General features: G+C 43.2%; 3 protein-coding genes across 4 annotated transcripts; all 3 read right to left on the bottom strand.

Moving 5' to 3' along the window:
• Positions 1–27472: 27472 nt before the first annotated feature.
• On the bottom strand, positions 27473–38218 carry etnk1 (ethanolamine kinase 1). Its single transcript, XM_004082840.4, has 8 exons — positions 37938–38218; positions 35061–35320; positions 34722–34862; positions 33754–33896; positions 31210–31293; positions 30968–31128; positions 29332–29405; positions 27473–29199 (listed from the first exon to the last, which is right to left on the bottom strand). Exons 1-8 carry the CDS (start codon positions 38082–38084, stop codon positions 29127–29129), a joined length of 1083 nt encoding a protein of 360 aa, XP_004082888.3. The 5' UTR covers positions 38085–38218; the 3' UTR covers positions 27473–29126.
• Positions 38219–42216: 3998 nt separating this feature from the next.
• On the bottom strand, positions 42217–54831 carry pyroxd1 (pyridine nucleotide-disulphide oxidoreductase domain 1). 2 transcript variants are annotated; one of them, XM_004082839.4, is made up of 13 exons: positions 54576–54830; positions 54402–54482; positions 54191–54310; positions 53714–53842; positions 49532–49605; positions 49256–49446; positions 49091–49185; positions 48915–49017; positions 48732–48847; positions 47302–47424; positions 44956–45093; positions 44735–44824; positions 42217–42923 (listed from the first exon to the last, which is right to left on the bottom strand). In XM_004082839.4, exons 1-13 carry the CDS (start codon positions 54651–54653, stop codon positions 42765–42767), a joined length of 1497 nt encoding a protein of 498 aa, XP_004082887.1. In that variant the 5' UTR covers positions 54654–54830; the 3' UTR covers positions 42217–42764. The 2 variants fall into 2 exon arrangements, with proteins under 2 accessions (XP_004082887.1, XP_011489143.1); XM_011490841.3 differs by lacking the exons at positions 44735–44824; positions 44956–45093 and having other exon boundaries at positions 54576–54831.
• Positions 54832–66480: 11649 nt separating this feature from the next.
• Positions 66481–70136, bottom strand: iapp (islet amyloid polypeptide). The gene is made up of 4 exons (XM_004082859.4): positions 69755–70136; positions 68938–69037; positions 68574–68714; positions 66481–67558 (listed from the first exon to the last, which is right to left on the bottom strand). Exons 2-4 carry the CDS (start codon positions 69015–69017, stop codon positions 67387–67389), a joined length of 393 nt encoding a protein of 130 aa, XP_004082907.1. The 5' UTR covers positions 69018–69037; positions 69755–70136; the 3' UTR covers positions 66481–67386.
• Between the last annotated feature and the right edge of the window lie 1131 nt (positions 70137–71267).

Below are 71267 nucleotides of genomic sequence, written 5' to 3'. Positions count from 1 at the left end.
CGTTTGAACAGCAGCTGAGCTACCGACCGGACTAGTTCATCTGGGACATTTATGACGGCTGTATAACCAAGAAACCGCCAAAGATTAAGAGAATTAAAAAAAATAAAACAGGCCAACAGGTGGATCAGAAGAGAAGAAAGTTATGATGGGGGGGGTTGCTTTGGTGTGCGAGGGATCCTCATGGCTGCAGGAGTCCAAGGTGAGAGAAGCTGAAGGACTGCGTGAGGCCGGAGCACAGACTGAGGAGGATCATCACGTTGGGGTTTAACCTGACATCAGCAAGTCTCTCCTCCTGTGAGGAAACACAACAGATTCACAACGACAACAGGTCAGCGCCGCTGAAAGCAGGCTTGGAAGGGGGGGGCCACAGAACAGAGGCGAAGACGACCTGACGCTGACTGAAGAGCTGCAGCCCCTCATGAAGCCGGCTGGAGCCAACCAGCTGACTGCACTGCTGAGGTGGAGCGGTCCAGGATCTTTGTAAATATTCTCTTTAGAGCTAGTAGATTTGTAATCAGCAAAAAAAAAAAAAAAGGTAAAATCATTCTCATAAAAGTGGCCTGTCAACAACAAAGTAAACATCTGATATAAGGGTTTTATTTTGTTTTGTTTTTTTTACTTATATGTGATTAAAAAATAATTAGAAACAGCGGTTGGAGAGCTCTGTAGGTTAGGGTTGTCTGTCAGTACCTGCCACATGGCGTACATTAGCAAGGCATAGGGCAGGTTGTGGGGGTTTTATTGTGAGTCCAGAGATTTTCAGGATGTTAACCCTTGTGCTATCTTAGATGACCCCCCCCCCCTTCCATTGAGGTGTTCTCCCTACCATGACAAAGGTGGATAAAGGTGGAAAGATTTCATGGAATCCATGGACACCAGTGAAGATCACAAATCATTGAAGAAAAAAGGTTCAGAGCACTGTCTAGTGGGTCTAGATGACCCCTCTCCCAATGTTAAAGTGCCTAGGATAGCACAAGGGTTACAAAAAAAAGTGTGACCCAGAAATACACTATATTGCTTCAAACTAACTATTGGCTCACCAGTCCAAATGATCAGAATCAGGTGTCCTAATCACTCGGCCTGACGGTCGCCAACTTTCTGCACAGTCAATTTCTACGGAGCTCCAAACGTAACGACACAATACGCCGATTTACGTAGAGTGAGTAAACGCCTCACGACTGTAAAGTCTTGCATATCAAGGCTACTTTTCTCCACCTCAGACTTTGCTGGTTAAATGCGTTAACTGTTGTAGACTTACGAGGGTCAGAAGAATGTCACCTAAATCAGCTAAAATGTAAAAAGGTTAAAGCCGTGTCTGCAGTAACCCACGGGGTTTGGCCTTTGCTCAAACTCAAATTTGTTTCCAGATTCTGCCTTCTAAACCACAGGGAAATGGAATTGCTCCAGTTTACAAATGAGCGTTGAATGGTTGAATCCCCACACGGAGTCTGAGGGAGGTTGTGACTGCTGTTCATCCATTAGAAATGGGTTAGGAAGGGGTTGGATGTGGAGCAAAGTTAGTGCCACAACCTCTGTTTACACGTAAACATGTATATCAGTCAGGGTTTGCAGGAACAACAAATGCCAGAGTCAGAGTTGCACAGGCCTCATGGCGGTATGACAGTGATCATTGCCATCCAACCAGAGAAAAACTTTACCCAGAGTGCAATGTTTGGCAAAGGTGCCTGGAGAAAGACTCTTGAACACAAACTAGGGCATCTACAGAAACTAATGGCCCTTTCCACCAAAAGTGATTATTGCACAGCTGCGTTCTGAGGAACCTTTGACTTTAATAGCTGGTGTTGCTTGGTGGCTTTGTGATGCGCAGCAGATCTGGATGGACTCGGTTTGCCCATTTGATAGATGAAGGATCCAACAGCGAACAGCGTGCACGATTAAGAAAAAAGTCTGTTGGTATGTGGGGATTTTCCTAAACGGCAAAACCCAATTTGGTGATGAACCTCAGAGTTAAAGGACGTTTGTGCATTTAAAACATGTTTAATCTCTTCTGTTTGCTCCTTAGTATCTGCTTTTTAAAAAAACCTTTCCTGAATTTAGGTTCTGTGACCTGGCAGTCATTAGAGGATTTCCTAGAGCTTTCAATCAAATCAAACAGTATCTCAATTTTTACAGCTTGAGAAATATTTATTATTCAGGGATGGAGAATTACAATTTTTAGGCTTGTAAGACTGGAGCGTCTCTACAGCCTCTTTAGGGTGCTGGAGGGTTCGCTCATCCAGTCCAGATGTGTTTTGTGGATTTGGAGAAGGTATTCGACCGTGCCCCCTGTGGTGTCTTGTGGGGGGGGCTCTGGGAGTATGGGGTCCAGGTAGGCCTGTTTGGTCTCTGTATGATCAGAGCAAGAGCTCGGTTTGCATAGCCCGCAGTAAGTCGGACCTGTTCCCGGTGCGTGTTGGACTCCAGCAGGGCTGCCCTGGTTCTGGTCATAACATCTGATCTTTGTCAGAACCTCTAGGGGCAGGAGGGCTTCTGGTTTCAGCTCTTTGTAGATGATGTTGTCCTGTTGGTTTCATCGAGCCGGGACCTCCAACACACATTGGGGCAGTTTGCAGCCGACTGTGAAGCGGCTGGGATGAGGGTCAGCACAGCTGAGTCTGAGACCATGTTTCTTGACCAGAGAGAAATCCTCTGGAATCCTCCTATCCCAGGTGGAGGAGTTTAGGTATCCTGTGGTCTTGTTCATGAATAAGCGATGATCTGAGTGTGACATTGACAGGCGGATTGGTGCGGTCTCTGTACTGGTTCATTGAGGTGAAGAGAGACCTGAGCCAGAAAACCAAGGCGGGCGATCTTTGTTCCAAGGTCTGGGTCAGGACAAGGTCCCGAATACAAGCGGGAGAAAGGAGCTTTTCTGTAGGGTGGCTGGACGCTCCTTTAGGGCCACGGCGAGAACCTGGACCACCCAGAGAAAGCCGCTGCTCCCTCACATCGAGAGGAGCCAGTTGAGGTGGCTCAGGTCCATCTGGTCCAGATGCTCAATGATGCACCTTAAGATAAGGTACATAACGACACAAAACAGTCAACAAATGTCATTGACTACACTACCCAAAATCCCTAGAGGGGCCAAGAAGCTGGCGATTGGTCAGATGGGAAGTTTTTCTAGTGAACTGTGCTGTTCTTTCTCTTTTCTCTGCAATAATCAGGCTTTACAGAGAAAAAGACAGTAATAAATACTCTCAACGTTGTTCAGTCATTACACACAACATAGAAAACAAAACCTTTCCCTCAACAATGTTTGAGCACAGTTTCCCTCTCCCAGGCTCCAGACTACAGTACCCATAATGCTCCAACAATCCATCAAGCGGCGTAGGTTTGTTGTTTACCGCAGTCGTTCTGAAACATTTGGACAGTTCCTGTGATGCATAGAAATTTGGTTCCAGTTCAGGAGGAACCTCTAGAATTCGTATATTAGGAGAACTGTTGATTTTTGAGAAATTGAAAAGGATGATGGTTTGAAAATGTCAGTAAGTTTCGTTGTTGATGTAGAAGCAGTTTTTACTCAGAGCAGAGGAAATTTTAAAAAAAACCCGGAACCCGGAGGATACGGGGAAATGTTCCCAGCAACAACAAAACTGTGTCACGTTTTGTTTCAGTCACGCTGCATCAGATTTAGAAAGGATCAACTTTTCAGATCTGCTAAACATGCAAGTTAATTCCCTCATTTCCAACACACAAGAGAAATGTTGCCAAGAAGAAGAAAAAGTACGCCTGTCCCTTTACTTCAAACGAAGTTTAAACAAAGTTTCCCCGTCTCCTGACACCCGCCGACTTGTTTCGCGCTGAGGAGCCCGTCACAAAGAGTCAGCTAATCTGGGAGATGGCAAAGAGGGGACACGGGTTTGACAGGGGCTCGCTTACTCCATAAGCCTGCTATTAACACTAATCCTTCTGGGTGACGGGCAGAGTGGGGGCGGCGGCGAGCGGGGAGGGACACGGCGGCCTGTAAATATCAATAACAAATAGGAAATGCAGTGGCAGGAGCCCCCACCGCCAAGGCATCTGCATGCCAGCCCAGTTTGGCCCCCACGTCTTTATCCTTTATCTTGCAGGGATTGAATTGAAGTTAATCTTGCCAGCCGCTGTGACAGTCAATTAGCAGAGAAGAATGTGGCTGGACTGGAGAAAGTGACTGTATGGGGGGTGGGTGAGGTGCGTTGGTGTGTGTGTGTGTGTGTGTGTGTGTGCTCGGGGGTGTGTGAGTCTGTGGAGAGATGTTCCACAATGACAACTATCTCAGTGTCCGCCCCCCTGGAGAGCAGATGGGACATGAGCCTGCCAATGAGAAAAGAAGAAAAAAGTGGTGTGTGTGTGTGTGTGTGTGTGTGTGCGTCTGGGAGTGTGTGTCAATCATGCATATGCACGCACACATGCATCATAGCACTTGTGTGTTTTGGCTGCTTTTTGGGGGACTTCAGTGCACAGAAAAACAGTAGTTGCACAGTTTTTACAGCCACAGTCTGGTGAGTCAATCAGGGCACGTTTCCTGAAAGTGCCGCTTTGTTTGGTACAGTCTGGACCCAAACAGCACAAAAAAAGAAGAAGAAAAAGAAAAAACGTTCCACAAATCAAAAGTTAAAAGACACAAACAAGTCATTAAAAAGTTTCTAAAGGTTGGCAAAGGGAGTGTCCACTTCAAAGACACTGTTTGAAACTAATTCCTCTAATGCTGCTTACAGAACGGCGTACGTACGGAATGTAGGATGAGCTGAATGTTCGTAAAGCCGCTTTTACCAAAAGGCGTTCACACTGGACTCATGCTGCCTGATGTTAGTGCATGAGTTGACAGTTGGAAACTCTATTCCAATGTGTGAAAGACTCGGTGCCGTATAATTCCAGCTACTTTACACCACCCAGAGGTCACGAGCAAATCCGAGTCCCAGATTGGTCAAAGTTCAACTGGTTAAACTTTCAGCGTGTTGACCACAGAGCCTGAAAAAAGACTTAACAAGCTGCGTAGCGACCAGTGAACACAAGAGTTTTGAACATGGAAGACTGAAACCCACACGTGACCGTTTACATGGGCTTTCATTGGAAATGGTTGCTTGAAGTCATCACGCCATACCTAGACCGTAGACTTTCTCGTTTACCTAGTCTTCTTAATCATTTCAGAATGAAATGAGCGACACATTAGGGAGCAAATGAAGTGTTTACCAGTACAGAATACCATCGTTATGTCGCGGTTCACCTTTTGTGTTCTTGCTGTTGGGTTGATTTTTTACTGCAATAATGTAGGGGGGTATTTTGTTGTGTCTTTTTTACTGTGCATTGTGTTTTTCATTGTGTAGACTACTGTCAATCAATCCCCTCTGCCCGTATCTCCTAAAATTACAGAATATGTTCAGACATCAACGACCAGAACAGGAAGTGCCCTCACATCGCTCAGACAAAACCTCTATTTTAACTGGAGACACGAAGTTTCGCTTTTTATGCTTTAATAGAAGTTTTTTTTCTAATTCTAAATCCTTTTGTGTTCGGTTTAGGGTTACGGTTAGTTAAACACTTGATTGAAGCTTTTTGATGGTGACAAACAGAAAGTTTGACATCAGAATGCTGGATTATGGGGCGTCACATAATGTTATGGACTTTATGACTGTTTCATGGATGTTTATGCTGTCTTTTTCTTAATCTGCTCATTTGAAAGTCTTCTGTTTAATTCTCTTTTTAAAGTAAAACATGTTGGCATCCTGATGCTGTTTTAAAGTGCTATATAATTATATATCTGTTTTATTAATTCATTTATACCTTATGCTAGTGCAGAAAACAGTATGATTAAGAGATACATTACAAATGATAAATTACCCATGAGCAATTGGGCTTTTCTCAAGGGTTTAGGTCAGTTTGAGTTAAACATCAGAAACATTCCAACACATCCCACGAAACAAGACATTTGGAAACATTTTGGATTCTTTTTTACAATTTTTTTTGCTAAAGTTGCTGACATTTCCACCACAGATACAAAAGTATCGACACTAAAGCTGGAAAGAAATTGAATCCAAATTTTAAAAAGCAAATCACGTCAAAGGATTCGTTGTGATCCAGCTTCTTCCAACACTAAAAACTGAACGTATAAAATCTCCATATTCATCTAGACAAAACTTTTTAAATCTTTGTCATTCATTCTCAAAAATGTCCTAAATGTGCCAAAATCTTTAGTGGTTGCAGGTTTCAAACCAACTTCTGACATCCGTCAAACTGAGTCATCTTTGAAGAATTCCCAGAAGAAAAAGATTCTTTCTAAACTCGTTTATCTTTGGTTAAAAAAAAAACAGTAGACTCAACTAGAAGGGCAAGTTTTGGGCACCCACCCAGATGCCCCAAACCAGAATTAGCTGCTACAAGGGGCTGCAGGGCCGTCTCTGGTGCCTTTAATTCCTGTCTCAGGGCAGCGAGGCTCTGCAGGCGAGCCCGGCGTTGTCCAAAAAACTGAGCCGGCATCAGCCCCGGGGACAGGAACACATGCCAAGAATGTGTTCATGTGCTAATGCAATTATCTTCAAACCTATCAAGAGCAGATTTAAAGCTTGTTCGCTTATTTATGCTTTTTTTTCCTGAGTTATGCAGGCAAAAAACTTTGTGCTTAACTGCACACAGGAGCAACAGCTGCAGAAGTGTTTGACCGAACGCACATCTGTTAGAGCGGCTTCATACGGCGAAACGGCCTGCTGACAGCCAATGAAGTGACTGGAGCGCTCCCCGTGAGTTATCATGTACGGAAGGCTGGCGTGCGGCGAAGAGGACACGTTTATTTATGCCGTGCCTTTCAACTGCTGCCCATTTAAAGTACGCCGGCCTGCAAGCTAAAGCCATTATAGCTCTCTAAAATGCTCGTAGCCATTTCAAATAAATGCTTTTCTTTAACCTGTAGTTTCCTCAAGGGGGGAGGGGGCGGGCTCGGGCCACATGACCCTGACATTGTGTTCCCAGGCGCCCAATCGCTTCGTGCAGCCTCTCCTCTTTTGAATATCCGAGCAGCAGGGTTTTTTTGTACCGAAGACTGATGTGATTGAAAGCCTGATTCAGAGGTCTGTGCTCTTTCCTGTGAGTCACCGCGTTTGTGTGTAGGCAGCAAACACAAAATAGACACTATCATTTGGAGGAAAATAAGTACTGCATTATCAGAGGTTTGACTGCTGAGCTTGCTGTGTTGTGTGTGTCTGATGAAGTGTAGGTGCTTCTCAACAGGTAAGTGTGGGCATTTGATGCTTTAAAAGTCACCTATTGGCGCCGGGCTGGGGGCACTGAGGGACCGACAGCCCGTCTTCAGTGTGAGGCTGACTGCGTTCAGGCAAACTCCTCCAGCAGCCAAGTCCAAGCCAGACCTGAGCCAAGACTCTGTTTAGAGCAAGAAAAACACTTTGTTTACGCTCCAGGGCCCTTCACTGCTCAAACAGTGAAAGAGGGAAATCAACTTGTCCCTGGTTCCCCAGCCGCCAATGCAACGTCAACAGATGATGTCAGCATCTCGCACCCAACAGATGGGGTGAGCAGAACAGAGGCTGACTTTACCAAATGGACATCTGTGTTTTTCTGCTGTCCATTCCACCAATCAAAGCTCGCTGTCTGGGAAACAACCCCCCAGTTACCGGTGGAAGGTGAAGGAGTCGGTGCTTGAGGGAAACACACAGTCCAGATCAGATGCGTGTATGAATGGACGCCTGTGGTCATGTGATCCAATGGTTTCTACGGAGCTCCAATGAAATCAACTTTTTCCTGTTTTTTAACATGTTCTTGTAAGAAAATTAAGGTTAAATTTGTATTTCTGAGTATTATTTATTCAAATTGTTGTGAATCAGGAGCAGATAAAAAAATGCTGTCTGGGAAAGCTTGTAAAGCAGAAGCTACAAAGATGCTTCCTGTTCTGCTCCATTCGGAAGCAGCCACTTGTAGACGACTAGATCCAATTTTTTATTTTAACGTGATACACTATGTCACCAAAGGTTTTGTTCTCCTGCCGTGACTTACACATGAACTGAAGTCCCGCCCCTAACCCATAGAGTTCATGTGATGTTGTCCACCTTTAGCAGCTTCAACTCTTCTAGAAAGGCTGTCCACAAGGTTCAGGAGTGTTTCTAGGAGTTTCTGACCCAAAGCCCTCACTCAAAGTCAAAGTCAACTTTATTGTCGATTCTTCACATGTGCATCACACACAATGAATCAAAATTCCGTTTCTTACTCTCTCATGCCTCTCCAGGAGAAAAAATAAACGGAAAGAAAAGAAAGACAATTTACAACATTAGCCAATAACGGATGAATGTTTGTAGGGTAAGGGGGACGGGGGGGCTGCGCCAGATGACCCAGCCTCCACAGTCACCTGAACCCAATCCAGATGGTTTGGGGTGAGCTGGACCGCAGAGTGAAGGCAGAAGGGCCAACAAGTGCTAAGCATTCTGGGAACTCCTTCAAGACTGTTGGAAGACCATTTCAGGTGACTAAGCTCATCCACAGAATCCAAGAGAGTACAAAGCAGTAACCAAAGCAAAAGGTGGCTATGAAGAACCTACAATGTGACATAGCTACAAATTTCCGTACACATCTCGCCAAAATCACGCGCAATTGCATAAGAGTTATGTAGTAATTGTGTATAAACTATGTAAAATACTCAAACTGTGTAAAGCTCAACAGCAATTTGAACAGCTCAAAACCAAATTCACATAAAGACCCATTGGCTGAAACCGTCGACGGACATCCGTGAAAACTGTCGAATGAGGAACAGAAGAAAGACTTTTGATTTTCGTATATCACGCATGAATCACAAAAGAACGAAATTTCATCCATGGAAAATGCCCAAAATGTACTTAGTGGCTGTGTGACACGGTCTTTAGGTTTGGGTTATGATGGGCTGTAAGCTAGCAGGAGACAGGACAGTACCCATAACCCAGGACAGGTTTCCATTCTGTTGCCAATTTGGAACAGCATTGCCTAAAAATCTGCACAGAACAGAATAGGGGAAAAAAGAGACCAAGAAGCAAATTCCACACTTTTGTGGAAACAAATCAAACGTTGGGTAAGAGAGGTTTTTTTGGAACAGACAGTAAAAGAAATCCTTCAGAACTGGCTGCAAGTCTAAAGTCTTTCACTATTTCTTCCACTGACATGACGGATCCACGTGTGGAAGAGACACGCAGTGAATAAATCCCACTCAGGTGGAAGAACTGGACCAAAAATTTGCCCTGCAGTGTTTCACGCTGAGATGTTTACTATCAGATGCTTCCTCTTTTAAAAATGTTTTCACCCTGGCAGACATCCGGGAATCGAGGCGATAAGGACACGCCCACCTGAAATGCCCTCAATCAGATGAACAAATAACTGGCTCCAGAGGCAAAGCTCACACAGAATCTATTTATTTATTTATTTTTTATCATTTCTCCTTCAAGTCGTCTGTTATTTTTTTCATGTCCATATAATTCCTTTATTCTTCACACCCAAATCAAGTGCCTCTGTGCGCGGCAGATAAATAGGAATTCCAAACTCCAATGCTTCATTTGTCATGGTGTGAATTCCAAGAGTGGAATCTAGAAATAGCTGGAGTCTTCAAGCACGGTTGTTGCCTGGGGCTTGGTGGCATGTAGGAGGCTTTGGTGACATTTGCTTTTTGCTGCTTTTTTTTCTTCTAGGGGGCTTTTTTGGAAGAGACATATGGACTTTTCTCATTGCAAACACTGAAAAAGAGAAAAAAAAATTTAAATATGATTTTTTGTGTGTGCCTGTGTGTACTGAGCTGCACGTTGTAGGAGGCTATGCCCATTATTTTGGTATGACATTACAGTTTTAATTAAAATGAATACGATTTATTCTTAAGAAAACTTTTAATTAAGTGCCATATGGACAGATTGTGGAGTAGTGGCCTCCATGATATTCCCTTGGGGACATTTGCTGCATAATTAAGAAAATGAACTGTAATGACATGGTGAGATTTAATGGAAACTTACAGGCTAAAGAGGCGATGTTAGAAAGCCATTATTATCCAGCCAGAAAAGGCTTCGCAGGGTTCTCAAGGGACAGTGGGCTCGCAGAGTGGAACCTTGGGAATAGAAACCATAGAGAACGTGAAGGAAAAGGGAAACGAAAGCACACAGTGGTAAAAAGAAAAAAAGTGCAGTATTCCCTTTATGGTAGCCTTTTTATTACATTTCTTTGTATTTTGGATACTTTTTTGACAACAGTTCGTGGAAGCCTGATTAGTGTCAAAGCTTTTTTTGTTGCTGTTGAATGCTTATTTATTTTGTGTTGTTCATCAGCGGCCCAACTAAGCATCTACCATCCATACCCAGATTTGGTGCAAACCAGTAAGTGCCCCAGGGCAGCTGTGGGACGTCAGTAGTTACCATCACCACGTTTGAATGGATAATGGACACACTGTAAGAACTTTGAGCAGATAAATCTAATCGATTATCATTATTTGGATTTGTCTGGAATGCTTAATCCCTTTCAGGAACCAGGGTTGCTGGAGCCTATCCCAGCCACTGCTGGGCAAAGGCGGGGAACACTTTAAACAGGTTTCCAGTCCTTTGCAGGACTGTATTGTTTTTCCATGATTTCAGATCCAGTTCTGAAGAATTTCAACAGATAGGCAATACTTTTCAAGACACATATAGAATTGAAAGTCTTCTGCATAATAGTACTTTCTGATATTATTGGTCTCCCAATGCTATTGTAGCTAACTGCTTCAGCTAAAGTCTCCGGCTCCGCAACGCTGAAGAGGACTAATATTTACATCATGATGCTTTATCGATAAGTACTTGGTGTTTCACACAGAATATGTAAAGTTTTTAAAGTACAGCGGTTCAAGCGACATTTAGACAACATTAAAAACATAGTTTTCCGTATTTAAATTACAAACAGCCACTTCTAACTTATGTTATTTCTGTTTTTTCTGTGGTACTAACATGTAATATCAAAATATAGTGTCTTATGGAGCTTTTATTTACACATTTTATTAAACAATACATCATAACAGTGATGTAATAGATAAACTTGTAAAATTGTTTCCCCTCACGTTGAATAAAACTGTTGACGTATGATCATATATACTGTTAATACAAAGTACGGAGTTTTTCTTTTTTCCCTTTCATCGGCCGTGACTTTTTACTTCATATACATATATACTTCTTTCACATACATTTATTCATTTTTGTATGTATATCTCTTGTGCTATCCTAGGCACTTTAACGTTGGGAGTGGGGTCATCCAGACCCACTAGACAGTGCTCTGAACCTTTTTTCTTCAATGATTTGTGATCTTCACTGGTGTCCATGGATTACATGAAATCTTTCCACCTTTATCCACCTTTGTCATGGTAGGGAGAACACCTCAATGGAAGGGGGGGGTCATGATAGCACAATGATTACATAAGTTATGAGTGTCAGAATATGTTAATATAAGCGTACGTACGTGAGTGGTTAAGAATGAAATTCGTCTTGTACGGCCCCCTCATATACATGAACATTTTCCCTCCTCACGTCTACGATCCTGTTTCCTGTTGGCCACCTGCAAGTCAGTTTTTCACCAACAGACCCCCCCCATGAGGTTTTCTGACTCCCTTCTTCCGGCCAGATCAGCCTCTGTCTCTGCCCTTCCCATGCTGCCAACTGGATGTCTTGATTTGGACTTGTCTTTAACCACCGATAATTGTATTTTTAGTTCCCCTTCCAGTTGCTTCAGAGGAAGACAGTTGAGCTTCAACACCACGTAAATTTATCAGAAGCTGTTTTGAACAGAACAGAAACATTTTGAGATTTTATAAATGGCACGGTGAATTAACAAAAACAACGTTTTTGTCCTTCTTTGAATTCTTTTAATTCTGATCTCTAACATTTGAACTTACGGTAAATGCCTGAAAACATTTGAGAGGGAAAACAAAAGGTTGTAGGTGTGAGTCAGATAATACGCTGACTTTATCAAATAAAACCTTTTCAATTCAAAAGAAAATAGCTCCTTCTTATCCGGCATTTTCATTGTGCCGATGGCCGTGCATCCGCCTCAATTCTGTCTTTCTTTTAGGAACAGAAGGTGAAAGGTCACCCATTGGTTTGGATCACATGTGCATAGCTCTGAGGAAAGAGAACTAGTTTGAAAAAAATCTGTTGTTCGGTCTGTAAAGATTGGACAATAAGGAACAAGAAGGTCGTCTACGACTTCAGAGCTTTGCCTCTGTTTGCATCAGAGAAGAAAACACAGATTCCAGTTTCTTTACAGTATTGTTGTGAGAATCGCTGATTTTTGGTTCTGTCTTCATACACAACTACACAAATGAAGCCGTCTGAATAAATAAAAGGACAATCGGTGATGTGGTTTCAATAATGACTCTGGAATCTATTCACCGAGTGTGAGAAAGCAGAGCTCTGTTTGGTCTGAATATATGAAATGCTTTGGGATGCTTTGGTTTATATTTGTACCTAAAACAAATCTAGCAAAACTACAACACAAAAAAATCATTAATGGCATCTTTTGTCTAATAAAAAAGGCACATTTTGTCAGGAGCTGGGGGTGGAGAACCCAAAATGCAGGAGACCAGGCTCGGTGACGAAACATGAAACATTTTATAAACAAACTGAAACATGACAAAACCATGAGGAGAAAGAAAACGGTGACAAAGTGGAAAAGAGCAGATGAGCTGAAAACCAGACACTGAAACAGGCTGAGGGCAATGAACTGAGCTGAAGACAGCGGTGGGTCACGAAGCTGAAACTGGTGTGACTGACAGAAAGGAAACCAAAACATGACCAAGAACCACCAAACCAAGCCAGACCACAGAATCCCCACACGTTTTCTCCCAACACCTCAATAAACCGTAATATCTCTTCCAGACGTCCCCCTCTTGTACTGATGCCCCTGCGAGGACCTGCGAGGACCTCCATGTCTCGCTCAGCCGCCACCTTGTAGCTTTCAAAGGAGTGACAGACGTTCTGATGTAATACAGCACAGGGCAGATCTTTGAAGCTTTTCAGACTGTTTACGGACTCTACGTACAAAACCCAAGTTGAAAGTTAAACCAGCTGAACTTTGACCTATCAGACAACCGTCTGAAAACTGATCGTAGAGGAGAAATTAACAATTGCAAAAGAGATTTCATGTAATCCATGGACACCAGTGAAGATCACAAATCATTGAAGAAAAAAGGTTCAGAGCACTGACTAGTGGGTCTAGATGACCCACCTCCCAATGTTAAAGTGCCAAGGATAGCACAAGGGTTACGGTAAACTATGTAGGAAGCAGTGAAGGAATTTGGACACAACCAAAATCTTAGTCTAGTGGGTCTAGATGACCTTTATCCACCTTTGTCATGGTAGGGAGAACACGTCAATGTAAGGGTGGGGTCATCACACAAGGGTTAAAAAAAAAGTACCCCCTCCCCCCCCCCAGAAACCTGCACAATGCACCAGGAGTCCCACTGTGTGGTTCCAGTGATACGTGAGCGCTGCAGCCTGACGGTTCTAAAATCCAGTTAGTGTGGATGTTCTGACCTGCAGCATTCAGGTGCCGTCAGTTAGAGGGCGGTGCATGGGCACACAGAATCACCTGGACTTCATGTAACTTATAGGATCCTTATAGATGACAATGGTACATTCCTGTGACGACGGCATGAGCCTCGTTAAAAACCATCAGAGCAGCAAGCTGGCATTTTTTCAGTTGAGGGACGAGAAAACATTCAAAGCAGAGGGCGAGGGAGACGTTTTCATCCTGCATGGTGTTATAAATGTAGAAAAAAACGGTATTGACAGCCGACAGATGAATCCATCATGTCAAACAGCAGAGTTCCCACACTAAGCACCTAAAGACCCGCTCAGATGAAAACAGCGTCATCGGTGTTTTTAGCGCGATTTTTCACCCGATTGGTGAATTTCTAATGAACTGCTGCTGCTCTGCAGAAACTATGTCCTAGAAAACCTCACTGTTGTTTTGGTTTTGGCATCATCATAATTAAGCTTTTTTAAAACGATTGGAGTGAGACTGAATATTCAGCCCAATGGAATCGTTTTGGTGGACTGACCTGTTTGAGAACAGAAAAACAACACAAAGATGGGTCAGTGCAATGTGAGGAGTTGTTGTGAAGCAACACAACAAAGGAGCCCATGAGGAGAACGGGCTCTTTCTATCCCTCATGGATCTACACGCCACGGTGGGAGAAGGTAAAAGGGTTAGCTAAGGTCACAAAGTCCCTCCCCTGTATGACATATTTCCTCTCGATCTCTTCTGTGTGGAGAACAATCAAAGATGTTTCCGGCTGTATTTTGCACGAGTCATCCGTTGTTCCGGCATCTAAACGCCGCGGTGAGGAAGCTGAAGTCAAGGTAAACTATTCGCAGTGAACAACAAACAGAGAATTCCTGCGTCGTTAGCGCTTACCGAGCCGACACAACAAAGACAAAGACCAAGGCGGAAAGTTCTGGCAAGCCTGCTTCATGGAAGAACGAGAAACTTTGAGAAAGGGGAGGCAGAAAAGACAGATTTAGAGAAATAAAACAGAGGGGGTGAGAAGGCCAAGGAGAGGGTAACTGTGGAGGCTGGATAACAAGAAAACAAAAGCAAAGAGAAGAAAAAACGTCGTGTTTGTGGGAGAAAACAATGCGCAGGGAGAAATGAAAGGAAGAAAAGGCCCAGTTAGTGGGCCGGCGAACAGAACAAACTCATTTACAGAGCCGTGCCAGACTTGAAAACAATTATCTGCCATCTCTGTTGCCTCTGTAGACGAGCGGCCTGTTTTGTAGGGCTCTTTGTTTTTCTCAAGGACATATTCATTATTTCAGATGAGACCCATTTGAGTCTAAATAAAGACATTCTCTCCATCCGCTTGTGCTGTGATGCTGCATCTAAAGGCCGTTGGAAGAAAAGTCGGATGAAAGCACTTTTATGCCAGTAAAGCCTGTTCATTAGTCTTAAATTCTCCTTTCTCTCCTCGTTCTCCTCACATTTAAGTCCAGGTGCTAATATTTGTGTTTGCACGCCCCATGGCAAGACTTCTGCTGACATAACGGAGCGGCTGGCAGCGTCTCCACTGTTGCCTTGTCCTTCGCCCTCTGAAAGCGGGCCGAGGAAGGCGGGACAACGTGGATGAGGCTTGAAATCAACTTTCTGTTGTGTTTGGGGTTTCAGCCACGCCTCCTTGGGGTCGCGGTACCAGACGCAGACAAGTGGACGGCGAGGTCGGCGTGGAAAAGCGGCCGCGTCTCTTCTCACCTGTGTGGAAGGCGGACGCCTCTTTGCTGAGCGTCTGTGTGGAAATGAAAGGCACATGTGTGTGCGCAGCCAAACACAACACACTTCAAATGGCCTTCAAGAGCCTGCATTCCACGCCTAATTGGAAGCTAAAACAGACAAAAGCCCCCTCCAAAGTGAAGTTCTCAAAGACGTAAGTCAGTCAATCGCACGCGGAGAAGGAGTCCAAACCTCAACACGGTTGGTTTCCTGTCGCAGCTGCAGCAGGAAGTCCGAGTCCGAATGAGAACGTTGGGGCGGCCCACCCCGCCCCGCTTGGAGATCTACCACCTCCAGGTTCCCCCCCGCTTAGTTAAACTGGACTGAAACCAGATCTGATATGCAGAGCCATAAAGAACACCATGTGGTATCTCCTCAGACCCAGAGGGGGCATCTCTGCATTACCGTGATGCCATGACGGCAAAAGACGGCGCCGTCACTTCATACTCGCCGTTTACCAGGTAGACGGCGGGAAAAACCCTTCAGCCTGACAAATCAGATGATAGAAAGAAAAGTCGTCTAAATCAAAGTCTGGATCACAATCTGATCTGCTTAATTACAGAACTTTAAAGAAAACAGAATCTTGAATAAAATATATATACATATTTTTTCAAATGTCTTTTTTTGTCTTACAAGAAAAATAATCTCAGGAAGTTTTTCAATATTAAAACAATCTTTGAGAAATGATGTTTCAGTGACTAAAATGGTTTTATTCAAATAAGAATTCTTGGTTTTTCTAACCCCCTTGACAATTTAGTTTTTGCTTATTTAAAGATTTTTAAAGACTTGTTTGTAATTGTATTTATTTAATAAAGGGACATAAACCCGTGTGAAATGCTCTAAAATAGGGCAACACTGTAAGTACGCAGGATTGTGGCCTTAATGATTTCCTCCTCTGCCGACCGTGGCCAGAAACCAAAAGACTGAAGATGAAGCAACAGAAATGAAAGAACATTAGTGCGGTGAAGCCGCTCAATGGACTGAAGCATTTCAATGCGGTTCATGTTCTCAGTCATTCTTGCTTGAACTCTCCTGGATCTGCTGGAGTTTGTGACGCTAAGGAAAAGTCACATTTTTTCCAAACCAACAGGACGATGAGACGGCTTTTTCTGGATTCACACGTCTGACGTTTGCAGAGTGACGGCAGGCCTGCAAACAGAAACCCCACAACTTTGATGAGTGGCATCGAGATGAGGACCAAGGCCCTAAAGAGAGGAGCGGTTCGGTGGTCCAGCGTCCGTCCAACAGCCACGACGAACCGCCGTTTGTTTTGCTCCATGAGAGGCAGCATGGCAGCTGCTGGGATTTCGGTTATTCCGACACATTTCACATCATTTGGGACATTTGTTTTAGTGGCAGCACTCAAAATGTTTTAAAGCACCATTTCAACTCTGAAATAAATAAATGTGTCTGAATCCAATCTGGATTAAAACATTATAATTGTGGGTATTTATCCTCCACAATCCGCCGCCGATTTGTTTTTTTATTTTTATTTAAGAGGATGTGAGTTTTTATTTAACGCAAATACACACTCACTCACACACACACACACACACACACACACACACACACACACATGGGAGGAAGTCGGGAGGGGGGGGGGGGACATCTGTGCTGAACACTGACCAAATCCATGGCGACTTTGCTCACAATACAATTTTGTTGGGAGTGTTAGAATTTGTTTCAAGTTGATGGCACAGCCTCCATTTTGAGTTGACTTTGATATCATTCTGCAAACAGTGAAATGTCTGGATAAGTGTTGCGTTTAGGCCAGCCATCTGTACCATCTCCAACTCCAAAGCAGTGCGAGGCAGAGCTCCCTCCAACCGGAGAGGAGGGGGAGTGAGAGGGGGGCCGGCTGCTTTCAGTGGTTCACTGCTGGCATCTACTGGAGAAGCAGAGAAACCCAGCGAGCCGCGGGAAACCGCTTCCAAATCCACAGATGCAAACTGCCCCCTATTGTGCAGAAGAACCCCAGAATGGTACCAAGAAACATGTTTGACCAATAGAAGATCAAATATATTCTTTACAAAGATAGATTTGGCCTAATGCTAATGGAAAGATATTTTAAACTCAACAGAAACTAACTTGAACTTTAATACAAAAATGTGTCCAAAACTCTTTTTTAAGCAAGAAAAAATATTTTAGATATATTTAAGAAATAGGTAAGGTCCAAATTCGTACCCTAACTACTAAAACTATACAGTGCACCACTATGTAGTGCCCTGAATTTTAAAAGCAATTCAGACGCCACGCTCATCACTTTTTTTTAATCGTAACCCTTGTTCCATCCTAGGTACTATAACATTGGGAGTGGGGTCATCTAGACCCACTAGACAGAGCTCTGAACCTTTTTTCTTCAATGATTTGTGATCTTCACTGGTGTCCATGGATTACATGAAATCTTTCCACCTTTATCCACCTTTGTCATGGTAGGGAGAACACCTCAATGGAAGGGGGGGGGGGGGGGGGTCATCTAAGATAGCACAAGGGTTAAACAGCGGATATGACGTCATTGATTTTACAAAGTTAAAATCTATTAATGTGAGTATTTTGAGACGATTATTAATGATCCACTGTCTTTTGGTGATAAAAACGTTAATGGCTTATTACAAAATTACATTTAAATACTTTCTTTTGGCGCAAATTGTTCGGACGCAATGCATTGTGGTCTATATTTGCCGATGTTGTGAGCATTGATGCACACTGGTTTTTCAGAGACTTCTGGGTAATTTTTAGGGCTCTGAATTCTGGAATTGGAGATTCAGACAGAACTATAGAAAGGAGAAGGCGCTAAATGGTGAAGGAAATCAGACACAACCAAAGAGTTTTAGGCTCAACATGTTAGCTAAAGAGTGACAGCTACTTTAGCTAGGCTAAGCTGTCTCAAATATATGTCTATGTATTTTTAAATAATGCTAAAGTAGCCTAAATAGGTTTTCTCCAGCTTAAAGGTAAAGTTCAATTAGCATGACCTAAGACGTTTTTATTTTAGGTACATGCAAGCTACATGTAAGCTGCAAAAAATGTTTTTTAGATAAATGAAAGAAATCCTTTTTCTGAACCCACTTTATCTCTTACGGGGCTGCTGGAGCCTATCCTGGCCCCTGTTGGGCGAAGGTAGGGAACATCCTGGACAGGTCGCCAGTCTGTCTCAGGACCACAATCACACAATCACACACACATGCACACCTCTGGACAATTTAGAGGAACCAATGAACCTATGAAGCATGTTTTTGGACGGTGGAAGACGGAGAAAACCCACGCATGCACAGGAGAACATGCTAACTCCACACAGAAAGGCCCAAGTGGAAAGGTCCTGTGAGCCAAGAGTGCTAACCACTGCACCACCGGGCCAAAGCGTGAAGGGTAACTTTAGCTAGCATAGCATAGCATTAGCCAGGACACTAGCTTACAATGCTTTTCATCTTTGAAAGAAATAGCATTTTCATAAAAACCTGATTTTCCCTCGGATGACTTCAACTGGTTCACATCCTTTTCATTTCCAGAGATATGCTCATCTTGTCAATGTTTACGTTTATTGTTGAAGAGGATTTTAATCAAATATTTCTTTTCTTCACCCAGATTCTCGCTGTTAGCGGACTTTCAATTTGCCACAATTCCAGGGTGAAGTGATCATAAAATCCATCAAGTCCAATGTTCAAAAGTGGAATAGTTTGACAGCAATTCAGACAAAAACTGCTTTATTTCAACCCTAGATGTAAAAATGAAGATGTTCCATCTCTCTGAACCTGTGAAGGGTTCATATTGCATCTCCTCTGTCATTTTTATGTTGGCGCGCCGTGCGTCCATGTGTGACTTGGGAAATCAGTCCTCGCTGAGGAGGAACGCGTCTCCCACCTAAACGAATTATTGCCTTGTCTTTGGAGAAAACAATCCTCATCTCATTTGTGTAATTGTTGCCTCATTGTGCGACACATTCATATCAGTGCGGCTGCTTCTGCTGCCGTGCATCGAGTTGGAGAGTTCATCCATTACAATGAGAACAAAGGCAATTTGCTATCTGTTTCAGAGACGTTGCTCTTCGTGTTACTCTTCAGAGTTGGGCTCTGCCGTTGTCACAGACAATGTGCCGCCTTGAGACACATCAAGCTTCTCAATAAGCTCCTGCATTGTTGGCTGTTGCAGGAGAATGGCGAGGCAGACGCAAAACTTGAGACAAAAGGTGATTATTTGTCCGTCAGCGATGGATAACGCTGATTGAGATTAGGCGCCGCTCAAAAAAGGAAAGATGGGGGCGAAGAGGGAGATGGAAGAAGAGTGGAGGATAGATGTGGAGAGGAAGAGAGCTCAGCGATAACTGCCAGCCAACAGCCTGTTTGATCCTGAGGGATGTAAAGCGTTTGAAGCCGACAATCCCTTTGTGATGATAACACATGTTTTTCAGTGTACGCACTGATCCTCGCACTGCTATTGTATTATGGGCAGCAGACGGCAGCTGCCTGGGCATTGTAGCGCTGCCGCTAATCTGAAACAATATCTTTAGGCCCGGCGTAGTTCTAAGCAGCTGCCGGCATTGTGGGAAGCGCCTCTAATCTGCTTCAGTATCTTTAGCCCCTCGTTTAGCTCTTTGATCCTCTCCCATTATGCCCCCCTTTCCGTCACAATGAGAGCCTGAGCCTGGCAAATCTGTGCTGGAATGTTGGATAAGAGGGAAAATCACAGCGCGTGGATGAGAGGCTCACATATGAACAGATGTTTCTGACTGCTCTTCTCCACCTGTCGCAGAGACGTGGAGATGGAGAAGACGTTGGTTGGCCGTCCTTCATGCCGTTCAGGCTCTCGTCTGGAGGCGGCGTTTTGGGCCTGAGCTCGATGGTAAATGTCACATCCGCTCCTGGTTTGGGTCACAGTCTTTTCCAAGGAGGCTAAAGAGGAAGAAGTCTTTCTTTATTCAGTCGGAGATCTTTGGGTCATCCTAAAGTTTGTGTTTGCTCGCCTTTCGGGCATATTCCTTGGGGGGTCGCCATGGCAGCTTTCACTGACACGCACAGGTGGTTTGGCAGAGAATATTAGGCCAAATGCTTGTCCTGACACAACCCTGTGTTTTATCCGGGCCAGGGACCGGCACAGGGAGACCCAGACTTGGGTCCCCTTGTGGCTACATAGTTAGGCAGTAGGGACAGGCTCAAAGACTTCCATAGAGAAATAAACTGCTTTCTATTGGTCAGAATAACCATTTTTGCTCTGCTAACTTTTATTAATATTTTCTAGTCCTAATTTTTAAAATATTTTTTTCTGAAGAGCAAGTTGTCCCTTTAACATTGTAGCTGTCATAACATTCGCACTTGATATACCATAAATCTTTACCTTTTTACATGATCACCGTAAATTAGCGTCACACTCACTCGGTCCTGACACAAGAACAGGCAGACGGCTGGTTCCAAGTGCAGCAGGTTTATGAGCTCAGCTGAAAGTCCACAGAGCTAAATCAGGGTCAGGCAGGCAGGAGTCGATAACAGGCATGAGATCATCAGAGGAGAGACGGGATGGTCAGGATCCAGGTGAGGGTCGGGAAAGGAAGCAGGTAACAGAGTCAGGAGACAGGAGACAGAGATCAGGTCCAGATATAACGCTCAGTAATGAAGGCAGAGCGGCACAAACATGACTTCACACTGAGTGAGGCTCAGGGCAGAGCTTAAGTAGACTGTGGTTGATGAGTGAATGAGAGTCAGGTGTGAAGCATCCAGGAAGTGTGTGCTGGGGTTGCTGGGAAATGTAGTGTGGCTAGATCTCTGGGGACGGTTCCCGCCGTTGACCAGAGGGGGAGTCAGAGCTCTGACTTCTGACACTTCTGTCACTGTCCAGTTCTTATACACAATCAATGGGTCCAACTGACACAAGACTGAGTTTGTCACCTAAACACATGTTAGTGTCCGAGTTATTCTAGCCAAACTACAGTAGATAGCCATGGCCATGGTCAGAAGCCTACTCTGGGTTGTTGGTTTTTTAGATGTTTAGAGTTATTATTTAGGTCCACTCCTGGGTAGAAGTCAGCTTTCACATCCGCCCAAGAAAACAGCTCAGTGTGAAAGTATCCCATTATTAGTTCTTGAAGAGGCACAGTTACCTTCTTTGAGTGTTTCTAAAATCCACTGAGATCTCACTTGGGTTTTTTGGGATCTTACAGGAGATTTTTTGGTCACATTTCAGTTTGTCACACAAGGTAGAAATCCAGGCTTTCAGCAAAGTTTCTAACCTGAAAAAGCCACAGTTTTCTCTTTGATAGTGTTGAAAAAAGCGACTAGAAATGCAAGTTCACATTTAAAATGTCTATTTTTGTATTTTAAACTTTATTTAAACTAAGTCTTTCTCAGAATAACCCTGCAAATGACTGGTGACCTGTACAGGGTGTACCCCATCTCTGCCCAACAGGAAATCGCAGCAGCAACCAAATGACCCCGAAAGGGATACAGCAGGATGGATGGATGGATGGATGGATGATTGATGCTCAGAGAGAAAAATAAACTAATATTTTAGTCTTGCAATAATTTCACCAATTTATTTCTCTTACTTCAAAGTCACTTTGTTAAAATTCTTTGGAAGTTATATTTTCACTAGTTGCTGACAGTCCTAAATCCAAAATGAATCAGGTGATATTGTAATTTATAAAAACTGTGAAATTCAGACTGATTGACAGTTTCTCACACTCACAGTTTTGAGCATCGACTCCTCACTGTAGTTCCTATAGCGTTTACTCTCTGAAATGTTATAAAGATCTTAGAAAGAGAAGAACTTTTAAATGTGCAGATGATCTCAGCCCTGAAACTTGAATCTAGCAGGAAAAAAACATAAAGAAGGAATTTAACTTGAGTGTTTCTACAACTTCAGCTGTGCAGGATAGAACACAATGATGTGAGCTTATTGTTACTGAAGAGTCAGTGTGTGTGTGTGTGTGTGCGTGTGTGTCTGTGTGTGTGTCTGTGTGTGTGTGTCTGTGTGTGTGTGTGTGTGTCTGTGTGTGTGCGTGTGTGTGTGTGGCAGTTCGAGTGCTAGCAAGCCAAATCAAGCTGAGGGGATACAAGCTGCACACAATTACCAGAAACAGAAATACCTCAGCGTGCTTAAGAAGCCATTAATCAGGTATAAATAGAGTGAAGGAGCTCTTTGTGATTAACGAGGTGAGACTAGCTGCTAATTACTGTTTCCCTGAGCTCCGGTAATTAGGTCGACGCCTCGAACCAAGAGGACTGAACCGTCCTGACCCCGCCCCCTCGCTGCACCTGCCATTGTTGTATTCTGCTCAGATGTTGATGACTGCATCCAATCTCTGTTTGTTTCTAGTGGCGTTCAGGCTTCTGTCAGATTAGGACAGGACTTGTGCGGATTAGGAAGCGGCATGTTTGCTGTTTTTAAAAGTGCAGCCAACCGTCTGAAAATCCACAGATGATGCAAAAGCTTTTTCTGTTAGAGAGGTGTTTCATGAAATGAGTACAGACTAGAGGGGAGGAGTTCTAACCCTGAAGGTCCCTTTACTTTTCTGTCACTAAGTTCACGCGGCATCACACACGTTTTTAAGTCTGTTCTCTGGCTCTACGTAGAAAATCACGCAGCCGTTGAAAGTTAAGCTTAGTCGAGCTTCGACCAATCAGGGGTTTGGATTTGGTGGGGGTGGCAGGGTTGTGGCAACATGGGAAGGTAAGTAGGGGGGAGTAGGTGAGACGCAGGCGTGTCGTATGTAACCCTGCGCACAGCACAAGGGAGCGTTGGTGCTGTTCATGCGGTAAGTGTGCACTCCTTACTTGTACAGAAGGCCCAAAGCACTTTTCAGCCGTTCAACACTGACGCCAACACTATGGGGTTCAGTGTCTCACCCAGGGATGTGCAGAGTGGGAACCGAACCTGGGACCTTTCCACCAGAGGTCGACCGCTGCACCACTGCCGCCCCATACTGAGAGAAACTGAGAGTGACTTCAAAACAACGCAGAGGAAACCCTTCCGGAGGGTTGAGGCCGTGTGAAATCCCTGCGTTGATTCGACGCCTCTGATGGATGCAGGCGGGGGGCAGTCACTGCTCCGGCTGCAGCCTCCAGCACGCCGCCGCGTCATGTATGATCTACACGTGTAATCCATGACCACACGCTCACACTCATTGTTCTGATAGAAGCTCTGACCTTTTTATGGCAAACACAAATAAGTGGAGGCACAGAACACGCGATATTGGATCTGTGGTTAATTAATGTGAGTATTATCTGGGCGTATGACGCCGGGGGGGGGAGGCAAGTTAATTGAATTACAGTCGGCGAGTTGGATAATGTTCTGTTGTAATTGTTCAACTCCAGAAGGCGGTCGGGGAGTCGGAGAGCAGCCTTGATTCACTTTTCCAAGGGGTTTGGTGTTGAGGCATGAATAGATTTCTAATTGAATCCTCACTGTTCTGAAAACGTTTGCACTGCTGAAGTCTGTCCGTGCAACGCTGAACGTCTGCAGCAACGCTGAACGTCTGCAGCAACGCTGAATGTCTGCAGCAACGCCGATCGTCTGCAGCAACGCTGATCGTCTGCAGCAACGCTGATCGTCTACAGCAACGCTGAACGTCTACAGCAACGCCGATCGTCTGCAGCAACGCCGAATGTCTGCAGCAACGCTGAACGTCTACAGCAACGCTGAACGTCTGCAGCAACGCTGAACGTCTGCAGCAACGCTGAACGTCTGCAGCAACGCTGAACGTCTACAGCAACGCCGATCGTCTGCAGCAACGCTGATCGTCTGCAGCAACGCTGAACGTCTACAGCAACGCTGAACGTCTACAGCAACGCCGATCGTCTGCAGCAACGCTGAACGTCTACAGCAACGCCGATCGTCTGCAGCAACGCCGAATGTCTGCAGCAACGCTGAACGTCTACAGCAACGCTGAACGTCTGCAGCAACGCTGAACGTCTGCAGCAACGCTGAACGTCTGCAGCAACGCTGAACGTCTGCAGCAACGCTGAACGTCTACAGCAACGCCGATCGTCTGCAGCAACGCTGATCGTCTGCAGCAACGCTGAACGTCTACAGCAACGCTGAACGTCTACAGCAACGCCGATCGTCTGCAGCAACGCTGATCGTCTGCAGCAACGCTGAACATCTGCAGCAACGCCGATCGTCTGCAGCAACGCCGAACGTCTGCAGCAACGCTGAACGTCTGCAGCAACGCTGAACATCTGCAGCAACGCTGAACGTCTGCAGCAACGCTGAACGTCTACAGCAACGCTGAACGTCTACAGCAACGCCGATCGTCTGCAGCAACGCTGATCGTCTGCAGTAACGCCGAACGTCTGCAGCAACGCTGATCGTCTGCAGCAACGCCGAACGTCTGCAGCAACGCCGAACGTCTGCAGCAACGCCGAACGTCTGCAGCAACGCCGAACGTCTGCAGCAACGCCGAACGTCTGCAGCAACGCCGAACGTCTGCAGCAACGCCGAACGTCTGCAGCAACAGCAGCTAACAGAGACAAAATTCATTACAGCGTTACACCTTTTTATCTGTTAATGTTCATGTTTTCTAAATCAAAACTTTGTCTTAATCTGAAATGTGTTGAATCAAATCCATCACTTTATTCTCATATTTTGGAGTAAACATAAGCATGTTTATAAATAACTTGATTTGTTTCACTATATAGACAAATAAAGGTGAATTATCAGGCTGTACCACAGTTTAAGGGGCTGAATCAGTAGTTTCATTGGGTTGTGTCGCCCTCTAGTGGGCACATCTGTCATTAATTCTGAATCAGGTGCTTGAAAAAACCTTAACAAAAAGGTCCAAACTAAAAACGTTATTGAAATATATTTTGTTAAACATTGAAAAGCAAGAAAAGAAAAGGTCAGTCTTTGGTTAAACGTTCTGTATTTGTGTAACCCTTGTGCTATCTAAGATGACCCCCCCCCCTTCCATTGAGGTGTTCTCCCTACCATGACAAAGGTGGATAAAGGTGGAAAGATTTCATGTAATCCATGGACACCAGTAAAGATCACAAATCATTGAAGAAAAAAGTTTCAGCGCACTGTTTAGTGGGTCTAGATGACCCAACTCCCAATGTTAAAGTGCCTAGGATAGAACAAGGGTTACAAAAGTAAAAGAATCATTTATCTAAAGAGTCTCGTTCCTCCCGATAGTTTCATAGAAGAAAAGGTTTTCAGAAAGTTCTTCTAAACTCTGTTTTTGTTTTTTAGGTTGAAGATGTTTCACTTAATTCTAAAGCCTCCTTGGTGAAAGTGAAACATCTTCAATTTGAAAAAATGTAATTAACTTTGAAAAACTTTTCTTGCTTATCTTCTTAAGACCCGAGCTAAGATTTAAGCTAACCCTCCACACAGAATGAAGAACTCCTTCAGCTGCTCCCTTTAGGGGGCGCCATAATTGATCCACCACTTCCATTCACCTTCCACATCTTTCTCTGTTGTGTAACCCTTGTTCTATCCTAGGCACTTTAACATTGGGAGGTGGGTCATCTAGACCCACTAGACAGTGCTCTGAACCTTTTTTCTTCAATGATTTGTGATCTTCACTGGTGTCCATGGATTACATGAAATCTTTCCACCTTTATCCACCTTTGTCATGGTAGGAGACCACCTCAATGGAAGGGGGGGTCATCTAAGATAGCACAAGGGTTAGGTTGTCACTAATTGATAAACATTGAAAGTGAAAACTATTGGTTCTTTAGAGCCCTGAGGAGCACCACAGCTAATGGTATTGTGTGAATAAAAACCTGTAATTTCTCTAATCCAGCTGGAGTTTCTACTGTGCCTTTTGGCTGATCTAACCTTATCCTCTTTCAGAATAACCACCTTCATGTTCTACTTATTACTAAACAGATGAAAGTCTTCCTAAACCTTTTTTGGGACCAAAAGTTTGTCTTCATGCACAAATGGTCTGAACCAGGACGGCTCATCCCTGGTCCTGGAGATCTACCACCCTGACTGTTTTCCAATCTCCAAGTCCTGCTAGCTGCTGATTGGCTCAACCATTCTGACTGAATGAACACACCTGGTCCAGGTGATCAGCAGCAAGCAGTGCAGGGACAGCTGGAGAACAGGCAGGTGGTAGATCTGGAGGACCAGGAATGAGCAGGAGGCTTTTTTTCCTGTGACTATAAAAGTTAGATTTTTGTCTCATTTCAGAACTTCAATAATTACTTCAATAAGTACTTGGCATTTTGGGGGATTCAATCATTATTTTACAGTTTTTCTTTCTGCCAGCTGAATTGGATCAGCGCCACTGACGGATGGCGTCTGATGTCATCATGGAAAATGCTTTGCTTCCGGTTCCAACCTTATGAAGTCAGCCGCCATTTTTCCACGATATGTCCATCGCCATGATGGAGGCAGACGTCCTGCCGTGATTGGTCCGTGTCGGTCTGAGCCTAGGTGTCTATGCCAACCACTCCCTCCAATAAGGAGTGAGCACCTTAGAAGGCCACGCCCCTTCCATTGAAAGCAGGGTCGGGAGAGCCTGTCAATCAAAAGCTGTGAGCATTCAACATGAGGCCTCCTGCCTTTGAGGCATCTGATTGGTCAGTTTAGACCTGAATAACAGCAACAATATCATGGAATAACGGTTGTAAGCTGGACTTCACGTCTATGATTGGTTACGTTTTGAACACATTGACAGCGTCGTTACATTAACCCACATGGAGCTCCAGACCAGTTAGGGGACGTTTCAAGGGCCAAACAGGAAAACCGGCTGGGGCAGGGAGACGGACACTGACCACTCAGAACTTAGATTTGGTGAAGACGACCATTTAGGGTGTTAATGACCATGGGGGGGGGTTCTGCTGTCCTGCCAGACCCTGGCCCATGGCCGCGTAGGGCCGGCCTTGGGGGACACATTTGTGGAGTCCATGTTGCAGGTCCTCGTCTGGCATGAGGTCCACCCAAAAATCACGCAGAGGTTAGCGGCTGAAACCTCACAGACTGAATCCCAATGTTCAGGTAAAAAACACGGAAGCGCCGCTTCTGCGAGCTCGCCGTGCTAACGTTAGTCAAAATCTGCTAATTCCAACATTTTTCTCAGGTCGCTTCCCAATGAAGCTCGAGGAGGCGACGGACGAGAATCCCCCGCATGAGTTTACACGGTGTCCCTTCAAGAGGTCAAAGGTCAACAAACCTTCGGTTGTAGACTTCAATTTGTGGCGTGTTTGAGATTTTGCCGTGTGGCCATCCCATAATAATGTCCATAAGCCTTTGCATATCACTGAGAGGCACCATAAGACAGAAGAACCGCCGAACAGCCAGAATCAAGGACAGAAGGTCAAGAATAAAATCAGACATTTTATTTGAGCATCTTTTAGATGAAAAACATACAAAAAAAACTAAAATGTTTTTAAGAGATACTTTAGAAAAACCAAAGCCTTCAAATAAATGTATGATTCAGGTATTTTATTTACTGTTATGTGGCGAATCACAAAAAACTAACTTAGAGTTGGAAAATAGACATTTGCTGTTGTAACAATAAAATGTTAAGTTTTCCTTCTTCACACATTAATTCATATTTTCTTTAACGTTAAAACAGTTTTTTTAAAAGAGAAAAAAACCCAACTATGTACATGACATCATACTTCAGAACATGTCACTGCTGTACATATTATACACGTATGTTACAAACTTCAGAGCAGACTGATGGATGTCCCTAAACCAGAGATCTCAGCGTTGAATAAACTCCTGAGGCTCCGTTTGGGTAAACATGGCGGAGCGTCCCACCGGCCCTTCAGAGCCGCCCACGCGGCCCCTGAGGCTTTGGACCACCGGCAGTGACATCCGTGTGCCGACAGCTCCGTGGGTCCTTCAGGAACATGAGGGCGTGTCATCGATTTAGTCTCAGGGTGACTCTAAACAAATGAAGAGCGGCTCCCAATGCCAACGCCAAAAATGTTTGTTTAGGAATTTAAATCGTAAAAATCTTTCACCAAAATATTCCCTAAAAACGTTTTTTTTCCTTCTAGTTTTAAATGGAGTAAATCAACCGTTAGCCGACCGCGGCGTCCTGAGGTCACGCCGTCTGTGCCGCGCTTTGGTCAGAACATCAAAGGGATGCGGTATGAAACCTCCCATAATCAGACGCGTCTTCACAGCTCGGTTCATAGCAGCAAGTTCTTTTGGGGGGGGGTTTGACAGTGCGCCGCTAAGCTCCGCCCCCACCCCAGAAAGGAGTGCCTTATTTGTTAACCAGTGTTGGAGCTCAGTGGTGCAGATTTCTGAGGTGCAGTGAACGCAGCACGTCAACGTCCGGTTCTGGGACGACCCAGAGTCCCGGAAACGGCTGCAAAGATCCGTGTGAGGTTTTCCAGATGGTCCACACCGTTCTGTGTGTCCTGACCAACAGAATCGTTTTGTTATAAATAGAAGAATAAAAAAAAATAAAGTCAGAAACTTCTCAGACTTTGAAGAGGATTCGTTAGTTTGGTCCCACCTGGAGCGGCCCCGCCCTGATCCCACATGGAATGTTCCTGTCCGGACAAACTTCACTTTACACACAAAACAATGGGAAAAGTCACATGACTTTCCAGTTCCAATATGAAACTCACATTTGTTTCCATATTTTTGTCCAAAACTACGTTTTTAAAATGCTATAAATAAAAAAAACGGTGGTTTCTGCTCTGAAGGAGGATCAACGACTGCAGGGCATTGTGGGAAAAATAGGTGAAAACAGACAGAGGTTTCTGGCCTTTTATAGTGAACTAGTGTTAGATTCCTCTCATGTTTGGGTCCTCTTTCAAAATAAAGCGCTGCTGGTCACATTTACAGACGTGGAATCCCGTTTTTACAGCTCAGCCTTCATCCTCAGCGGTTACTCAAAGTGAGACTACAGATTAAGAAAGACGTCCAGAAAACGGAGCGGCCTTCCGGTCAGAAACCTGAGCGGCGAGCTCTGCGGCGGTCGTGGAGGGGCAGCTGGGAAGGCTGGGCTTTTATTTGGGTAAGCTCAGCGCGGCCGCCTCTGGTTTCATCTTGAAGTACTGGTTGAAGCGCAGGACTGCATATCTGCAGACAGAACAGGCGGCATCAGCACCCGGATAAAAATGTACGCGACACATAAACGTGCAGCGGCAACCGCAATACCACCCCGCCTTTCTGGACGGCGTGTACTGCTCAGCCGTCAAAACCCAGACGTACCCCAGGAAGTCAAAGTTGATGGTGGAGAACTCGGCCTGGATCAGAGCCCACAGACCCCAGAAGAAATGAGAGGCCTGGAGACGGAGAGGAGGAGCAAACGCATGAGCGAACACACAAACATTCCCAGGAGTTTATCAGCCGTGTCACTGCCGACACGGCCGCCAAGAAGAGATCGGCCCAAGGACGCGCTGCCGGCGCTTTATTTTGAAATGTTACACACACACACACAGCAGTCCCTCACTGCCAGATACAGGCTGATGCAGCAGAGAAAACTAAAGACAGGTTTGCTGAAAGCAGGACTGTCAAAACAAAAGCATCACCAGATGAGATGAGTCTGACGCAGCAGATAACATCCACCAGCTCATGTGACAGAACAGGAAGGAGTTTTACTGCGTACAAACAGTCAGCGCTTTTATTTTCTTATGTAATTCTTAAAAAAAACGCAGCACTGGAAAGTTCCAGGAAACCCTCCAAGCCCCTCCCACTGCAGCACACATGAGACCTGAACACTAACCGTGGAAAAACAAACACCAGCAGCACCATTTAGACAGTCAACAACTTCCTACAGTGTTGCATTATGGGACATTGTGTTTGGTTTGAAGAATAAAGATTTAAATCTCTGGCTGTGTCTGAATTCTGGCCGTAACCCCTAACTACTAAAAACAACAGCGGCTCTATAAGGAGCCCTGAATTTTAAGACCACTTCAGAAACCACGATCACTAGTTTTTGATATGAAGTCATCAATTTCACAAAGTTAAACGCTAATTAATATGATAATATGAGCGTTTTGCTACGATTATTTATGATCCACAGTCTTCTGAAGATAAAAATGTTGATGTTTGCTATTTTTTGGTAAAAAATCTTCCGCTGCAATGCATTGTGGTCTATTTTCTCCGATCTAGTGAGCATGGATGCACACTGGTTGTTCCCAGAGACTTCTGGGAATTTTCCAGGGCTCTGGATTTTGGAATTGTTCTAAAACATGGAGAACGTTCTGTGTAGTGAGCTATATAGGGTTAGGGTGGGAATTCAGACACGGGTCCATCTTTTTTCCTTTTTCTAGAGTGCTATGTTGGTGGTGGTCCTAACATGACTCAGTCTCATAGCAATAACTATCCTCCTATATTCCATTAAAACAGGAGCATTTTCAGGTTAAAGTGTTTTTTATTCCAAAAACTACTATTTCCAGTCATTGGCACTGAAAAGCCCTAAATGTCCTCTGTGGACACAAAAGGAGTTCTCTCTGGAAGATGTGTTAGTTTACGTTGAATGTCATGACCGACACATTGAAGTGAGAATATGTCCTCTTATGGTTAGGAGTTCTTCTAATGGTTTGTATTCTGTCATTTATGAATTCTTTACCCTGAACCAGAGCAGCTCTTCAACACTTCCAGTGGATTCTGTGTCAGACAGCAGTTTCCCGCCGTACAGAGTAGATCTGAACAGCTGCTTCTCTCTGCATGCTGATTGTGTTACGGCTAGTAGAGTACGAGTAAACTACTTGACATTACTTAAGTGTTTACGCAATAATTTCAGCTGGAACTCGGCTGGCCGCATAAACCATTGAAGGACTGGGATCGGCTCTGGCAATCAGAAGGTTGAACCAAAAGAAAAGGAAATGAGGAAAGTTGTTACCAGGGCAAACTTGTTGACTTGGACGTAGAGGGTCTCCACCTCTGCGTCCGTCACGTCGCTGCCCTGGCCCTTGAGCTGCTTATAGGCCTCCAGGTAGGAGCGGAGCCAGAGCAGCTGGACGGGGCGGTCTGGGTAGTAACTATAGTCCACCTCGTTCAGACCTGCACACACCCAGAAAACAGACGCATTCGGAGGAGTCCTTCCATTTCCTGCCTCCGTCCACTCGGTTGGTGTGGTCTTACCAGCAAACTCATTGAAATGATTTCCAATGTCGAAGGCCTGGTAATTGTAGCCGGCGTACTCGTAGTCAATAAACTTGACGCTTCCTGGAAAGAGAAGCAGCTTTGTTTAGACGACAGGCGGCACACGAGGGTCCACAGTATTTGTTTGTTTCCCTTTTATAATTCAGACCCTAGCTTTGCTCTTATCAAACTGACTAGCCGGCTTTGCTAGAGCCGAGCAAAAGGGCGGGAAGTAAGAGTTTGCATTTTGAGGGACTGAGGACAGAGGAAGGATGAGGTGAGAGCATGACATCAGGGGCGTCCGTGACCCCAGAAATCTGTTAAAATATCAGAAGAAGGGAGGTCGGAACATTCCCAAAGCTTTAATGTTTGAGGCCAAACACATGGAGAAGGTAGAGTGGAAGGCAATGTCCCACAGTGGGTTACTGGTTATGGATCATGCAGAGAAAATAAAGAAACTAAATGAAAACCACCAGGAGGAACCCGTTTGGAAAAACAGGAAACAAAAGGCTGAGAGACACGAGGGAGAAAGGCGACGGAAAGACACGATCCAGGAAAATCTGCTCAACAAGTCCAGGCAACAACACATTCAAGGATTTGGTTTTCTGCTCTACTGCTACAATCACAGGCGTGAAGAGCCAGTAAACGTGTGTGAACGGCCATTCATGCAGCTTTTACAGCGGTACAAAACACACTTTAATAAAAAAAACGATGTTGATGCGTGTAGTCGCGTTCTCTCAGGCTACTGCGTTCAAAACTGTTCACACGCGTAGCCGTGCACGTTTTTTAGACCAGGTCAAACTTTGACCAATCAGGGACTCAGATTAGGTGGTGACGTATGAACTTTTGATTTAAGGAAAGTCTAAGGCTTGGATGACGGAGGACAGATGAATAGCCGTGGTTTGTGTCCGGCTGTAGACGACGCACCGCTCGGACAGCCTGTAGGTGGCGCACCAGCGCCGAGGAACCTGCGTTTAGCGCTCGTGAACACGTGTCAAACGTCCAGCATGAACGTCGCTTTAAAGCCACAAAAGCTCAACGATGTCATGGGGGGAAGCAGGGACTTCCAGCAAATGTGTTGCCGTCTGAAAAGTGGAAGAAGAGGGAAAGCAGTCGACCTCAGAAATCCACACCCTTATTCCCAGAAGCCCTCTGATAAGTGCATCAAAAGTTTTAAAACTTGTCTTTTGAGGTGGAACTGAACTAGATGAAACAAAGAGACACGTTGAGGTGGGTTACCAGCCGGCGTGTAGGTCCTAGCGGGACAACTGAACACCTTCCGGGCAGTGGCTATAGCCCCCCTGTGCAGCAGATGAAAAGGTTTGGGCAAACATCTTCCACACATGCTCACTCTCTCACGGACGTGTTTGGCTCCGCCCCATTCTTTCGTCTTGCACACCGTTGTGTAACGTCTGGGCTGGCTGCCAACCCACCCCCCCACCCCCGCCACCACTTCCTGCCAACACACCCCCTCAACGCTGCCCTCCGATTGGCTCCTGTGATCCGGAGAGGCGTCTCGGTTTCATTAACTCTTTCAACCAGATTGGGTCAGAAATCAACTTTTGGGTAAACCAAAAGACAGAAACAGTGGTTCTGTTGGTGGTTCTGCTGAGACAGCGGCTGCACTGGATCAGTTAAAAACACTCAGTGGTTCCAGCTCCACTGACAGCCGGTTGGTTCTGGGTAAACTCCACAGATGCTGAACATCTTCCCTTCTTTAAGTCGCTTCTATTTCAGGAGGATCTTCCTCTGTAAAATGATCCGCTGAGCCGCGGCTGCAGTTACACCGTGACCGGATCAGAACCAACACGTTTGGACTTGTCCGTTTCATTTCATCAGACCTTTTTTCTTTTGGGTTGGATTTACAGTAAAAAATACAAAACTTTGTCACTAGAACGATGGAAATCAGAAAGACAATGAGTTGTTTGCTGGTAACCATGACGACGCTGTCATTAAAGACCGGCAGGGAGGTTTGTGGGTCCTACTGCTGCCAAGAGCTCATCCTGTACAGCCTGAACGAGGGGCGGGGTGGGGGGCAGACTATGTGAGGGCCCTCAGAGGCGCCTGGGGTATGTCTCCCTCCGTTCCCTCCCCAGGGGGCAGGGCGGTGCAGCCGCAGCCTCCTCTATCATTCCTAGGGGAGAAAGGCTAAAACAAGGAGCTGTGAAAAGTCACCACGCCCCCCCCAAGGGGGGCCGACAGCTCCCATACAAGCCTGTGAAGACCTCCACCCACCTCCCATAAGCAGGCTGACTCTGAAACGTTTAATAATCAATGTCAAAATAGCAGTTTAGAACAACAGATTATAGGGGTTAAGAATAACGTTTATCCTAATAATCATCATTTCTAATTCATCTATCAACACTAGAACAAATAAGACTACAGATGCAGAAGGCAGGGAGTTTAGATTTACTTCAAAAACAACTTTAACCTCTGAATTCCACCACTGCAAGCATTTGCAAACACTGCTGAGAGGTCAACTGTAACTGTGGGAGAGTCTTCCTGAAACACTGATAAACATCAGCGTCTCTGGCGTCAACTCACCTTCCCTCTGGTTATAGACGATGTTTTTGCAGAGAAGGTCATTGTGGCACAGAACTACAGGGGAGCCCAGCACAGTTAATGACTGCTGGAGCCACACCAGCTCTTTCCTGAGGCACTGCAGGCTGGGAACGTCCGAGCTCAGCCTGCAGGGGGCAGAGGAGAGCGAGGGACACCAGGTTAGCAAGCAGTCCATGCAAAGATGGAGAGTAGAAGGACGAACAGCTGACCTTAAAAATTAAAAGAGTTTAGGAACTTATTGTCAGATTATTCGCACACACAGGTTCAAACCCTTGGTTATTAAATGAAAACATCGGCTACAGTAAAGGTTTATTTTATTTATGACATCAAGCTGTAAAAATAGTTTTTTATGTATGTCTGGGTTAAACGTTTTAGGACAATCACTGCTCTACAAATGAAAGAAAATACAGCTCCACCTGGCTCCATTTTCATATCTATATATGAGCAAAGCAACAAGTTGCTTCATGTTCAGTCGTTTCAGTGCTGATCTCTGCCAGATGTGTTAAACACCAAGTTTGTCAGAGATTCAGGAAGGCCACAAAAACCTTTACCCCGCCATTGCCCCCCCAATTCTTGAGTCTATAATAGAGTCACTACTGACAAAGATTAGGGAACCATCAATGCCAGCTTCCTTAGGCATTAACAAAATAACAAAAACACATTTCTAGACAGAATGAAGACAGTAATAATCAAACTTAGAAATGCATATTTTTATCCTTTCATCTGCTTTCCACTCTGCTGTTTCTCCCCCCTTTCAAAGTCTTCTGCCCCCTCCAGCCCTCTCATTAACCCTTCTAGCTCTGCCCCTGGGTTCAGGATGTTAGAACCACCCCTCCCAACAAAAACACTATAGTGTTAGTACTGAGACCGCGCTCATTACTTTTTTAATGGCAATGATTTAATTAACAGGACGTCACAGATTTCCCAAAGAAAAAACCTAAAGAACTCGCCTGTGGTTCTGGTCGAGCTCCCGGCGGTACTTGGAGATCAGAGCCAAGTACTTCCCCATCTTTACCCACATGTCAGACTGGGGCACCCAGCCGTTATGGGCATGGATTGCATGGTATTTAGCCAGTTGTCTGGCGATTAACCTGCAAAGCAGAAAGAAACTTTCAATTATTTCAAAATGTCACTTTTACCTTGAATAGTTTGGCTTTAGCAGTATATTTCTTACCGTAGAAATCTGACTAATAAATCTACTGAACACGGTTGAAAGACACCGTTTGGCTAAATGAGATCAATTACAAATGGTTTTTTTGGACATTCTCCACCCCGCAGTTTCCTTTTACCTAAAAAGTGGCTGGTGGCGAATGTGTTGGGGCTCCAGGGCGGCTCCTTGCAGGAACTCGTAGCAGAGGCCGTTGTTGAAGGTACAGTACAGCTGCGGCGCGCAGCGGTGAGCGTGCAGGACGCGGAAACTCTTCACCTCGTTCTCTCGGTCCACCAGCAGCTCCGTTTTGTTGCCATATATTCGGACCAGAACCACGTCCTGCAGGACGGAGCCCACGTAGCAGCCGAGGAGTTTATTGGTAATCCCATCAGTGAAAATCTGCAGAAAATGACGCAAAATGAACGAATTTCAGGGGCCGTTGGTGATCAAATTTACATTTATTCATTTTTAATGGGGTTAAAAACATCCACTGGAGTGTGAGGTTTAGGTGAAGCCAACAGCAGCCGTGTTTGTCTGCGTTTAGAGGAACCATCCCTAAAGCGTGGAGCGTTTTGGCGAGGCGGATAAACAGCCCCCGCGGTTTTGTTGCTCCCGTCAGCTAAGATCGACAGGACTGCGAGGAATGAGGCATTCTGCACGACAGGAGAATGATCGGCATCTGCTGATTCCACAGCATTTCATTGGAAAAAACTACCAGGAAGCATGTGACTGAATTCCACCACGGCTGTGTTTACATCCTCTCCACTACTGGAGGTGGAAAACAGGGGGGTGGAGCGGCCAGCTCTGCTGAGATTGGCTTTCAGTCAAGTGGGATTGGCCGTTTCACCGTCAGGCAACGCAAACGGTTTTTTCCATGCAGGTGTTTTTCCTTCACAACACTTTGGCATCTCGCCATCATTCTAAAAACACTTTTCTCCGTTAAACAGCAGCAGGTACAAGTACACCCTGGACACGTCTACTGAAGGAATGCCGGTCATCCCAGAAGGAGGCGCCGGACAAACCAAACCCTCCGATGCCCCTTCGATCGAGCCCTCTCAGCTCAGACACCCCAGAATAGATCCGATTCTGGGCTTAGGCGTGAAGCAAGTGAAGCTTGCAGTCTGTTTGCTCAAGGGCAAGGGTCAGGGAACAATGGCTCCAAGTGACCGGCAGCACTCACATATGTTAACCTGTTTAGTTTAGGGGAGATGCCACAAACCAGTTTAGATGCAGATGTCTTACTGGCTGGACAGCTAGAGGAGACATTATGTTTTATACCACGGTCCGGGTGAATACTCGATTCTGATTGGCTGCTGGGTGTACATTAAAAAGTGATAAACCACAGGATAACCGCACCTGAAAAAAGTAGTTCCGGTCAGCTAGCTTAAATGTTCTGTATCACTGCGCCGGCTTCTTTAAAACAACCTTTAACTTCATCGTCTGGACAAAAACGAGCGGTAAAAGTAGAACTTTCTCTCTGAACTGATGCTTTATTCAACCCATCGGAAAGATGAGTTTATTTAGATCAGCAGTGGTGCGGCGCGACGTGACAAATAGTCCGCTTTTTGTGAGAAAAGCGATCCAAATCCGGGGGGAAAAGATGAAGACATCTGTAAAGAAAATATAGCTTAAAACTGCATTTCTGAGGATTTCTTTATTCAAATTGATGTGAATCAGGAGCAGACAACGAAATGCACTGTGGCTCCGCCCCCTTCTGATGCAGACAAACAGATCCATGACCGTCTTTGTTTTGCTGGTCTGAGCCGGAATCTGGATCAGAACTGGACGGATCTGACACAGACAGCCATGTTGCTGCATCAGTACTGTTGGGTTGTGAGGGGCTGTAGGCAATGCATGATGGGAAAGAGGGGAGGGCCGACTTCAGAAAAAAACGGTCCAACCAACAACTCGGAAGACAAATTTCAAACGAACAACTGAAACTATGTCTGAGAAAACCACAAGTCCTTTGATTCTGGTCAGAAACTGCATATTTAAATTAAATATGCAGTTCAAAATGTTTTAATGTTTTTTACTGTTGTGTTCAGCACTTTGTCTCCACTACTGTTGTATGAAAGTGCTATATAAATAAATAAAGTTGAGTTGAGTTAAATTAAAGACAGTTGGGAACAATTTTATGATCGCTCAGAAAAACGATGTGGAGGAAATATAAACTATTCCATGATTCTTTCTGACTTAAATATGCACGCAATCAGACATAAAACAGCAGTATGTGACAGTCATGGCAAACAGCTGCTATAAAAATGACTTGTTTTAAAAAAAACAACTGCATGTGTAACTTTACAAAATAAGTTACTTTATAAAGGTTATTTTTAATCATTTTTACTGTGGTTTTACTAACAATAATTTCTTAGCATTTTCCTGAATGAAATGTTTTACAAATCTCATTTTTCAACTATATGTTAGACTAATAACGTGGTCCATAAATCTATGTTACAATTAATGTAACTATTGAGAAAAAGTAACTTGCTGTACTAAAAAAAACACAGGAAAGTGAAACTCTAAGCAGACAAACCGCAGACTAACAGGATTACATTTAGTTCTGCTAAAAGGCTCCTCTTCTAGAAACTTCTCTTATTTTAATAACCCGAGGTTACAGGATATATATATATACAGCAGGACACAAAATCAATTCTTAAGACTTAAAACTGTCTTGCTAACATTAGCGTCGGTCACATGACATCGTTCCTGCATTTGCATGAAAGCTGCACCCAAATCAAATGACGCAGGTTTTATTAGCAGCGGAAAACGTATCTTCCACAAACTACGGACAAGTCGTTTATTCAAATCAGAAAATAGAAAAACTAAAAGACGGAGAGGGGTTCTCTTGTCGCGCGCCCCGAATGACGTCAGCTACCTTCGAATTCTGGGAAGAAGAAGAAAAGACGCAGTATGCTAGCTTACGCGCTAGCTTAATGTTTGAAATAGCATCCACCGCTCAATATAGCGATGTTTCACCTGCAAATGCAAACAGAACACGTATGGAAACATGAAGCACCTTTATTTTGACCTCTGACGGTTTCCAGCTGGGTCTCAGCTCCTTCAGTAGCTTGAGGGCGCCGGGTCTGCAGTCGCCGTCGTCGACCGTCACGTCTATTTTAGGCACAGCGGGCGCCTCATCGGGAACATGAATGTAACTAGCCATGGCGAAAGTGTTTGTGTCGTTTTCAAACGCGTTTTGAGGTCTGCCGTGCGGTTCTTGGCGGAAAATGCCGAACGTCTGCCTGTACGTGGAGAACGTGTGCGTATATAAGGCTGGAGACCGGGCGCCGCCTCTCCAAAGCCCCACCCCCTCGAAGAAAGTCCTGTTCCTCATACGTCAGCGAGTGGAACGATTCACAAGGAGCCTTTGTGCAGACGTCCGGGGCGTCCCGCTGGCGGGGCTTAACTCAAGACGATGTTATGTTATGAACACATACGGATCATATTTGCTTAGAAAGCCAATTATACAGAGTTCATCGATTTGCGAGCAAATTCTTATCTCTGAAACGACTTAAATCCGAAGTTGGTTCACAGTGTCCGGACAACAGCTTCACCATTACAAACGTACACTAACTACCGCCTACGTCACGTTGCCGTTTACTTCAAGTCCCTAAATCTATGAATGAAATGCGATTTGTGCTGTTTGCCATAAAAATAAACACGCAGCGGGAACATTGCATTCAAACTAATTTATTATATATTATTATTATTATTAGCCAGATGAGTTAAATATTTCGGTACTTCTTTGAGGCATTTTCCCCCCCAAGTCCATTGATTATTTACGCTTATTTTCAATTTTTCTTTCATTTTTCAAATCATTTCTAAAAATCTTCAGTGCAACTATAACATGTTTATATAAATACATTTATTGAAACTAGCAAAGATAAAAGTGGCATGACAATATGATTGTCAAATCGAGTTTGTTTAACTACCTGAAAGAGAATGAAACTCTTTTTTCATCCTACCCCACCCGTATGTTTTACCTAACTTTTTTTACATGTTTGCCAGCTACACCTCCTTCTTGGATTTGGAATTGAAATAAAATGGAAAATAGTTGGAAGTTCAGGACCACAATCCTTGCATTTAGCAGCCATATAAATTTATCTTTCTACCCTTTGAAGGAGTCACTGAAAACGTCACGCGCCCAAAGCTGAGTCGTCCTGCCGCGCCTGACGCCCAAATCGCGCCACAGGACCTCAGATCACGTCTGTACGTCGACTTAACATTGAAAGTCGGCGCCCCCGACGCGCCACTGGGTCCGGTGTGAACGCACCGCTGTGATACATGAAACATGGAATCCATTAAATGTAAAAACTGCCAAAAACAGTTGAATCTTTTGCTTGAAGGGATGTGGAGAAAGAGAATTGATATTTTCCCACCACTGGTGGGTTTTTGAGGAAATCCTCAACGCGTTTTCAGCGAGCGGCTGTTTCAGAGGTGACGAGGCGTCACTGTACCGTTTGGTGACACGTTGGGCGCTACATTCAGTAATGGAGAGTCCTTTCAATGAACAGCTTTTATAGTTTTTATAATCCCATTTAGAAAGAGGCTCTGATTTGGCTTTAACTGAGTGGGTCAGACCATTAGTTCCTAGGAAAGGGGTGTGTGCTGTAGAGCTCTCTGAAACATGATGAACCAATCAGAAGGTGAATTCCTGGAGCCTTTTTGTCGTCTTGGACTGTCTGGCTGTCAGGCCTCTGGGAAACCTTTCTCAGTTGAGCTTGTGTTACTCCTCCCTTCTTTGTTGTTTGATTTTTCCAAACATACTCCTGCATCAGGTGCACATAAATAATTGTGTTGAAAAAACAAGCTTTACCCCTGAGATCATAGTCCTCATATATCATGAATCCTGCTCTGAAAAAAGCTGATCTCATTTTCCTGTATCTGCTGCTGTGAAGCCGTCAGCATTCAGGCCTCCGTTCTTCCTTCTGTCTGAGCGAGCGGACAGGCGTTTTCATTTCACATAAACATTATCTTGCTCTGTGCACAAACACATCTGAACAGAACTGCCTGCTCCGATCACGCCGTTCTTTCCCGTCCCCGCCTGCTTTCAGCACCACACCAGCAGAAAGAAAGTCGGCCACGCCCACTTTTCTGAGTCATCTCTTTAGTGGGCAGCTTGACTTGTTAGTGACTCAACCTAAAAAACAGACTCTGTCTGCTGATGTTAGGATACAATCGGACACAATCTGTAGAAATATGGAGTCGTGTTTCTAAAGGAGTGCCGTATTTTCCGCACACTAACGGATTTAAACTCAGGTTTCGAATCTGGAGCGCCTTATTCATGACTTCTCCTTCTGATTCTCTTTGACTCTCTCAGTTTTTACTTACTGTGGTTTTAAATTAATTTTTTGAATATGTTGACTGCTGTACATAGCAGCGGTCAATAAAGTTTATTTAAAGGCACTAATAATTATGATTCTTCTTGTAGTGTTTAATGATCTCAAAGCGATTTTGAGAGAAACACGGCGTCTGTTTTTTTACCTGTGGCAAATGGTAAACATGTAAATCCCACTAACGTAGCTGTGTTCGGTTCTGTTACTTTAGGGTAGAATGTGAATCGATGTGCGGCCCTGCGACAGACTGCGAGCTGTCTAGGGTGTACTCCGCCCAACAGTAGCTGGGATAGGCTCCAGCAACGCTGCGACCCCCAAAAAGGATTTAGCAGACTTAGAAAATGGATGAAGGACTGGCCAGCAATTGTTTTTCATTCCCAAAAGATACCATTGCTATGCAGCAGTGGATGCAGTTTATTTTTCCAAAACAGAAGCCTGTCCGTAGAGGACCTCTTTGTTGGTGAGTTCATATCTGGTGCCGGGTTCTCATCCATCCTCTGGTTGTTCCTCTGGTTCAAGTCAGAACTCTGTGCAGGCTGGTTGAGTTCTTCCAAACCAAACCTTGCCGTCTGTTTCTTTGTGGACCTCGTTAGATGTGTCACCGTGTTGGAACAGCCCAAACTGCTACCGTGAAGTGGGGAACATGCATGTTTCCTGGTAGAATGAACTTTCCGCAGAAAAACAACAAACACGCCCCTTTTCCAAAAATTTCAGCTCCTCAAATTACAAGTGGAGGCTGATTTAGAAGGAAGCCATTGATTGTGGACCTCCATGTAAAACCAAAGTACACACTGACACTAATCCAATTACACTTACCGAACGTCACTGCATGATAATCTAATGTAGGAACATTGATTTGAGGGAAAGAACCACGTCAGACTTTATTTTTGTCCAACATAAATGTGAGCTCGTAAAGCGCAGCGCTTACATGTTTGTTTCCGGTTGCTTCTACCATTTCTACCCAAACAACAGATGAACTTTAACTTTAGCAGAAAAGTGGAGCATCTGAGGCGCCGTCTGCTGTGGGTCAAAGCTTCTGCTGCGAGTCTTAAGTTTCACCTGAAACCACAGACACGCCCACCAGTGTTTCTGTCAACCCAACGGAAAGATTCAAGTAATAGGATACGCCCCGCCCTGTTCAATCGAATCCCCACACCCCTTTTCCCAGAATTCCACTGAACATGCGTCACACACGGAAGCAAACAACTTCCCCCTCTCTGGAATTTGTGTTTGGCACAACACAGCAGGTGTTTGGGCGGGAAAATACTGAATCATAACACAATCATGTCAACAAACCAGAATTTTATCCCAGCATTTCCACCTTAAAGTCTAAGTTTACTTCATGTCAAACATATTATAAAAACAACAAGAGATACATTTACATACTGCACAAATCATTCCCAGTTGTCTTTTAATTATAATTATGCTGTTTTTAGCCCCAAAAAAACAACCCTGTGGCTTTTCTGGAACACTTTCTGCAGAGCGGCAGTAATCGACGGAGTTGTTTCCCATCATCCCTTTCTTTACACTCTCTCCCGCTAGCTTACAGCCCCAAGCTAGCGGAGTTGGAGCCATGCAGCCGTGCGGTCAGAGCCAGACGTTCATGGATCTATTGGTTTCTATGTGGATGCATCAGAATGGAGCAGAGCAGGGAGACTTTGCCCCGCCCACTTCAGTGACGGCGTCCCAAATGAGAGCTTCTGTCTGCTCCTGATTCACCCAGATTTGAAGAAAGAGTCACGGTTTTTAATTCTTTAAGTGTCACCAAGCATGAGACAAAAGAACATGTTAAAAACACCGTTTTCAGTCCAGCGGGTCTTTAAGGAATATCTCTAAAATGTTTATGTGAATTTAGCAATGAATCAAACTTTTGGATTATATTTAATGGATTCAATGCGCCATGTTTCATGTACTGCATGAATAAACACAAATATGTCTAGTTATAATGAAGAGTCAAGATGATGGCCACTTTATTGCTTTATTTTCCAAACGCTTTATGAATTAACATCTAAAACAGATTGGAGGTATTGACATACTTTTGTCTTCTTTTTCTTTGCTTTCATCCTAGAAACAAACTCATAAACCAAATTTAACAGTTTGAGTCAAGAAGTTTCCATGTTTAGCAGCAACTTTTTTACATTTCAGTCCTACTCTATGCTGATGATGATGATTTCTCACCTACATGAGGTTTTAATTTACACAGCATGGAAACACAGGATTGTTTTGATTTTATCTTACTAAGTTTGAATATAATATGAGTCAAACCTTTGCATAAAAACAATCATAAGTAAGCAGCAGCAGTGAAGTGTACAGCTGTGGAATCTGTATGTTTTTAGCCCACTTTGATGTAAAACAGGTAATAGTAGTTCAAGAAACACATTATAAATGATTCCTTCTAAAAAATAATTTGAATTTTACAAAGATATAAACGAGGACAACCTCTCATCCATTATTTCTCACAGAACCCACCATGTGATCCCTGTGGATCCTGGGGTTTTGGGCGGAGCTCAGTCAAAATAATCCTCGATATCAATGTTGGGGTTGAGCAGCTCCTCTCCGTATGGAGTCAGGTCCATCTGGTTGAGGATCAGGTTTTCAAAAGTCTCTTCTAGGTCTGTTTCCCCGATGAGAACTGCTCCCACCATCCTCCCTCCACTCAGGACCACCTTGAAGAGAAGGATTGAATATGAATGTCATGCTTTTTAACCTGTTCAGAACGACGGACGCATGAGATGTTGGGAGGATCGCAAAGGAATAAAAATGATCACAGCGTCGAGGTCATGAGTGTCAAATCTACGCACTTTAGTCAATTAAAACACAAGTTAATATTTACAGTTTTTAAAACACATAAGAAAATTAGGTTTATTGTCATTTTAAAGGACTGAGCATATCACATCAATAAAAAGTGTTTGTTTATAATTGTGATGATTCTTTAAAGTTATATTCAATATAAAAATAACTGATAGTTGATCTATTGACTAATTCTTTTTCTTGATTGACAGACTGAATCTCCTCAACATTTTGTAGTTCACCTTCAGGGTTCTTCCTCAGACTGTGGTGACCCACACCAGAGTTCACTTGCAAGTGAATTGAGACCCTCATTTTCAAGCAGACGACTACACACCGAGACAGACTCATTACAGTTTGCTGACATGAGGTTAAAGCGTTTTCTGATGATAATCATTAAGAAATCCATTTTTCTTTCTCGATGAGGGATGATTCATGGAATTATGCTTATCAACTAATACCTCCTATCAGCATCAAGATCACCTCCATTATATTACTTGTTAAATACTCTGCACTAGAACTGATAAGGATTATGGGAACTGAGTAAAAAAGTACATTCTGTATTTTTTGGAGTATGAGTCGAGGTTTTTTGCACAGTTTGGACCAAGGATGTGACTTCTACACAGGAGTGACTTACATCTTTTTTATTTTCTATCAAGTAATATATATGCCAAGACGTTGCAAACAAAACTTTTTATGTTGCAAATAAAATATAAAATATTTGCTTTAAAAGCCTTTTTTTCCGCTTTCAAGGAAAATTTCTGCGTTTGCAACACAAATGTTTCATGTGTTGTGTGTCATCTCGCTTTTTTCCTATCTTTGATTTTGCTGCCATAAGTTTCAGTTTAGCGACAAAGCCGCCATCAAACAGCTGCTGATTGGTCCAGATTCTAACCAATCAAATCGCCATATTTGTCTTACATGGTGTCTGAGGATCAGAAGCTGAACCAACTTTTTTTTACCCTCAATTTTCTTTCTTTGGATAAAGAAAAAGTCATTTTTAATCATTTTAAAAATAATTCTTACTTTCCTTTTTTATTTTTTTGAATCGATTCATTTTTATTTAGTCAGATTTACGAATTTATGGCTGAGGATCTCCTGAAACTGTAAAATAAACAGTAAAGTTTATCTGCTGGCATCAACAGGCCTGTGAATGTCTGACGGTGTCTAAACTTGAACATAAGCAGAACTTACATTTCATAGAAAGCTTTAAACAGGCTTAAAATGTGAGTTAAAATGCATCACTTGGATCAGTCCGTGATGTTCAGATTGATATTAAATGTGTTTTTATCCAAACATATGAAAAAATATACAGGTTTTCATAGTTTAGGAAGTTTTTCAGGACTGTAAAAGAAAAGCGTTTAGCCGATTACCGCTAGCTCCACGGAGAAAGTGGGCGTGTGTTAGCCAGGAGGCGGAGCTTGCAGTGCAGACTCCTCTTGGAGGGGGCGGTTCTCACCTTTTATACGTATGAATGTGAGAAACCGCTTGTTTTCGTGGGTTGGAGGGGCTCAAAGGAATTCTCAGAAATGTGTGAATGGATCAAAATACCATGTTTATAATAAGGAATGAACATTATAAAACACGCAAAAGCTCCAGAAAGCAGATTTTAATATAATTCAATAAATAAGCTAGTACTTTTAAAAGCCACACATCTTTAGTGAAACAACCCTCTCGTCATTGCCGTCACCTTGACGTACTCCCGGCCTTTGGTGCATCTGACCAGCAGCTCGTGATCGGAGCCCAGCCCCTGAGCGTTAAACTTCCCCAGCAGAACCACCTGGACAGGAGACAGACGGCGCCCATCAAGCACGCCGACGAGCCCCGACAGCAGAGCCGAACACCAATGATGACAAACGGCTTGAGTTTACACTTCACACACGGTTTTTCCATCTTCTTTGAGCCGCTCACCTTGTAGTTGAAAAACCTGGTTTGGTGCGAGAAGAGCTCGAAGCAGAAATCCAGCTCAACGGCTTTAGAGAGGACGCCAGCCGCCATGCAGCGAGCGGCGTAGCAGCCCATCTGACGGGCCTGCGTCCACAAACGCATCTGTGCACACAACAGCATCAACGCAACGGGAAATTCAACAATGACACAAAAATCAAAGACAGTCTGAACCCTCAGGACTCCAGAGCCTTTGTGAGCTTTTCTCTACTTCACCTGCTGTTAGTTTATCTTCTTTACTCACTTAAATCTTATCCGGCTCCTTTTTACTTTACTGACAGTTTTATTGTTTTTCTTACATTTTTGCTCTTAATTTGCCTAATTTTAAAATTCTCTCCTCTTATTGTGAAGCATTTGGCACCATCATGCAAACTGCTACAGAAATAAAGTTTAATTCGTTCATCTTTAAACCAGTTTTGGGTGGAAATGCTCCACATCCATCTTTTTTTTTTCTTTTTACACATATTTTTCATCAGATTACACAATTATTCCACAGTGGACCTGAAGCTGCCAAAAAAAACCTCAATCGTTTCGTAAACTTGTCATAATGATCAATAAAAATGACGATCAAATTGTTTTTATGATGTAAACAAAGATCCAACATGTCGAGACAAAATACAAGTCTGTGAATCATAAACAAAGAAATGATAAAACCTAAAAAATGTCGCTAAAAACAACTGGAGAAACTTTACTAAAATACAAACAATTTCACGGATTAATTTGAACAAATGTGTCACAACTCTTATCTTTGCTTTAAAGCAACAGTTTCAAAGCTGAAAAGGGCCAAACTCCCCCGTGACTCCAGAGACTAAGAGTTCAAGTTAAAAGTATATAAAAGAACGATTTAGCAAGAAGATCAGCAAATCAAATCCATTTTTTTACAACGATTGTTTCAGCAAATATGAGCAGCTTTGTAAAACAAAAGGTCAGTTTGTTTGCTGGTTTGTAGGAATGACTCAGCAATAATCCTGATGAAGCAACCGTCACTGCCCCGTTTATCGCCAATCATTGACAGGAAGTTCAAACGATGGTCAATGAGCTGTCAATCATCTCAAATCTGACTGTGATTTAGTGAATTTCCAGCTTAAAACATTCTGTGAAAATAGAAAAAGCAAGAAAAAATTCTAGAAAGCAGACAATTGTTTTTTTTAAGTATGTGGAAAAGAGCCTGCCCCCCCCCCCCCCCCCCCATGTCAGCATTCACTTTAATGTTTGATGCACTTTATGTACAAATGATCTAAAATTAGACTACTGTATTTTCCAGGCTATAGAGCACACCTGAGTACAAGCTGCATCCCCCTAATTTATAAGGGCTAAGTCATTGTGTACATGTACAAGCCACACCTGTCTACAAGCCACATGTTGTAACATCTCAATTAGTGAGTCTCCGATTATGATGCCCCAAAGACTGACACTATAAACAGTCTCAGAGAGGGGGAAGTTCATAGCATTGTAGCCAGTTTATTTGAACATCACAAACAGCCAAACAGCATGGAGGTCACTTCTGCTCACAGCCACCTCAGTCATGGTGAGGAACATGAGTCTTAGGGGCTGAAGGCGGGGCTAACCCCCAGGTCGCCACACTGTGTTGTAGATTGAGGATGTATGTGTGCTGAAACCGCGCGCGTGTCTAAGAAGGAGGAGGCAGCTCTAGCAGAAGGAAGGGAGAGCAGTGATAGTGCAAGAGGGAGTGACAGGAACAGCAGCAGAAGTGTGTTGGGGGGGTGTGTTTCTGTTTGTTCTACAGAGTGAAGGAGAACTGTAATGTTTCCTGTAAAGTTTCCCCCATTGAAAATCTGCAAACTTAAAACCAACATCTTTTTCAGCTTTTCAGGATATGATGAGGCGACATCAAAATCCACAGTTTACATTTGTACAACGTAGTTAAGGTCTATATTTGGGAGTTTTTGTAGTGACCAAAAGATAAACAAAACTTTAATTATGGTGGTGGATCAGGCATGTCCAAAGCCCGGCCCGTATTGAAATTTTCACCGCCTGCTAGCTTACGTCATAAAATCAATCACCTGCTGCCTCCAGTGCCTTTACAAACTGTGGACATAATTGCATGATTGTGATTGGTTAAAAAGAACTTTCTGTACGGTTGCTTGATCATGATTGGCTGAAAACGAGGGCTGCCACTTCCAGAATCAGCGGAAACCGGCCAATGTTTTTATGGAGACACAAAACAATGGAGTCTGTCTAAGATGCTGTTTTTAAGAGACAGACACGCCAACAAACGCTGTTTTAACGGGACCGCTGCGGTTCTCACAAGAAGCCGGGAGGGAAAACGCCACCAAAGCCAACGTGACTCACCTGATGCCACAGAGGGCTGGCTTCCCAGCATGCCGTGCACACGTCTCCTGCAGCATAAACGTCTGGCTCTGATGTCAGCATGTGGTCGTTCACCTGCAGACCGCCATCTTCTGCCAGTGCAAACTGAACAACACCGTCAACAAGAAAAGACTCGGTAAAAAAAAGCTTTTCAAAGCTGAATACTGTATTTTCAGCATTATAAAGGCAAACCTGAAATCTGTTCAAAAAACGACAGTTTGCCTCATCATCGAAAGCGCCTCGCATAAGAATTCATTTGTTTACTGATGTTGAAGGGATTTGGACACACGGCGCTCCGTCAACATGTTTGCTCAGCTGTTACTGTGAATCGCTAACGAGGCTAACTAGTAGCCGTGAATTCATTTTCGTACGTGTTCCTCAAAAGGCTGACAGTTAATGTAGTCACAGCATGTGATTGTGTTATCAGTCTGGTTTTTATAAGTTATAAGGTTGGAAGTTCCAGCTTTTGCAGACATAACGCAGATAACGCTTCCTACATAGCTAGCGATAGAAACTAGCTAGAATTGCTAGCAAACAAGAGTTACTGGTTGTGTCTGAATTCCTTCACTATTTAGCGCGTTCTCCTTTCTATAGTTCTGAATCTACATTTCCAAAATCCAGAACCCTAGAAATTTCCCAGAAGTCTCTGAAAAACCAGTGTGCATCAATGTTTACTAGATCTGTGATTATAGACCACAATGCATTGCGTCTGAACAATTTTTACCAAACAAACGTATGTAAATGTATTTTTGAAATAAACCATCGTTTTCATCTTCAGAAGACAGTGGATCATAAATCATCGTGACAAAATGCTCATTTTAATTAGATTTTAACTTTGTAAAATCAATTATGTCATATCCGCCATTAAAAAAATAAAAAAGTAGTGAGCGTGGAGTCTGGATTGCTTTTAAAGTTCAGGGCCCTACATAGTTTTATAGTAGTTAGGGGTTAAGGCGGGGATTCAGACACTGCCTTAGCCAACTGATGGACGGGCTTTTCTCTGATCTCATCTCTTTTTTCACACTTAAAGCGTCTTATATTCATTCGTCTTCTGGCAGCTGCTGGAGCCTATCCCCACCACTTACTAACCACTGCACCACCGTGCAGCCTATAGCGCCCTATAGTTACAGATGATTCGTTTATGGTGCACCAAAGACGCCTAATGCTCTATAAAGCGGAAAATACACTAAAAAAGAAAAACGTTTTGAAAGATTCCACTTTAACATTGACATTTATTTTAGGGTTTTAAAGATTTGGAAAAATAATTACAGTCTTTAAATTAATTAAGGTAAATACAGCCCTTGATGGACATTAAAAAATAAAAATGAAACCACGAGTCAGACACCTGTGAGGACTCCTAACCATTAAAAAGGGTTTTTTAGAACCGTTTCAAGCGTTTTAATTGTTCTTACAGAGTTGCCAGGTAGAAAAGGGTGGGTATTTGGGACAACGCCGATGGCGCTGACGATGACATCACAGCCAAACGCCTTTCCGTTGGTCAGCTGGATGTAAACTGGCCAGGATCCCACTGAGGACACAGGAAACCTTGAGGAACACGGAGGGCTGCAGGGAAAAGCGGCGGGGGCAGTTCTCACCAGTGTCCGGTTTCAGTGTTTGCTCTGCAGAAGGGAGCAGCTCCTCGGGGGTGCAGATCTTTTCCACCTCGCACTGGTATTCCACGGAAACTCTGCGGGTCACCTGAGAGCAGAGGGAGGTGAGTGTGCAGGGCGTAACACGAGCCACATTCACCCGACGTGTCCGACTGACGGACCTGCTCTGCTCCTCGGAGAACTATTCCTTGATGCCAGTCTGGACCCAGAGCGCTGCCGGGGTTTGTCCAACCGCCATGTTTGTGGGAATTTCTGTCTATTATTAAACACATGTAAGTCAGTTTAAATGAATTACGATGGAAAACTCCTGGGCCAAAGACGGAAACCTGCTGTGAAGGTCTGCACCCCCCCAGGCTCCTCTGTGGTGTAGCGGGGCCTCTTGCAGAGAGCAGCTTCCTGTGGTTTGGCGGCCTCTAGTGATGGGATGAGGAACTGCGCCGCTCCTGCATCGAAGAAGGTGTTTCCAACGGCTTTGTCCTTCACCGCCCAAATCACCTCACAGCCCTCCACCTCATACCTGCAGAGGACATTTCCCACCTGCTGCGTTCAAATACCACATTAAAACAACGTTTTCGGGTGAATGCGGGTTTCAAAGAACTCACACCAGCTCCAAGGCGATGCCTCCGTTTCCAACCACAACAATTCTCCTGGCTTTAGATAAACGCTTCTGAAACTCCTGACATAAAAAAGAAAACACATTAACAATTACGTTAACTTTAAAAATGGGTTTGGCTTATGGGTTTATCAAAAAAATTTTTATTCAAACATAAAGGAAACTCTACAAGTTGGAAAAAAAACCAAAGAGTTCATTATTGTGATTTCTGAAAGCTTTTTAAAGTTCTGTTTCAGTTTTCCTATCCTGTAAATGTTGGATGTCTTGCTCTATTTGAAAAATTAGTCAAAAAAAACTTGTTTTACAGTGTTTCCCACAAAGGCTACGTTTGTTGGTTTTATAGCTGTAATGACTATAAATGCCCCTCATAAATGGATGTTTCACAGCCGCAGATGGTGGAAAAAATAAAACTGCAGCTCATGTTGTAACTGATGACAACTTAGAACTCCGGTTCTGTTCTGTCGTTTCTTTTCTAGACATTGATTTGTCTTTATTTTTGTTTTACGCCGTGTTCTTATCATATTTCTCAATTTCTTTATGATGCAATGATAAAAGGGACTAAATGAAGTATAACAAACCCAAACAAACTTGTGGTAGAAGATATAAAAAAGAAAGATTTTATTTTAGGGCTGAGCATGTTCACCACATGAACTGAATTTACAGCAATGTTTCTTTTATTTGGTTTACAGATAAAGCTCCTTCAGTTGCAGACTTTTCCGGTTCCGCAGGTAAAAGAAACGGTTATCCTGCATCCATAGCCCATCCGAATTTGTTGTCTTTTACTTTATTTTCTTTTATTATTACCTATAACATATGTTAAATCATAATAGTGTATGTAGGTGTAGATTCTTATTCTTGTTAAATGTTATTACTTTTGTATTTTTGCACATTTTAAACACCCTTTCATTCTTTTTGCACATTGCTGTTGTTCTTTTTTTTTGTTGCACTCATTTGCTGTAGCAATTAAATTTCCCCAACGTGGGATCAATGAAGAATATCTTATCTTAAAAGAAAGAGATCAGGATCGCCATAAAAACAAAACAGTTGGACAAAAGAAGAAAGACTAGAAAACTACAAAAACCTTCAGACAATTCCAACAATGCATTAAAGGATGTTCATGAACGGGAATTGAACAGTGCATTAGAGAACAGCCAGTGTTTACCGCTGGAGCTGGTGACGACCTCCAAAAACATTGAAAGAACTAAAACTCCAACTGGACACAAACAAACCAGTTTGAGTCTTCCCACTGAATGTGAAAGTCTGAACATAAAGCGTTTAATCCTTCATGAAAGGAACACAGAAAGGCATTGGTAGGGACTCCAGAGGAGCCAAACACCAACTCCTGGTTGAAACGACAGTCGCTCAAGACTGTAAGTCACGACACACCAACCTGTGCACAGCCTGGATTGATTACAAGAAGGCCTATGACTCAATGCCACACACATGGATCACTGAATGCTTGGAGCTGTACAACATCAACAGGACTCTAAGAGCCTTCATAGGAAACTCAATGAACCTGTGGAAAACCACCCTTGAAGCCAATGGGAAGCCACTTGTACAAGTGTCCATCAAATGTGGGATATACCAAGGTGATGCTCTGTCCCCACTGCTGTTCTGCATAGGTCTGAACCCCCTCAGCCAAATAATCAACAAGACTGGCTATGGATACCGACTCAGAAATGGGGCCAACATCAGTCACCTCCTCTACATGGATGACATCAAGCTATATGCTAAGAGCGAGCGTGACATTGACTCCCTGATCCACACCACCAGGATCTACAGTACTGACATTGGGATGTCATTCGGGCTGTAGATGCAGCCAGATGGTGACTAAGAGAGGCAAGGTAGTCCACACAGGAGGGGTCTCACTCCCAGAAGGAACAATAGCAGACATTGAGGACAGTTACAAGTACCTTGGAATTCCACAGCCAAATGGCAACCTGGAGCAGGCAACAAGGAAAGCTGCAACAGCTAAATACCTCCAACGAGTAAGGCAAGTCCTGAGAAGCCAGCTCAATGGCAAAAATAAGACCCGGGCAATAAACAGCTACGCACTGCCAGTTATCAGTTACTCTGCAGGAATAATAAGATGGCCAAAGGAAGAGATACAGACCACGGATGTTAAAACACGAAAGCTCCTCACCATGCATGGAGGGTTCCATCCCAAATCCAGCATCCTGAGACTGTATGCTAGCCGCAAGGAAGGAGGCCGAGGACTAGTGAGCGTAGAAGCCACTATCCAGGATGAAACATCCAAGATCCATGAGTACATCAAGCTCAAGGCCCCAAATGACAGTGTGCTCAGTGAATGTCTCAGACAATGGAGAGCAGAGGATACAGTGCTGGAGGACAGATCCTCATGGGAGGACAAACCCCTGCATGGGATGTACCACCGGACCATAACTGAAGTGGCTGATATCAAGAAGTCCTACCAATGGCTAGAGAGGGCTGGCCTACAGGACAGCACTGAAGCACTCATCCTGGCAGCTCAGGAACAAGCCCTGAGCACCAGAGCCATAGAGGCTCAGATCTACCACACCAGACAAGACCCACGGTGTAGATCTACCACACCAGACAAGACCCAAGGTGTAGATCTACCACACCAGACAAGACCCAAGGTGTAGATCTACCACACCAGACAAAACCCAAGGTTTAGATCTACCACACCAGACAAGACCCAAGGTGTAGATCTACCACACCAGACAAGACCCAAGGTGTAGATCTACCACACCAGACAAGACCCACGGTGTAGATCTACCACACCAGACAAGACCCAAGGTGTAGATCTACCACACCAGACAAGACCCAAGGTGTAGATCTACCACACCAGACAAGACCCAAGGTGTAGATCTACCACACCAGACAAAACCCAAGGTTTAGATCTACCACACCAGACAAGACCCAAGGTGTAGATCTACCACACCAGACAAAACCCAAGGTTTAGATCTACCACACCAACCAAGACCCACAGTGTAGATCTACCACACCAGACAAGACCCACAGTGTAGATCTACCACACCAGACAAGACCCAAGGTGTAGATCTACCACACCAGACAAGACCCACGGTGTAGATCTACCACACCAGACAAGACCCAAGGTGTAGATCTACCACACCAGACAAGACCCAAGGTGTAGATCTACCACACCAGACAAGACCCAAGGTGTAGATCTACCACACCAGACAAAACCCAAGGTTTAGATCTACCACACCAACCAAGACCCACAGTGTAGATCTTCCACACCAGACAAGACCCACAGTGTAGATCTACCACACCAGACAAGACCCAAGGTGTAGATCTACCACACCAGACAAGACCCAACGTGTAGATCTACCACACCAGACAAGACCCAAGGTGTAGATCTACCACACCAGACAAGACCCACAGTGTAGATCTACCACACCAGACAAGACCCAAGGTGTAGGCTGTGCAAAGAGGCGTCTGAAACAATCCAGCACATAACTGCAGGATGTAAGATGCTGACAGGGAAAACATCCATGGAACGCCACAATCAAGTGGCTGGAATAATATACAGGAACATGAGTGCAGAATATGAACTGGAAACCCCAAGGTCAAAATGGGAAACACCTCCGAAGGTGGTAGAGAATGAGAGGGCAAAGATCCTGTGGGACTTCCAGATCCAGACTGATAGGATGGTAATGGAGAACCAACCAGACATTGTAGTGGTGGATAAAGAACAGAGGAAAGCCGTTGTGGTGGATGTGGCAGTGCCAAGCGATGGGAACATCAGGAAGAAGGAACATGAGAAACTGGAGAAATACCAGGGACTCAGAGAAGAACTGGAGAAAGCCTGGAAAGTGAAGGTGACAGTGGTACCTGTGGTAATTGGAGCACTGGGGGCAGTAACCCCCAAGCTGGAGGAGTGGCTACAACAGATACCTGGAAAGACCTCAGACCTCTCAGTCCAGAAAAGAACAGGAACAGCTAAGATACTGCAGGACCCTCAAGCTCCCAGGCCTCTGGTAGAGGACCCCAGCTTGGAGGAGAAACCACCCACAGAAGGGAGAGAGGGGCGTTTTTTTATATATATATATATCACAAATTGTTTACTTTTATGGATGTATTTGAATGTGAAACCATGTCATCAGTCTAACTTAGTGGTTTTAATAGGAACCTGAGCAGGACATAAAAATATTTGTAGGAGTCGTACCTGGGCACTGTCTGTGTCCCGTATTCCCACCACATACGGGTTGTCCTGGATCAGAAGCTTTGGTCTTCCTCCACTGCAGATGCACAGCTTCTCATAACCAAACACTCCACCGTCTTCAGTTTCAACAGACTAAAACACACAGAACAACTTTGAACTCCAGAAAAGCTGTTCAAACATATGACATTTGTAGTAATGTTACTTTGTTAGTCTTTCAACTTTCTGGTGAGTTTAATAATCTGTTGACTTGTGCAAAAGAATTTGCAGCAGGTATAGAGAGGCATGTATTGTCTGTCACTCTGTGTGTGCAACATTTGTCAATAAAGTTGACAAAAACAACAGCATTTCTATAAAAACCAGTTCATCTTTTGTCCACAAGGTGGCAGTAGGGCTCAGAAGACGATTCTTCAGAAAATTTATCTCAACATATAAATCCACCAATAACCTTATACACACGCACGCGCACACGCAGCTTCTTACGTGGTCCCGCGCGTGAAGGGCCTTAACGGCTGAATGGATGACGGTGAGGGCGGGGAACTTCTCCTGCAGCACGCGGGACGGTCGCTCCTCCACATCAAACTCCTCCACGGTTCTTGACACCTTTAAGGATCCAAAACACGCGGGAAATAAAAGACGCAGTTCAAACCAGAGACGTGCTGAGAGCAGGAAGCAGCAACCGTCTCATTCTCACCTGTCTAAAGTTCGTCACGGCTTTTATGTGGGGACCTGCTGTGACCAGAGCCACGTCTGCGGACGGAACCTGCGTGAAAAGCTGTCGGAGACCACGAATCATTTGGGTTAAGAGGCTTACATGGTTACAACTGATGGTTTATCGTCAGTCCACGTCCACCAGAGACACATTTACCTCCTCCACGCATGTCACGCCGGCGATGCCGCCTCCAATCACCACGAACTGAAAGCTTTTCTCTCTTTTAGCGGCCATGACTCCAAAAATAACTGCTAACTATCTGCTGCGCATGTTTAGCGCTTCAAAAGTCGTACAGAAACAGTGCTGGTCTTCTCTAAATATGTCAAATTTACAAAACAACATCATAAAAAGACAAACGCGTTAGCAGTTACAGCATATGTTGCGTCACTTCCTGTTTACATCTATCTACGGCAAGCTTCAGCGAACAGTTTTAAAACGCGGAACAAACATACGGTTTTGTCACATAACATTTATGTTTGAAAATGTTCTGTTCATAAAATAAATAACATAACAGTAGTCCCGAAGTTAAAATAAATATTATAATATGTTTGTGTACCTATTTTTTTAAAATTATAATTATAATGAATTATTTACCATACAATAAACAATGGAAATGTTACAGAAATCTGTCTGCTAGGCTTGCTGATTTAAAATACAAAATCTAATAACATAAAAAATTAAAGAAAAAATCCAGATCAAGATAGATGGAGGGCAATGTTGTGGCCTCTCGTGCAGCAACAGGACAAACATCAGAGTCGGAAGCCTCGACTGTATGATGGACACAGTGGGGTGTGGCGTCACCTACAGAAAATGCCTTACCTCCATCTCTATCCAAATGAAGCCAATTAAGTCACCACTTTTCGGGAAAAGGGGCCCGCTATTTGGAGCCAGTGGACAGTGATTGGTCCGAGTCGGTCTGTATCAATGGTTCTAGGGCCGCTACTGTCACCAATCAGGACTAAGCTTGTTCAAAGTCCAAACCCGTTCCACTGAAAGCAGCTCTGGTAAGTATGTAAATCAAACATTCAAGGTGGGGGCCTGATACATTTATGAGACCCCTATCTCAATAGCCTTCATTCATCTTCTACCGTTTAGTCCCTTTCAGGGTCACGGGGCTGCTGGAGCCTATCCCGGCCACTTGTGGGCGAAGGCAGGGGAAGCCCTGGACAGGTTGCCAGTCTGTCGCAGGGTATCTCATTAGCATGATTAACAATTTTCTTGAAAACTCATTGTACAACTTGGTCCATGTTTTCTGCCCTGTAGTTGGATATCATTCCACTAGGGGCAGTAGAAGGACTTTTCCTGCTCGCTGGCTCAAAACGGCAGCTTCCATGAAATCTACAATTTTGGCGGCAAAAGTTTTGCCATTTTTTTTAAATGTTATGGTGAGAACGACTCATCTATTGTTACAATTGTAAATCCAGATTCGCTGTATTGAAAACATGTGTTGATTATGAAATCTTTATAAAACATTTACACCTCGTTAAAAATGTGTGGATCAAGTTCGAAACAGCAAGTAAAAAAGGTGCTTTTGTCCTGAACACTTACGCCAATAGTTTTGCTTCCTAAACTAACATTGTTTAGAGCGAAAACTTTCCTAATTACCAAACACAACTGATACCATCAATATATCATTTAAAATGACATTATTACACAATTTTGTTTCTGGATTTCATCAAAGGGTTTAAAAATCATCTCAATTCCAAGATATTATTTAGTCGAAGACTTTTTAAGCCTCTCAGAGAAGAAGTGACACGCCTTTAACTTAAAAAACGGAGTCCAGAAGACACTCTTAAAACATTTTTTGCAATTGAATCAGCCAAGATAAATCAGTCTTGACAGATAAAAAGGAAAAGAAAAGTGCTTTGGTTCTGTGTTTTGTGAGACTCCTATAACACAGAAAAACATCTTTAGAAGTGTGATTTATTTTCCAAATTGTAAAACTCCATTTCAGAACACTGGTTTCATGCTGAATGTTCCCTTTGAAAGACAGCTGGAGTGGAAGCAGATACCTGCACAAATGAATAACCTCTGATGGCAGAGATTACCGTTGACAGCTGGGATTCAAGCAAGTTGAAAATTGAATCAAAACATTCATCAGCCGTCATTACCGCCAACATAAACAGCTCCACAGAGCATCTGAAGCACCCAGCCATTCACGGCTCCATGAAGTCATCGGCAGATCTTGACACGATCCCGGTTCTCTGTCGGAGTGTTTGGCAGATAATGGCTGCATTGTTTTTTTGGATTCATCAGCAAAAGCAGGCACTTGTTCTATTTTTGAACGCCCCTCTGTGCAGGTGTCGACCATGCATGGGAGTATTGATGTCAGCGTCTGAGATGATCGGGTCAGTGCTAATCAAACGCAGGTTGATGCCGTGCGTCATAATTCCCCTCTTGATTGTCATTACCCCGAACAACCCCTGCGCCAACACAACACAAGACAGGATTGCGATGACAGTCGTGCCATTATAATGGATGCGGGTAAACAATGACTAATAACCGTGTTCTTTTTATGGCACAAGGAAAAGTGGGCTTAAACATGCTAGCGGGGACATTTCTGTGGTCTGTAGGGCTCTTGATCAAATAATTGAAAGCCTGTCGCTTATCATTTAGCATAGCTTTGTCATTTCAGCACATTATTACTGGCATTTACATGTTTTTGGATTCAATAAATGTGGAAAATGGCTTAAAGTGCAGAAAACATATCCATGTATACTATAAAACGAGGAGGTGGGACTACGGGCCAGGGGCCATGTTCGGCCCGTTAAACGATTTCATCAGGCCCGCCAAACTGGAATATATTATTTTGATTCTCCTTGTTAAGTTTTTATTTTCTCTGTATTTCTATTGTCTCCCCATAGGCGGTGGACTTCAAATAAATTGATCTTTGTTTAGGAACGGAAAGTTATTCTGCGTTCATGCGGTGTTGGAAGATTTTGTTGTTTTTCTGACGTGTAGATTGTTGATTCTGATTGGATGCTGCTTTGTTGACAATAAGATAGCAAAGGGGTCGCGGACATCATAATGTTCAAAAGTAATTAAAATAACAATTCTTTCAGTTGAAAACAGCTCCTCTATTTAACAGTTTAAACAATCCATTAGGACGACTGTGATCAAGGTTTCCCATTGCTGGATAAGTCCTAATCCACGATCATTTATCATAGCAAATATAGTTACATTTTTTGTTTAAATTGCTCATAATTGATTGATAAAAATTGTGGTTCAAGTCTAGAGCCTTGAGGAACACCACAGTTAATTGAATTGGGTGAAAAAACATGCAAATTTTCTAACAAAGTTGGAGTTTGTTCTTCTGCTACTTTCTGCTGATCCCTTCCAAAGTCTCCTCATCTTTCTTTACTCACCATTTCCTCTGGATTCTTCTTACTATCACATACGGCCTTCATGTCCTCCTTCTCTGCATCCATGAACCTCATCTTTGGTCTTCCTCTTTCCTGGCAGCTCCAGCCTCAGCATCCTTTGAGATCATCACTCTTCCTCCTCTCCACATGTCTAAAGCATCTTAATCTGCTTCCCTCCATTTATCTCCAAAACATCTAACATGACCTGTTCCTCTGATGTGTTCCTAACAACCTGGGACAAAAGTACAGAGGGATGGTTATGACAGACTTTAGCTTTGTTACCGCAGACATTTGACGTAAGCTACTAAAAGGAGAGATCAATTGTTTTTGACGTGTCAAAGTGTCCTTGAGCAAAAACACTGAACCCTTAGTGACTCTAGTAGTTCTGAAGCAGAGCTGCAGCCTCGTCCGTATGTGGATGAAATGTACCAGCCTCTTATGTACCAATAGATAGAAAAACATGTTTATTAAGTTATTTAGAAAATTCTCATCAGTAATGTAAAGTCTGAACAAATCGGCACAAACTTCAGAGTTTCTGTATTAGTAAAGCTCCGCCCTCAGCAACACGTGCTAAAGAGGCCATTTCCAATGAAAAGGCCATGTAAATGCACATTTCGGGCTTCCACATGCAAAACTCTTACAATCAGCAAATTCATGTCTATTGTGTAAAGAGTCACAGAGTTATGGGATGTCAGAGAGCGTGTTGATAAGGCATCGTCAGCCACATCACTAGAGTTAAAGTGTGAGAGGCTGCTGGAAGCATAGAATACCCCAAAAGACACGAGCAGAAACATATCTAGACGTCTCAAATAGAAAAATATTCATTAGCAAATGAACCGAATATTTACATAATAATTAATTCTTTATTATTAGCATTTATTTTGGCATATATTGCCTTTCAGCCACAATCACAGTACTCTATTCTTCCAACTTCTCACAAAAATGTCTGTTAGCTTCTGATGACGGGTTTAATCTAAAGAAATATGATGGGGGGGGGAAGTATGCTCAAACAATGAGAAAAATAATAAAATATGTTAATTATTACCTAATTTCTCCTTTTTATAGAAACATTTTCCCTGGTAATTACTTTTCACTCAAGGTTGCTGGAGCCTATCACTGATAGTGCTGGTAGAAGGCATTGTACTGAGAGAACAAAGAAGAGTAAAAGTTTGACCCCAGAAGTTAATTTTAATTGATTTTTAATCTAAAGAAACTGACAGTGTTTGCAAACAACAACATGCAGCATTATTTACTAACCTTTTCACCTGCTCCAATGAAAATGGTGTTTTTAACATCTTTTTGTAGCATTTTTCTCATGATATAGGAAATTATATAGATGAAGGGATGATTAAAACTGCATTTCTGAGAATTTCTTTATACATGTTCCCCACCTGACTCAAAGCTGTACAGACGGATAACTACAATATTGCTGCATTGCTAATGTTAGCTTGACGCTGAGAGGGGCTGTAAGCCAGCAATGATGGGATATCAGTGGAGGTTTACTTCCACGCCTACAGTCCCACTCACAACTCAGAGGCAAATTTCTATTGAACTACTGCAGCTCTGCAAGAACTGTGTCTGAGAAAATAACAGTTTTTTTTAATTTAGCCTAAAAACAGCACAATTCTAATAAAAAAAGCCTCCTGTGAACAATTTACAATAGATCAAAAGATGATCGGAGCAGAACTTGATATGAATTTTCCCTGATGTTTGTCATTTGCTTTATCTAGAGTATCCAATAGAAGGTGAATTAAATAAGAAAATAGCGAGTGTTGTATGGAGTGATATCTATGCCACAACACAACACACCAAACTACGTGTTTTTGCAAATGAAAATATTAAAGATTTGACTTCAAATACTTTTTCTTTGCTTTCAAATTGTTTTTTGCTTTGAAAAAAGTATGTTTGCTTTTGCAACACAGATTTTTCATGCGTTATGTGTCACCTCACTTTTTTCCTATCTTTGATTTTGCTCTCATAGGTTTCAGTTTAGCGACAAAGCTGCCATCAAACAGCTGCTGATTGGTCCAAACTATAACCAATCAGGTGACTCTGTCTTGTAACGTGCTTGGAGGCAGACATGTGTCTGAATTCCCGCCGTAACCCCTAACTACTAAAAAGCTATAAAGTGCAGGACTATGCAGGGCCCTGAATTTTAAAAGAAATTCAGACACCACGCTCACGACAGATGTGAGGTCATCGATGATCCACTGTCTTCTAAAGACAAAAATGTTGATGGTTTATTAAAAAAATACATTTAAACACATTTTTTTGTAAAAATTGTTCAGACACAATGCATTGTGGTCTATATTCTCAGATCTAGTGAGCATGGATGCACACAGGTTTTTCACAGAGAATTCTGGGAAATTTCTAGGGTTCTGGATTTTGTAATTGTAGATTCAGACAAACTAGAACATGGAGAACGTTCTAGAGGGTGAGTGGGGAAGGACTTTGGACACAACCTTGGACTTTGTGTCGGTTCTGGATTCTGCCGTTTTCAACCATTCTGGTCCGTTTCTCTCAGAGTAAAATCCAGAAGGATCAGCAAAGCAGCTAAAATAAAATAAAACAGGTTTCGTATTTATTTACGTCAGTGTAATGACCAACGTGATTAAAATGTCTGCAGCAGAAAAAAACTTCCGAGCTTCGACTCCATTGAATCTGAACTATTGTTGTATTTTCATTAATAAATGTGGAATTATGAAGAGAAAATAGCATTTTTTCACGAATTTGTTTTTATTTGGACAAAAACACAGGAGTTCTAAAAAATAAGACACTCTGTTCATTCATCTGCTTATCACTGCTGTTCATCTAATCCCAAACACTTGTGCTTTAAATCTTTTTTATCATTTTGTTTCATCAAACAGATCTTAAAGAAAATCAAAGTTTTAACTAATATTTTGCTCTGGAGGATTCACAGATGATCACATAGACCTGTAGATTTAATGTCAGCAGATAAACTTTACAGTTTCAGGAGATCCTCAGCCATAAATTCACAAATGTGACTGAATAGAAAATCATCATGCCAAAAACGAAGGAAAGAAAGTATGAATTATTGTTAAAATGTTCTTCAGCCAAAGAGAAAATCCAGGGTAAAAAGAGCTGCTTCAGCTTCTGAGCCTCAGACACCATGTTGGATAAATACAGGGATTTGATTGGTCAGAATCTGGACCAATCAGCAGCTGTTTGATGGCTGCTTTGTCACTTTAATTGAAACCTATGAGAGCAAAATCAAAGATTTTGACACACAAAACATGAAAACATTGTGTTGCAAAAGCAAAAATGTTTTTAAAAAGCAAAAAAAATTAAAGCCGCAAGCGGCGTTGTATGGCCCGCAGACGCAACCCGCCTTCCACGCCCAACTCTACGCACTACCGCGGCCCTCTCCGCCCTCACCGCCCACAAATTAAAAGCTAATCAAGGCTGGATTTGCTCATAATGCTAACTATGCTAACTATGCTAATGTGACTAAAAGTCCTAGCATAGCGATCAGCATAATCAACTCTCTCAGAAAACACATTTCCTAAAATGCTAATTATGATAACTATGCTAGCTATGCTAATGTGCCTAAATGAGCTAGCATTGCGATTAGCATCATCAACTGACTCAAAAAAACACATTTCCTAAAATGCTAATTATGCTAACTATGCTAGCTATGCTAATGTGGCTAAAAGTGCTAGCATAGCGATCAGCATCATCAACTGACTCAGAAAAACACATTACCTAAAATGCTAATTATGCTAACTATGCTAGCTATGCTAACATAGCTAAAAATGCTAGCATAGCGATCAGCATCATCAACTGACTCAAAAAAACACATTTCCTAAAATGCTAATTATGCTAACTATGCTAGCTATGCTAATGTGGCTAAAATTGCTAGCATAGCGATCAGCATCATCAACTGACTGAGAAAAACACATTCCTCCATTGGTGAGAGTTATATGTCATAAGTTGATAAAAAACCCACTTTTTCCAAAATGGCGGCTTTTCTGTTGATTTTATCTCCATAGCAACCATTTTATGTTTTGGTCCCCTCGGGAGGACGAACAGATTGACGTCAGTTTCGGACAAATCGGTAAAAGTAAACTTTTTGTCGTCCTTAGCAACAGTGGTTTTATGCTAACCACGCCCACATTCCTTATATGTCCATATCCAGTGTTTTTCAATGTATTCAGTTTCAGGCATGAATTCATGCATTCAATTTTCCCTGTTTTGTATTGAAATGCATGGGAGTTATAACAGTGCGCCACTTTGCTAGCTTGCCACGCGCACGCCGTTCAAAATCTACAACTTCTAATTCCAACATTTTTTACACAGTAGCTTGCCATTGATGCCCAAAAAGTTTTGAGACGATCGATGAAAATTCCAACGACAAGTTTAAGTTTGAATCTGGTGGTTAAGGTGTTTTTTATATAAAATTCAAGATGGCCGCCTTTTCCCGAGGTCAAAGGTCGACGAAACTCCAAAGGTGATTGTAGACTTACGCTAGGGACATGCGCGTCAAATTTCGTGAAAATCGCTCGAAAAAAAGTTCATTTTTCCATATCGTGTAAAAACGCGAAAAACTCAAAATGGCAGATTTTGGCACAAAATGGCCGCCAAACCGTAGGTCGTGTGGCCATCACGTAATGATTTCAAAACTTTCTTTGGATATACCCGACAAAGTTATCTGGGTTTCGTTAGCCGATTCTTAAAAATAAAATCCGAAAAAAATTTTTTTTGCCGAGTCAGCACTTTTTTTTGCGACGGTTTTTTGTTTACCACGGCCACATTCCTTTATTGATTTTGTCGTATGTGACATCGTTTTGTTCAGTGTGGGCCAGGGTATCGCATATTTCAGTTTCAGGCTATTCCGATAAAATATGTGCGAGCTAGCTAAAATGGCGACGGTTGCGAATTCGCCACGCGCACGCGTTTCAAATTCTACAACTTCTAATTCCAACATTTTGTCCACAGTAGCTTGCCATTGATGCCTGAGAAGTTTCAAAAAGATCGATAAAAATCCCTAGGACGAGTTTTCGTTTGTATACGTTACTAAAGGTGCTTTTTTATGAAAATTCAAGATGGCCGCCCCTTGCCAAGGTCAAAGGTCAACGAAACTTCTTTGGTAGTTGTAGAATCGTGCTAGTGGCATGTGTGTGCAATTTCGTGAAAATCGCTCAAACAAAAGTATCGTTTTCCCATATTGTCAAAAAACACGAAAATCGCCATTTCTCTGTGTTTGCCACAAAATGGCCGCCAAGCCGTAGGTCGTGTGGCCATCCCATAATGATTTCATAACTTCTTTGGGATATCTCCAACACACGTGTTTTGGTTTCGTAACTGTATTTCGAAATATTTTTTTTTGGCCCCATAAGCGATTTTAGGCCCATTCATTTTTTTGACGGGAACGCTCGCCGTGATGTCATCATCGTGGGGGGGGTGATGTTCTCTTTGCCGAAAATTCATTTTCAATTTATCCTAGGTGTGTGCCAATTTTGGTGAGTTTTCGGGTATGTGGCGGGGGTCAAATTTGCGATCTACGGATCCGTTAGAAACGGGAAGAATAATTAAAGCCGCAAGCGGCGTTGTATGGCCCGCAGACGCAACCCGCCTTCCACGCCCTACTCTACGCACCACCGTCCTCACCGCCCACGTTGATAAAGGGTAGTATAAATTGCTCAATATGCTAATTATGCTAACTATGCTAGCTATGCTAATGTGGCTAAAAGTGCTAGCATTGCGATCAGCATCATTAACTGACTCAGAAAAACACATTTTTAAAAACGCTAATTATGCTAATTATGCTAGCTATGGAAATGTGGCTAAAAGTGCTAGTATTGCGATCAGCATCATCAATTGACTCAGAAAAATACATTACCTAAAATGCTAATCATGCTAACTATGCTAGCTATGCTAATGTGGCTAAAAGTGCTAGCATAGCGATCAGCATCATCAACTGACTCAGAAAAACACATTACCTAAAATGCTAATTATGCTAACTATGCTAGTTATGCTAACATAGCTAAAAGTGCTAGCATAGCGGTAAGCATCATCAACTGACTCAGAAAAACACATTCCTCCATTGGTGAGAGCTATATGTCATGAGTTGATAAAAAAACACTTTTTCCAAAATGGCGGCTTTTCTGTTGATTTTATCTCCATAGCAACCATTTTATGTTTTGGTCCCCTTGAGAAGACGAACAGATTGACGTCAGTTTCGGACAAATCGGTAAAAGTAAACTTTTTGTCGTCCCTAGCAACAGTGGTTTTATGCTAACCACGCCCACATTCCTTATATGTCCATATCCAGTGTTTTTCAATGTATGCAGTTTCAGGCATTATTGCATGCATTCAAATTTCACAGTGGTCCATTGAAAAACATAGGAGTTATAACAGTGCGCCACTTTGCTAGCTCGCCACGCGCACGCCGTTTAAAATCTACAATTTCTAATTCCAACATTTTTTCCACAGTAGCTTGCCATTGATACCCAAAAAGTTTCGAGACGATCGCTGAAAATTCCAACGACAAGTTTACGTTTGAATTTGGTGGTAAAGGTGTTTTTTATAGAAAATTCAAGATGGCCGCCTTTTCCCGAGGTCAAAGGTCGACGAAACTCCAGAGGTGATTGTAGACTTACGCTACGGACATGCGCGTCAAATTTCGTGAAAATCGCTCGAAAAAAAGTTCATTTTTACATATTGTGTAAAAACGCGAAAAACTCAAAATGGTAGATTTTGGCACAAAATGGCCGCCAAACCGTAGGTCGTGTCGCCATCACGTAATGATTTCTTAACTTTCTTTGGATATACCCGACAAAGTTATCTGGGTTTCGTTAGCCGATTCTTAAAAATAAAATCCGAAAAAAACTTTTTTTGCCGAGTCAGCACTTTTTTTTGCGATGGTTTTTTGTTTACCACGGCCACATTCCTTTATCGATTTTGTCGTATGTGACATCATTTTGTTCAGTGTGGGCCAGGGTATCGCATATTTCAGTTTCAGGCTATTCCGATAAATTATGTGCGAGCTAGCTAAAATGGCGACGGTTGCGAATTCGCCACGCGCACGCGTTTCAAATTCTACAACTTCTAATTCCAACATTTTGTCCACAGTAGCTTGCCATTGATGCCCGAGAAGTTTCAAAAAGATCAATAAAAATCCCTAGGACGAGTTTTCGTTTGTATCCGTTACTAAAGGTGCTTTTTTTGAAAATTCAAGATGGCCGCCCGTTCCAAAGGTCAAAGGTCAACGAAACTTCTTTGGCAGTTGTAGAATCGTGTTAGTGGCACGTGTATGCAATTTCGTGAAAATCGCTTGAACAAAAGTGTCGTTTTCCCATATTGTGAAAAAACACGAAAATCGCCATTTCTCTGAGTTCGCCACAAAATGGCCGCCAAGCCGTAGGTCGTGTGGCCATCCCATAATGATTTCAAAACTTCTTTAGGATATCTCCAACACCCGTGTTTTGGTTTCGTAACTGTATCTCGAAAAAAAAAAAATCGGCTCCATTTGAGATTTCGGCCCCATTCATTTTTTTTACGGTTTTGCCGACTGTGAGGTCATCGGGTTTGGGGGGGGGGCGTTCACTTCGCCGAAAATTCATTTTGAATTTATCCTAGGTGTGTGCCAATTTTGGTGAGTTTTCGAGTATGTGGCGGGGGTCAAATTTGAGCTCAAAGACGCAGTAAGAAAGAAGAAACGTAATAATAAAAATGAAACAAAGCAGAAACAATATAGAAGTTTTTGCGGTTAGGATTTCCTATGTATTTCAATGCGGCCTCTCTTTTACTATAGGCTGGGCATGTCTTTTTGGCTTTAAACCCGTCTTTTGAGGGCTTTTTGGGGCTTTTTCGTGTTTTTGTCGTCGCTTTTGCGACTACAATTTTGTCGTTTTTGCGTTGGTGTTGTGCGTGTGTGTGTGTATTTTTGTTGCGTTACACAATTGTCGTGTCGTTGTGTGCTTTGGGCGACTTTTGACCCCATTTTTTGGCGTTTTGACGCGTTTTTTCGACGTTTTGGACTTTTTGAGTGTTCGAACCTCGTACCAGTTACAATATGGTCCTTGCAGTCTATGACTGCTGCGGGCCATAATAATAATGAAACGAAGCAGAAACAATATAGAAGTTTTTGCAGTCAGGTGGCCTATGTATTTCAATGCGGCCTGTCTTTTACTATAGGCTGGGCATGTCTTTTTGGCTTTAAACCCGTCTTTTGAGGGCTTTTTGGGGCTTTTTTGGGTTTTTGTCGTCATTTTTGCGACTACAATTCTAACGTTTGTGCGATGGTGTTGTGCGTGTGTGTGTGTATTTTTGTTGCGTTACACAATTGTCGTGTCGTTTTGTGCTTTGGGCGACTTTTGACCCCATTTTTTGGCGTTTTGACGCGTTTTTTTGACGTTTTGGACTTTTTGAGTGTTCGACCCTCGTAGCAGTTACAATATGGTCCTTGCACTCTGTGAGTGCTGCGGGCCATAATTAAAAGCAAAAGAAAAAAAATCGAATGCAATGTGGTGGCATGAGTCTCACTCCAAAGGGTTGCTGTTCCACCAAAGACCACTAGAGGCAGGGTGCAGAAAAGAACAATTCTCTTTTAACTACTATGTCACAAAGTCAACTTTTACCTAAAAACATATGGAAGCGATTCTGTAGCATAAAAGCACACGTATGCATGGATTGGTTTAAATGATTTTTTACTGTGTGCTTTTTGGACAGGCAGGTAGATGGACCCAACAGAGCTTCAAAGATTATTTTGTCCAACAGTTTTAGAGGATGGTCAAAGTAAATTCTACCACCACTTCAGCTTTGCAATGCAGAACGTGTCAGAGATAATTTACACAGTCAGAGCATAATTCATCATCTGTGGGTTCAGGAATGCAGGAATTAGCACTCTATATCTGAGATATCGATTAGTTTTACTCAGTTATTCTTGCTTTTTATTACTTCTCAGCATGTCGGCTGTATCAACATTTTAGTTTTACTCAGTCTATAGGACAGATATTGATATGCTGTTTTGAAATACCGAGGAAAATGTCTTTTGTTAAAAATACATTTCAAATCCTTGTCAGGTGAACTCTGACACTTTTGCGTCCGGTGCAATATTTTTTAATAGGAAAATTGTCCCTTGATGTGACGAACACGTTTTTCTTTTAGTTGAAATCATCTTTCACACCATTTTTCTCATAATTGTCACTTCATTTTTGTTCCGAAGCAACACTTTGTGGTAATACTCAGCATTAGGAAAGAGTTTGAATTTTCTGCCGACAAACGCCAGCAAATTTTCAGCTGAGCCTGTTTTTTTAAAGAATTTACCTGTGAAAATCAGCTCCAGTGATGAATGTGACCTTAGACAGAATTTAAAAGATACAAATCTGTTTTACATTTTATTATCAAAACAAAAAATGCATTTATCTACAATGGCTTTACATGTTTTCCCTTTTATTTAAATATGTTCCAGTTTTTTTTCTTTGCATTTCCTTAATGCTGTTGTGGAGAAACGTCACAAACCACAGCTGAGAGAGAACAACACCGTCTGGTTTAAAATAAAGGCACTGCTGCTTTTGAAATCGATGAAAACTGTGACCGGGATGTCATTTTCACCCCCCAATGCGTCCCCGCCCCCCCCGGCACTAGAGGGACAGGTAGCGACGCTGCCGTAGGTCTCTCTTCCCATAGGTGGCGGATCCCACGTTGGTCGGGACGTAGACGGTTCCGATGGTGTTGCTGGAGCGGACCAGGAAGTCTGCTAACCTCTGAGTGACGCAGGTGGCTGTGTTGCACTTCCTTTTCTCCAAGTGATGACTGCAAGGAGGAAAAGACAAGCGTTAACCCCGTAGAGCCCACCACCTTCAAGAAGTGACAGAAAATCCACCATTGGCTTTTTGTAATCCACAGGAAATTCTGAATGAGATGCCGATCAGAGCAGATCGTTCATGATCCTTTGGCTCTGACACCACTGTCTCACATTTGATTGACACATTTGAACCCTGGTGGAAGTGTTCTATGTGGAACGGTTGTGCTGATGTTGTCGGTCAGAAACAACGTCCAGGTCAGTCGTCGTCGTCTGAGGAGAAGGTTGGCTCGGCTGCAGATGCGCCGGCGGCTGCACTTGTTGTCAGTTTCCTCAGGGGGGGGGGTCCAGAATGATGGGTTTTTCTGTCAAAAATCTACATTTCTGTGTTCTCGTGCTCACAAGAAAAACTGTCTTGTGGTCTCGCTATCATTAAAAAAAAGCTGTTTTCTCGTGATAATGAGGTCGTGGATGTCGTCATCCCGAAAAAACATCCGTGGCTCACGCAGTACAGAATTGATGATCAACTTTTCAATGTTTGCATTCTTTCTATACAGCAAGTGGTCAGTAACCCTTGGTCTATCCTAGGCACTTTAACGTTGGGAGTGGGGTCATCTAGACCCACTAGACAGTGGGTCATCTAGACCCACTAGACAGTGCTCTGAACCTTTTTTCTTCAATGATTTGTGATCTTCACTGGTGTCCATGGATTACATGAAATCTTTCCACCTTTATCCACCTTTGTCATGGTAGGGGGAACACGCCAATGGAAGGGGGGGGTCATAGGATAACACAAGGGTTACGAAAATGAATAACAATGGATGAGTTTTTCCCACCAGAAACTTTTCCCACCAAAAGGATTCTGGAGATTTGTCCATTTTGAAATGAGCATGAAAATCTTTTCTACTGTCTCTAGAGAACGATGATCCACTACAGGATGGAAGAAAATGTTCGATATCCTTGAAGGGACAGAAATGCGTGTCTCAAATCTGATGCTAATGCTGTCTGATGAAGAAGCGCAGCTACCTGTTCATGGCGGCGAGATCTCTCTGCGGCCGCGGCCCCAACATTCTGAGGAACGGGTAAGCGATGAACTCGGGGAGAGACCAGTCTTCGCTTTCCGGGGGAACGTTTTCCTGCTCGGAGGACGAGGCGGGACTGAAGTACCTGATGAACAAGAAGGGGGGGGCGGGGAAAGGCCAAACCGTTTCACTCTGATGACACCCACTTCACAGCATGCAGTGGCCCCAAGAGAAAGAGGAGAAAGTGGCCACTTAGCCCCCCATCCCCAAATTGAAGCACTTTTCCAAAGACAAGCCCCCCCCCCCCCCCCCCCCCAGTTTAATGTGCAGAATTTATGGCCGTTTTTTTTTCTTTTTTCCCAACTCACCGGTGGTTTGGAGCGGCAACAACGCAGCGCAGAAACAAAAGCACCAGGAGGAGAAGCCGGTGCAGCCTCAGGTGATGCATGATGCGGGTCAGGGGGGGGCCTGCATCAACACACAGAGAGGGGGGGGGGCTTGAATAAACACATCACTGTTTTCACACGTAAAGCCTGGTTCAATGCCAGTTCAAATATGCTTCTTTTAATATTATATTTTCAATATCTCAGACAAAGGAATTTAAATGTTTAAAAGAAATGAATAAATGATCAAAAATAATACCAAATTGAGCAAAAAACATTTTTATCTAAAGTTTTTTTTAATAATAATAATAATAAAATACTTTATTTGTAAAAAATCACAAAGTGCTTCACTGAAACACAGAATATAAAAAGAATTATGGAAAAGCAATTTTAAAAACAGGTTTTCTTTATGATCAATTGTGCCTTTTCACTGCAAAAACCTCATCAAGAAGCTGAATATTTTGTTGCTAAATAACAATAAATATGTTTTAATGATAGAATTTAAGAAAAAGTGGAAGAAAAAAATCATTTTTTTTACAATCAAAAGCAATTTACTTAAAAAAATCATATTCAACTGTTAATTTCAAGAGCTTATTTCAAATAAAAAAAAATTCCTATAATTTTAGATGCATTCTTGTGCACATGTGAGACCTTCAAAGTAAAACCCAGCTTTGGTTTTTTCAAATCTGAATCTTGACAAAACAAGGGATTATTTATGAAAAGATGCAAACAGCCGTCTAAAGTCCTCTTAGTGTTGCATCTCTGCACATCTGCAGCCGCGCGTCGGACAGAAAGTCCTTACCTGCTGCTGTGCTTTCCCAGTCTGTCAGCTCAGCCGTCCAGCGCTGCAGGTCTGCAGGAGCGACGCCAACAGTTATAGGCGCTCACTCCAAACTCTGGTGACATCAGCTCCCTCCAAATATAGACATTTGATTTACATCAAAGGGGGGGTGATGCTGGTGGAGCAGGAGGGGTGGGGTGGCTTTCAGAGATGCACTCCTATACGTTCCAATGTTTTTTTAATTCACACTAACATGAGTTGGACGTCACCATCCTCATCACCGGCTTCGTCAGAGTTGTCACCAGCCGGCCCGATGGGGCCGACCCTTCACCATCCGGCGCCGGGGGCGGGACCTCTGTCAAAAAGAAAGCCGCCCTCTGGACACATGATGGAGTTTTAGGGCCACAAACTTTTGCTTCTGAGCCTCTCTGTGGAGCTTCCAGACAATCAATGATGCATGAAAAGATGGAATTCATTATTAATAAGGCATGTCTTCATACTTTAGCTAGTCTGGATTAAATAGGGGGCTAATTAATGAAGCTGTGATTAGATTTAATTAGCACTTTAAAGATATTTGACCTGGGAATGTGACAAATGTGACACATGCTTTTTTTTGGACTTCTTAAAATTGTGCTGCTTTAGCAGTTTTGTTACAGCTACAAAAATCTAGAGAACTACTCTAAAAGTTGTTTCATTTGTGCACAGTTCCTCAAGAAAAGCTAACAGATGTGCTAGAATTGTTTTTTCTTTTTTTTAAATTAAGGGACCACACTGCTAAATGGTCTGACAGGAAAAATACCCACTCAAATGAAAATTGTCTTTTTGGTGTTTTTAACATGATCTTGTGGCATTTTTCTGAGAAGGGAAGCCATAAAAAAAGCTTTTGAGTATTTCTGAGTATTTCTTTATGCAAATTGTTGAGATTCAGGAGCAGATGATTAAGTTGCCATTGGAAAGAATTAAATTTGTTACTTAGAAAATGTGCTGGGCGGGGCCACAAGCTCCCGGCTCCGCCCCTTTCTGTTCATCCACCTGCAGACAAACAGATCCATGAGCGTCTTTGTTTCCCTGGAATCTGGACGGCTGGATAGCTCTGATATTGCTGCCATTTTTGTTGAACGATAATGTTATCTGGGAGTTGTGAGGGGCTGTAAGCTAGCGGAAGGACTCAGTTATGGGTGACGAAAAGGGGGGTTGGGGTTGCTCCATACAATTCAGAGGTGAATTTCTAATGAACTCCTGCTGCTCTGCAGAAGTTATGCCTTAGAAAACGTTACAGGTTTTTTAATTTTTGGCTAAAAACAATATAATCATAATTAAAAGACCACTAGGAACAATAATTAGTGCAACATGTATTTCTGTCCTATTGTGGCCCACAAAATCTAGTAAGTTCACAAGAAGAAATGGGCCAAATCAAGGTCGTTTTAAAAAGGTAATTGCTTCAAGACTTTGGTCTAAAATAAAGCCTTTCCGTCATGTTTTTAAGTGTCATTTACCTAAAGCTGGACGATCCTGCGGTGCGAGCAGGGACAGA

Source organism: Oryzias latipes, chromosome 23, assembly GCF_002234675.1.
Source record: "Oryzias latipes chromosome 23, ASM223467v1".
NCBI lineage: Eukaryota > Metazoa > Chordata > Actinopteri > Beloniformes > Adrianichthyidae > Oryzias > Oryzias latipes.
The sequence above is the reverse complement of the archived record's forward strand: the minus strand, read 5'-3'. Positions and strand labels throughout refer to the sequence as shown.

Coding starts and splice junctions, on each gene's coding strand:
- pyroxd1 (XM_004082839.4), bottom strand. CDS start 54,653: ATGGCCGCTAAAAGAGAGAAAAGCTTTCAGTTCGTGGTGATTGGAGGC. Junction 49,606..53,713: donor GGGACACAGACAGTGCCCAG/GTACGACTCCTA, acceptor TTTTTATGTCAG/GAGTTTCAGAAGCGTTTATC. Junction 49,018..49,090: donor TTCTCCGAGGAGCAGAGCAG/GTCCGTCAGTCG, acceptor CTCTGCTCTCAG/GTGACCCGCAGAGTTTCCGT.
- etnk1 (XM_004082840.4), bottom strand. CDS start 38,084: ATGGCTAGTTACATTCATGTTCCCGATGAGGCGCCCGCTGTGCCTAAA. Junction 33,897..34,721: donor GAGCTCGACCAGAACCACAG/GCGAGTTCTTTA, acceptor TGCCCCCTGCAG/GCTGAGCTCGGACGTTCCCA. Junction 31,129..31,209: donor TCATTTCAATGAGTTTGCTG/GTAAGACCACAC, acceptor GGGTGTGTGCAG/GTCTGAACGAGGTGGACTAT.
- iapp (XM_004082859.4), bottom strand. CDS start 69,017: ATGCATCACCTGAGGCTGCACCGGCTTCTCCTCCTGGTGCTTTTGTTT. Junction 68,715..68,937: donor GTTGCCGCTCCAAACCACCG/GTGAGTTGGGAA, acceptor CTTGTTCATCAG/GTACTTCAGTCCCGCCTCGT. Junction 67,559..68,573: donor GATCTCGCCGCCATGAACAG/GTAGCTGCGCTT, acceptor TCCTCCTTGCAG/TCATCACTTGGAGAAAAGGA.